A 72,089-nucleotide genomic window follows, 5' to 3' on the forward strand; every position below is an offset into this window, starting at 1 on the left:
GAAGAAATCAGAAAATTAATAATAGGGAAATATAAAGGGAAAAAAAAGAATAAACAAGAAGATTTCAGGAGGAAGCATACTAAGGTAAAAGCTTAGAATAGAAGCAGATAAATCATAAGGAAGATACTAAATAGAAGAGAATATTATCACCAAAACATCCAAGTATCTGCAAACCTTTCTAAGTAAATATTGCATATCTAAAGATACTAAACCAGATTTTAAAGATAAAGATAACCCTGTGGACTTCCAAATTAGCATTGTTCCATAACAGGATTCTACCAAATCTTTCACAAGAAAAATAGCATCTTTATAGAAGTTTTAAAAAGAAAAAATTGCAAAACTTATGGCATCCATAGCAGAAATAATTAGAAAAAATAGAAAAAACTTGAATCTACAATAACAAGTCTCTTTTTTTATTAAAGCTTTTTATTTTTCAAAACATATGCACGGACAATTCTTCAACATTAGCCTTTGCAAAACCCTGTATTCCAATTTTCCCTCTTCCCTCATGCCCTCCCATAGATGGCAAATAGTCCAATATATGTTAAACATGGTAGAAATATATGTTAAATCCAATATATGTATATATATTTATATAATTATCGTTATGCACAAGAAAAAAGAAGCAAAATAAAATGCAAGCAAATAACAACAAAAAAGAGTGAAAATGCTATGTTGTGAATCACACCCAATTCCCACAGTCCTCTCTCTGGGTGTACCTGTCTCTCTTCATCATTAAACAATTGGAACTGATCTGAATCATCTCCTTGTTGAAGAGAGCCACATCCATTAGAGTTGCTCATCATATAGTCTTCTTGTTGCTGTGTATAATGATCTCCTAGTTCTACTCATTTCACTTAGCATCAGTTCATGTAATTCTCTCCAGGCCTCTCTGAAATCATGCTGCTGGTTGTTTCTTACAGAACAATAATATTCCATAACATTCATATACCATAATTTATTCAACCATTCTCCAACTGATGGGCATCCACTCAGTTTCCAGTTTCTGGCCATTACAAAGAGGGCTGTCACATTCTTGCACATACAGGTCCCTTTCCCTTCTTTAAGATCTCTTTGGGATATAAGCACTACTGGATCAAAAGGTATGCACGGTTTGATAACTTTTTGAGGATATTTCCAAATTGCTCTCCAGATGGTTGGAGCTATTTACAATTCCACCAACAATGTATCAGTATTCCACTCTTCCCACATCCCCTCCAACATTTGTCATTATCTTTTTTTATCATCTTGGCCAATCTGAAAGGTGTGTAGTGGTATCTCTGAGTTGCTTAATTTGCATTTCTCTGATCAATAGTGATTTAGAGCACCTTTTCATAAAACTAGAAATAGTTTCAATTTCTTCATCTGAAAATTGTCTGTTCATAACTTTTAACCATTTATTAATTGGAGAATGGATTGAATTCCTCTAAATATGAGTCAATTCTCTATATTTTTTAGACATGAGTCCTTTGTCAGAACATTTGAATGTAAAAATGTTTTCCCAATTTATTGTTTCCCTTCTAATCTTGTCTGCATTAGTTTTGTTTCTATAAAAACCTTTTAACTTAATATAATCAAAATTATCTATTTTGTGATCAATAATGATCTCCACAGATCTGAGAGGTAAACTATTCTATGTTCTTCTAATTTGTTTATAATGTCATTTTTTATATCTAGATCATGAACCCATTTCGACCTGTAGGTATAAGTCAATGCCTACTTTCTGCCATTTTCCCAGCAGTTTTTGTCAAATAGTGAGTTCTTATCCCAAAATCTGGGATGTTTGGGTTTGTCAAACACTAAGTTTGTACTATTTTGACTATTTTGTACTGTGAATCTAATCTATTCCACTGATCGACTATTCTGTTTTTTAGCCAGTACCAAATGGTTTTGATGACTGCTGCTTTATAATATAGTTTTAGATCTGGTACAGTGAGGCCATTTTCATTTAGATTTGTTTTCATTAATTCCCTTGAAATAATTGACCTTTTGTTCTTCCAGATAAATTTTGTTATTTTTTCTAGGTCAGTAAAATTGTTTCTTGGGAGTTTGATTGGTATAGCACTAAATAAATAGATTAATAATATTTTCATCTTTATTATATTCACTCAACCTATCCAAGAGCACTTGATGTTTGTCCAGATATTTAGATCTCACTTGATTTGTATGAAAAGTGTTTTGTAGTTTTACTCATATAGTTCCTGACTTTCCCTTGGCAGATAGATTCCCAAATATTTTATACTATCGACAGTTATTTTATTTTATTTTTTTATTTTTTTAATAACTTTTTATTGACAGAACCCATGCTAGGGTAATTTTTTACAACATTACCCCTTGCCCTCACTTCTGTTCTGATTTTTCCCCCCCTTCCTTCCACCCCCTCCAGATGTCAAGCAGTCCTATACATGTTAAATATTCAACAGTTATTTTAAATGGAATTTCTTTCTGTATCTCTTGCTGTTGGGTTTTGTTAGGGATGTATAAAAATGCTGATAATTTATGTGAATTTATTTTTTTATCCTTCAACTTTGCTAAAGTTGGGACTTGTTTCTAATAGATTTTTAGTTTATTTTCTAGAGTTCTTTAAGTATAACATCATATCATCTGCAAAGAGTGATAATTTGGTTTCCTCATTACCTACTCTAATTCCTTTAATCTCTTTTTTCTACTCTTACTACTCTAATTCCTTTAATCTCTTTTTTCTACTCTTACTACCAAAGCTAGCGTTTCTATACAATATTGAATAATAATGGTGAGAGTGGGCAGCCTTATTTCACATCTGATCTTACTGGGAATGGTTCCAGTTTATCCCCATTACAGATGATGCTTGCTGATGGTTTTAAATAGATGCTACTGACTATTTTAAGGAAGAGTCTATTTATTCCTATTCTCTCTAGCGTTTTTTTTTTAATAGGAATGGATGTTGGATTTTATCAAATTCTTTTTCTGCATCTATTGAGAAAATCATGTGGTTTTTGTTAGTTTGGTTTAATGATATAGTCAGTTATGTTAATAGTTTTCCTAATATTGAACCAGCCCTGCATTCCTGGTATAAATCCTCCTTAGTCATGGTGTATTATCCTGAGGATAATTTTCTGTTATCTCTTTGCTAATATTTTATTTAAGATTTTTGTATCAATATTCATTAGGGAGATTGGTCTATAATTTTCTTTCTCTGTTTTCATTTTACCTGGTTTAGGTATCAATATCATGTCTGTGTCATAAAAGAAGTTTGATAGTTCTTCTTTTCTTATTTTTTCAAATAGTTTATATAGAATTGGAGTTAATTGTTTTTTAAATGTTTGGCAGAATTCACATGTAAATCCATCAGGTTCTGGAGACTTTTTTCTTAGGGAGTTGATGAATAAGTTTGTCCTATTTCTTTTTATAAAACAGAGCTGTTTAAGTAATTTGCTTCCTCTTCTGTTAATCTGGGCAATCTATATTTTTGTATGTATTCCTCCATTTTGCTTAGGTTATCAAATTTGTTGGCATAAAGTTGGGCAAAATGACTCCTAATCATTCCTCTAATTTCCTCTTCATTGGTGGAAAGTTCTCCCCTTTCATTTTTGAGACTAACAAATTGATTTTCCTCTTTCCTTTTTCTAATCAAATTAACTAAATGTTTATTTTGTTGGATTTTTTCCATAAAACCAACTCTTAGTTTTATTTGTTATTTCATTCTTTTTTTTTTTTTTTACTTTCAATTTTATTAATTTCTCCTTTTTAGAATTTCAAGTTTGGTATTTGATTATAGTTTTTTAATTTGTTCTTTTTCTAACTTTTTAAAATTGAAAGCCCAATTCATTGATCTTCTCTTTTTCTATTTTATGCAAGTAAGCACCTGGAGATATAAAATTTCCCCTTACTGTCAGTTTGGCTGCATCCCTCTATTTAAAACCATCCCTTTGGGTATGTTGCCTAATTATTGTCATTCTCTTGGATGAAATTATTAATTGCATCTATGATTTGCTTTCTTTAGGATGAGGTTATTTAGTTTCCAATTACTTTTTGGTTTATTTTCCCTTGGCCATATATTGAATGCAGTGCAATGCAATGTAGTGCAATGTAGTGCATTGTGATCTGAAAAAAAAAATCTATTTACTATTTCTGCTTTTCTGCATTTAATTTTGAGGTCTTGATGTCTTGATATATGGTCAATTTTTGTATGGGTTCCATGAACTGCTGAGAAGAAAGTGTACTTCTTTCTATCTCCATTCAATTTTATCCAAAGAGTTATCATATCTAACTTTTCTAGTATTCTATTTACCTGTTTAATTTTTTTAAATTTATTTTGTGTTTTGATTTATCTAGTTTGAGAGAGCAAGGTTGAGGTCTCCCACTATTATAGTTTTGCTGTCTATTTCTTCTTAGAGCTCTTAACTTCTCCTCTAGGAATTTTGATGCTATACCACTTGGTACATATATTTTAATATTGATATTGCTTCATTATCTATCATACCCTTTAGCAAGATAGTTTCCTTTCTTACCTCTTTTGATTAGGTCACTTTTTGTTTTTATTTAATCTGAGATCAGAATGGCTACTCCTGCTTTTTTTTTTTTTTTTACTTCACCTGAAGCATATTAGATTTCGCTCCAGCCCTTTTCTTTTGCTGTGTATCACTCTGCTTTAAAGGTGTTTGCTGTAAACAATATATTGTAGGGTTCTAGTTTTTAATCCAGTCTGTTATCTGCTCTTGCTTTATGGGAGAGTTTACCCCATTCATATTTACAATTAAAACTACTAATTTTGTATTTCCCATCATCTTATTTACCCTAAATTATACTTTTCTCTTTCCTTTTCCCCTTTCCCTCCTCCCCAGTATTTTACTTATGAGCAAAGCAGCTCTTGCCCCAAGCAGCCCTTCCTCTCTCTTTAGAGCCCCTCCCCCTTTCTTATACCTTTCTCCTACTATTTCTGTTTTCCCTTCTATTAGCCTACCCCTTTCCTTTTCCCCTTTCCCCTAGAACAATCCTATAAGGTGAGAGGTTTCTCTGTGTAACCAAATATGTCTAATATTATCTCTTTAATCCAAATCTGATGAGACTGAAATTCACACAATGTTCATCCCTCTCCCTTCTTTCCCTCAATTATAATAGGTTTTCTTTGCTTTTATATGAGATGTAATTTCCATTATTTTCCCTCCACTTTCCCCTAGTTTTTTTTTATAATATAACAGTAAAATCAAATTATACATGCACTATCTATGTATACTTATAACAGAGATACATTTCTTAAGAGTTATTTTCTTACTACCTTTTACTCTTCTCTTGAATTCTATATTTAAAAGTCAAAGTTTTAGTTCCACTCTGGTCTTTTCATCAGAAATAAATGGAATTCACTTGTTTTGTTGAATGTCCATCTTCTTCCCTGAAATAAATATTCAGTTTAGCAGGGTAGTTCATTATTGGCTGTATTCTAAGTTCCTTTTTCTTTCAGATATCAGATTCCAGGATCTTCAGTTCTTTAAAATGGAAGATGCTAGGTCCTGAGTAATCCTGATTGTGGCTTCTTGACATTTCAATTGTTTTTGTCTAGCTGCTTGCTGTGATTAGCACGTTAGCACCCTGGAAACTTTAGAATCATCCAGAGTTGGGATCAGCAAAAGTCCTTGATCTTTATTCTTTGTGAACGTGAACAGAATAGTGATATGAAGTGAGATGGCAACACAAATCCAGCCAGAGGTCACTCTGGCTTTTCTCACTCCACCCTTTTTTCCCTCCTCCAAATCTCTCTATAGGACAACAGACTGAGCCTACACCAAATGGTGGGGCAGGCCATTTTCCAAGCAAATGCTAATAGAATATTGTACAATTGATAATTAGCATTAAGTGCTTGGACCTCAATTCATCTGCTCAGTTTCAGCCCATTACAGATTGAAATATTTTTTCCTTTGGTTCTAAAATTTAGCCATGATATTACTTGGAGTTTTAATTTTGGTGTCTCTTTCAGGAGGTATTTGGTGAATTCTTTCAGTGGCTACTTTACCTTTTGATTCTATAACATCAGGGCAGTTCTCTTTGATGAGTCCCTGAAAAATAATATATAGGCTCTTTTTTCATCATGATTTTCAGGAAGTCCAATAATCCTTAAATTTTCTCTACTAGATCTATTTTCCAGGTCAGTTGTTTTCCCAAGTAAGTATTTTACATTTTCTTCTATTTTTTCATTTTTGTTTTTATTTTTGTTTTGTTTGACTGATTCTTTTTTTATAGCTTTTAATTGACAAAATATATGCATGGGTAATTTTTCAACATTGATCCTTGTAAAAACTTCTGTTCCAACTTTTCCTCTCCTTCCTTCTATCCCCTCTCCTAGATGGTAGGTAGTCCCATACATATTAAATATGTTAAAGTATATGTCAAATACAATATTTGACTATATATATATATATATATATATATATATATATATATATATATATATATATATAGTTCTTGCTGCACAAGAAAAATCAGATTTAGAAAGAAGGTAAAAGTAACCTGGGAAGAAAAACAAAAATGCAAACAAACAATAACAGAAAGAGTGTAAGTGCTATGTTGTGGTCCACACTCATTTCCCAGTGTTCTTTTTTGCTGGATGTAGCTGATTCTGTTGATTACTGAACAAATGGAACTGCTTTGGATCTTCTCATTGTTGAAGAAATCCACTTCCATCAGAATACATCCTCATACAGTATTGTTGCTGAGGTATATAATGATCTCCTGGTTCTGCTCATTTTACTTAGCATCAGTTCACATAAGTCTCTCCAAGCCTCTCTGTATTCATCCTGCTGCTCATTTCTTACTGAACAATAATATCCCATAACATTAATATACCACAATTTACTCAGCCATTCTCCAATTGATGGGCATCCATTCAATTTCCAGTTTCTGGAAAAGGGCTGCCACAAACATTTTTGCATATCCAGGTCCCTTTCCCTTCTTTAATATCTCTTCGGGCTAGAAGCCCAGTAGTAACATTGCTGGAGCAAGGATATGCACAACTTGATACTTTTTGAGTATAGATCCAAATTGCGCTCCAGAATGGTTGGATCTGTTCACAACTCCACCAACAATGCATCAGTGTCCCAGTTTTTCTGCATCCCTCCAACATTTGTTATTATCTTTTCCTGTCATCTTAACCTATCTGAGATGTATGTAGTGGTATCTCAGAGTTGTCTTAATTTTCATTTCTCTGATTTGAAATACCTTTTCATATGAATAGAAATAGTTTTAATTTCTTCATCTGAAAGTTGTCTATTCATTTCCTTTGACCCTTTATCAATTGGAAAATGGCTTGATTTCTTATAAGTTAGAGTCAATTTTCTATATATTTTGCAAATGGGACCTATATAAGAACATTTAATTGTAAAAATATTTTCCCAGTTTATTCCTTCCCTTCTAATTTTGTCTGCATTAGTTTTGTTTGTACAAAAGCTTTTTAACTTGATATAATCAAAATTTTCTATTTTGTGAGCAATAATGGACTCTAGTTCTTCTTTGATCACAAATTCCTTCCTCCTCCACAGTCTGAGAGGTGAATTATGCTATGTACTTCTAATTTATTTATAATCTCATTCTTTATGTAGAGCATGAACTCATTTTGATCTTATCTTGGTGTATGGTGTTATGGATCGATGCTTAGTTTTTGCCATATTAATTTCCAATTTTCCCAGCAGTTTTTGTCAAATAGTGAATTCTTATCCCAAAAGTTGTGGTCTTTGGGTTTGTGCTTGACTGATTCTTGAGGTCTCATTGAGTCATTCATTTCCATTTGTTCAGTTTTGATTTTTAGTGAACTGTTTTCTTAATTTTTTTTAGTTCTTTTTGTATTTGTCCAATTGAATTTTTAAATGAATTTTCTTTGTTCTGTTTTTTTCCCCATTTGCTAAATTCCTTTTTTCAGGGAGTTGTTTTCTTTTTCCATTTCACAAATTCTGTTTTTCAAGGAGTTGTTTTCTTTTTCCATTTCACAAATTCTGTTTTTCAAGGAGTTGTTTTTAAGGAGTTATAAGCTTCCATTTTACTAAATCTATTTTGTAATGAATTTTCTTCAGATAATTTCTGTTTTCTTTTCCCAACCCTCTTGTAAAGTTCTCATTTCCTTTCCCCATTTTTCTTCTAGCTCTATTTTAAGATATTTTACGATTTCTTCTAGGAGAGCCTTGTGACATGGAGAGCAAGTTATATCACCTTTTGGGACTTCATCTGGAGACAATCTGTTTTTAGTCTCCTCAGGGTTTGAAATCTGTTCTTCTCTTTCACCATAAAAACTGTCTATGTCTAGAGTTCTCTTTGTTTTTTTACTCATTAAAAAAAAAAAAGTTAAGGTCTGCTTTTAGGGTGGGGGAGGTTTTCCAAGCTTCTTCTACAATCAGCAGCTTCCTCTATAAGCAGCCATGGCTTTGCTGGGTCACTCACTCTCAGTGCTAGGGGGGCAAAGTCAGGTCCCGTGAGATTCTGGAATTTCACTCTTTACCTCAATACCTTTGTGTTTGTATTGCATATTTTATAACTTCTCTGCTGATCTACTAGCTTGCAGCCAAGGCAGAGTAAACAACACTGTTGTAGATTCCTCCCCATAGATTCTCCAACTCGTGGAGCTCCCACTACCCTGGATCTGCCCTGCCTGCACTGGCATCTGTGCTCACTCTGCTTGCATTTGGCCTGGCTCTCTCTGTGCCTGATTGAAACAGATTTTTTCTGGTGATCTTCAAAATTATCTTCTCCCAGTAATTTCTTATACTCCCAGTATTTGTGGGTTCTGCCAGTCCAGAGTTAATTCAGAGGGTGGATGTGGTAATTAGTGTGAGGGTCATGGGAGAAGGTCAGAAAGAAACTTGTCTGCTTTCTGCCATTTTGGCTCCCTTTCCCACCCCAAACAAGTCTCTTCAAAGAGAAAAAGAGAGAATAGGAATTTGAGAATACGCATATATTCACATAAAGGACAACTTGTAAGAAGAGAAGGAAAAAGCTAGACTTTAAAGGAAGACCTGACTGGATATGTAGATACAAATTAAGGGTATTAGATCTCCCAGAAGAACATGGAAAAATGTTGAACATGATACAGGAAAATTATAATTAAGAAAATGACCCAGAACTGAAAACAGAAAGCAAGTCCCCAAATGAAAGAATTCAAAGATTGCCTCCAGCACCAAGGAAAAAAGACAAAACCAAAAACAGCAAAACAAAAGAAAATTATGCTAGAAATTTCAGAAAAACTGGTGGTTAAATGAACAATTCCAATCACAGAAACAAACAAACAGTCAATAAGAGAAAGGCACTCATAAACTAAAGAAAATAAGATAATCAAATAATATAACTGTTCTGTAATCTAAGAGAATAGAATAACAGATTTCTTTTTAAAAAGGAGTGAAATATACAATGCAAAATGACATAACCTAAAAACAAAAGTCTGAACATCAATGAATAATAAAAGGTGGACTTTGAATAAAAGAGATACATTTAAAGTATTCCAACCAAACGATGAACAGATTACTTGATTTGCAAATACATTAATAAAAATACAATCCAAGCACACTAATACAACTAACCAATGAACATATTACAATGGCCAAAAAGAAAATGTCCATCTCTAAACTATTAAAGACAGAGAGTAGCCTTAAAAATAGAAAAATAATGGAGTTAAGAGAAGAGAGGAAGACCAAAAGAGTGACAGAGAGCACAGGGTGGGGTGGTTTCTAGTGAGGTGTAGAGGTGGGGAGTGTGGAGGTAGAAAGAATAACAGGAACCAATAAGAAGTTTGTTTCTAAAGGTACACAAAAGGATTAAAATATAAAAGGAATTTTGAAAAGATAAAAATAATGAAGATGATGATATAGTAACTTAAGTTTTACAAAGCACTTTGCAAATATTTCCTTACTTTTTACTTACAACAACCTTGGGAATTAGGAGCTATTCTTATCTATATTGATAGATGAAGAAGTTGAGGAATATAGAGTTTAAATGATTTCCCCAGGATCACACAATTCATATATACATGAGGCTGGATTTGAACTCTTTTTTTTTTTTTTTTCTTGACTCTAGGTCCAATACTCTGTATACCAAGGCAGAAGTGACTGTGGAGAAACAGGCCTAAATAGTATGGCTTGAAGCCCAGAATTGCCTTGTGTCCTTACAGATGAATCAATGTATTTAATGAGACTACACAGCAGAATAGGAGGAGGCATAAACCAGGAACAAAATCCCCAACTCTATTACTTACATGAAATATGAGTAAAAACCAAAAATACAGAATGAAAATGAGATTCTGGAATAAAATTTACTTTAAGTTTGGTGAATTAAAACGACAACAACACCAAAGATGTAATCATCCTATCAGATAAAGCAAAAACCAAATTCACCATTTATAGATAGATATAGCAATCAAATGATATTATTTCAGGACAAACTAATATTGATATTAAACACATATGCCCTGGATGTCTTAGCATCTAAAATATATTGATCTTCTTCTATACTTTATAAAATACTAAAAATATTTTGTTTTTAATTAAAATGTAAGAAAATAAATGGAGCAAATTAGACATGGGAAAATTAGAAATAATGGAACTTAATAGTCCAATGTTAATCAAACTCCCAACCATAAATTACTTAGGAAAGAACTTATTGTTTGATAAGAATTAGTGAAAGCTTTCTTTTAGAAATCAGGCTAAAACCACAATTTTATATCATATTCCACAATAAATTCAAAATGGATATATGACCTGAAAATTAAAAAAATTATATCAAAAAATTAAAAGAAAAGTGGGTTTAATGTCATCTCACATATGCATATTAGGCATAGCTATGTGTAAAAGATACATTCTAACTTTAAAAATATAGAAAATTATGAAAGAAGAAATAGATCATTTTGATTATATTAAATTAAGTAAAAACAACTTTCTGTACATACAATATTAATAGGCCTGAGATAAGAAAGGAAGTGACTAAAAGGGAAAAACAAATTATATTGGATCTGTCAGCTAACAATTTGGGATACAACATATATATAAATCCAAGATATTCAGACAACTGATAGAGATATAGTTGTGCATAAATGTGTGTCTCTAATATATATATCCCAAAGAGGTGAAAGATAAAAACAATGAATAGTGATCTATAGTTATATTTGTATTTATAACAGTACTTTTTGTAGTATCAAAGAACTAGAAAAAATGTTGATAATTATCGATCAGTAGTATATGAATGTGATGGACTATTAATTTAATGAAATTACAAGAAGTGATCAATATGAGGAGATCAGTCATAAGAAGATAGAGTGGACAAAGCAGAGCCAAGAAAAAAAAATTCTCTATGTGAAAGGAAAGAACAACCACAAAACATTTGCAAGTGAATATTGTGAAATTATAGAAAAATATTTGGCTCCAAAGAAGAAGATAATAAGAAAATACCTAAGAGGCAGCTAGGTGTCATGATACATAGAGCACTGATTCTGGAATCAGGAAGACCTGAGTTCAAATCCAAGCTCAAACATGTAATATTTGTTAGCTATCAGTCGCTTAACCCCAATAGCCTTGGAACAAAAAGGAATAAAAATGCTGTCCAATTCATTTCCAGTATAAAAGATCCAAAGGTGTGGAACATAGTCCATATTTTAAGTGTTGTTAAGTTTTACTGATTGTTTTTTCTCTTTTTTCCCTTAAAATATATTTGTTATTTTATACTTCTCTGGAAAGGGAAGAAGGACATAAAGGGAAATTTTAGGCAATTTAAAAACAACAACTCAATAAAAATTTATTTTCAAATGCTGTTATTGTGAAATATTGTGATTTCAATCAATGTGTTGTAGTTTCATTTGTATATGGATGGCTACGTGGCTGAGGATGCCAAGATCAGAAAGGGATTCAAAGAAATAGCTGTGGTTTACCTATAACAGAGAGCTATGGAAGTTAGAAAGAAGTAAGGTAAAAAAAAGAAAGTTGATAAATTCAAAGGGACTTTACCCTTTGATAAGGGAAAATATGTGAAGAATAACACTAATAAGGAAGAGTCAAGGTAGATTGGCCAAAATTCATTGAGAATAAAGTCCATGACCAATCCAGGAATCAACACATTGCCATCTGGGTTAAGCCAGAATTAGGAAGACTCAGAGAGCAAGCCAGGTTTGGCAAAGTGAGATTTTGGAGGCAGAAAAGGAAAGATTGTAAACCAAATTATTTCCACAATGATTGCCACTTTAAAAAAGTCAATGGTGTCCATGATCCCTGGAATTTAAAGAGTCCTGTTTTGCCAAGGTATCGTGGGTTTAGCATGAATTGAAAAATCAAACACCTCAGGGGTGAAGTTAAGAATTTCTAGGTGCCAAGGTAAGTTTAATTAAGGACAGAAGATTATGTAATACCAAGTCTTGCTGACAGAGCATATTTTGCCCTAGCCTATACAGACAACCCATTCAGCAAGAATAATGTGACAGATCTTGGCAAGATGCACATAAAACAATGCCCAGATCTGTTCTTGCCTAAAATAATAGCATCCCTGAATTTCAGATTTGGAAGGGAATAATTTCTTAGGCTAACTCATGCCCGGAAAAAAATGTCCCTACTAAATATCCCTATTAAAAGAATAATTCTTTGAAGGGTCATTCAGTCTTTTTTTGAAGATCTATTTTTAAGTCGACCAAGTTTATATTTGCTTAGCTCTAATTATTATCTGGATATCTAACTTAAACTTGCTTTTCATAATCTCTATTTTTTTCTCTGAATTTTGTTTTTGAGGTCAAGCATAGCAAGCTTAATCCTACTTGCATATGACAACATTTAAGTCCTTGAAAACAGGTATCTGAGTCTTCTTTTCACAGGCTAAACATTCCCATTTCCTCCAAATGGATGCCTTAGTCATATGGCAGATATTTGAGCTCATTCACCCAATTATGGTCCCCTACTTCTGAATATTCTTCTTAAATCATAGAGGCCAGAACCAAAGATTATACTTCAGATATGAGTTGAACAGAAAAAAGTACTCTTCTAAGTTTGTCTTGGTCTTCCTTGTCACCATAATAACTTTCTATGGTCAGATATTGTTTTTATTTTGTTTTTCTCTTCTGTCTCTCTGTCTGTGTTTGCATATCCCTCTGTCTTGTTTCTTTTTTGTCTTTATCTCAATCTGCTGTTACCCCCTTTTCCCTCACTTTTAAATTTGAGCTCTGCTCCCCCGGTGGAAGGAGTACTGTCTCAGATTTCCTTTTGCCAGTAGGACAGGCCCTGGAGGTTTTACCTGGTGCTACACTGGTGATGCCCTGAAGCTTACAGAGGATCTTTGTGTCCTATGCTAGTGAAGGAGACTGGGGGAGAGGGGGAGGATTGTGAAAGCTGCTGGAGACTGTAGGGGGTTGGTAGCATACCTGGTGATGAATAGGGGTCCTAGTAGTGGTATCTGGCATGTGCTGAGGCCGGGGAAGTGTTTCTGTGTTTCTCTACAATGCTACACTGAATCATATAGTGGTCTGGCCTTTGGAAGATGCTTGTTTGCCCACTCTGTGCCCTGGGTGCTTCCTGGAGCTGGAGTGTTCCAGCTATCCCAGTTTTGCCAGGTATGAAACATGTCCTGGTGTTCGAGTTTGCCTGCTTTACCATACTGGGCTCAGGATTTCCTGCTCTTTTGCTGAGGTAGGGCTTGCTGCTGGCTTTCTGAGAAACTTCCTGTCTTAAATTTGTCTCCCCCTTTCACCTTATCAGGTAAGATGGACCTCCTGCTCATCCTCCAAGTTTCCTAAGCTAAAAATTGTTTTACACTGTCTCCATGTTGGTTCTGCTGCTCTAAGATCTGTCTTGGGATGCTAATTTTTGTATGATTAAAACTTTAATTTGTTAAAAGTACAATGAAGAGACACCTGATAGGCAATGAATGATAAGTTCATTAAAGAATTGAGCAGAAGTGATAGAAGGAAAGTCATCAGAAAGATGTATGACCAGAATGAACACACACATGGAAAGCTAAGGACTTCTGGGCAGACAAACCGGAAGGCCATTGGTATCTACATAACATCAAAAAATGTAGAGGAAGACTAGTAGCATATTGTTTAATCAACACCTGCAGAATCATGGAAGGAAATGGACAAGCGGCATCCTGGATGAAAAAGTGAGGATGGATGATAATCTTCACCTCTTTTTTTACACTTTACACTTTAACTGATTCTACAAATCCAAACTGCTGAAGTTTCCTCCCTCTGCTCCCTTAACTATTTCTCCATGTCACCAAGCACAGTTGATTCTCAATTTTCCAAGTATTGGGGTGAAGGCTCAAAAGACAAAAGTGGATAAAACAATACAGAAAGAAAGGAGGTAGGTAGGTAGGGGGATGTCTTTGAAGTCCTGTGGGGTAAAAGACAAAAAGTCCAGATAAAAATGAAAGTTCAGGGAGGGAGCCATTTCAGGGACAAGATCATCAAGGACCAATATGTTGTAGATCTGGGCACAAGAAGGAGGAGAGAGAAATAGAGAGAAGGGGAGAGAGAGAGAGAGAGAAGGAAAGAGAGAATAGACAACAGCCACAAGAGACACAATTGGGGTGCTATTTTATGATTGCCCAGAGGCAAACAAAGGAGGGCTACAAGCAATTCTCTGACATCTTGACTCTCACAAGTAGAGCAAGGATGAGCACAATGGATATAACACCTCCTTTAAAGTGTAAAGCTATGTTTCTGCTAATGCAGCCTAATACCCTATTGCTTTCTTTTTCTCTATCATTTCATTGACTTTTTAAAATAATAAGTCACCTATATCCTTTCAGACAAACTTCTGTAGAAACATGCCTTTCCAAAATCCTTATGAAGTTAATTTTTGAACTCATGTTTAAGATATTATTTTATCTTATTAGATTCTATCCAGCCTGTACATCTTTTTTGGATCTTGATACTGTCACCTATTGTGTTAGTAGTCCTTCCAGACTTTATGTCATTGGCAAACTTGATTTAAATCACTGATTAAAAGCAGTATAGATAGAACCAAGTAGAGATTTCTGACACAACCCATTAGAGATTTCCCTCCATGCTGACACTGAATCAATAATGAATAATCTTTGTGTCTGGCTATTCAACCAGTTCTGGAGCCATCTAATGGTCTTATTGTCTAGTTTAGACTTCTCTTTTTTTGCAAAATAACAAGCTTGTGGCAAAGTCTTTTCTAAAATTTAGTAAATTTTTTCTATAGAATATCCTTTAACTAATAAAGGAAATTAAGTTAGTATAGCATACATTATTCTGGACAATGCCAGACTGGTTTTTGTCAATAACTGCTTCATTTTTTTATATTTTCACAAAAAACCTTTGTAATAATACTTTTGAAGCTCAAAACAGATGTTGATCAGAGGGAAGATAAAGATGCTTATTCTGCACCCCTCCAAAACTCCATCCTACTCTCTTGTCCCATCAAACAAGAAGGAGCAAAAAGCAGATAATGAGAAGAGGAAAGGCTCTAGGATCACTCTGTCCTGTTATCCTGAAATATCTAAGTTTGTATAATCTCATTCTATTTATTGAATTCCAAGTCTTCTCAAGTGAGAGCTGTGCTTCCACCCTTATCTCTCTGCCTGTAATTTTTGAGACACCTTTTTCCATATCATCTTCTGCCCTATGTGCTACCTATATGCTAGACTTTAGAAGCTCAGGGTCACCACCTATGAATGCTCAAATTTGGGATGCTTTTCCATCTCTCTTATCTCCAAACATAGCTACCAGTGAGGCATGTTTTGTCAGGTTCTTCTGTCCCTGCCTAAGGAAAGTTCAGACTCTTTTTCAACACCTTAAATTGATGGGGAGTGCTACTTCTTAACCTCACCTTACCAGCTGAGAGCTTCTTGGTCTTCCTATTACTTTGACTTTCTCTTTTCTTTCTTTTCTTTTTTCTTTCCTTCTTTCTTTTCTTTTTTTTTACTAAGAAAACTATGAAATTCTATCTGCATTTCCTCTACATTAAAAAAAATCATGTTATTTTAAGCCATTACTGACTATAATCTAGATCTAAGCCCTTATTCCAATTTCCTTATGCTATGTAATTTTGGCACTTTTTCCTTCACCATAATCACCTAAAGACAAATTCTTTCCTTTCCCTTATTAAAGTATATTCTATAATGCAAAAAATATGTATGTGTGGTTCTGAGGGGCAGAAATTTCCATTATGTTATCATCTTCCTCCATTATATCAAGCTAGAGGTAAACTTTTGGGGTGAAAGCTCAAGATACCATAGCCTAACTATAAAATATCAAACCTTATAGAAATCCTTACTTTCCTGCTCTAAAATTTCCCTGCTCTGTTTTGCCCCACCTATCAGTAATGTCCCAGTCACTCTTCACTGCTCCCCCATTATTATGCAAAGAGAGGTTAGCTTTATTCTCTTCTCTTCAGCCAACTAAAGCTTCACACATGACTGTGACACTGAAGAATCAATTCTGTCTTTCACCTAAGTGACATCTATAAGACTTTACTTTTCTATCACTTCCATGCTAGAATACTTCAATTAATAACATATTTTAATAAAGTAATTAAAATACATTCTTCATAAAAGACCAATGTCATAATTTATTCTGAAGTATTGTGTCTAAACTAGTTCTCTGAAGGATCTTGGTACCAGCCCAACTCCTTGGTCTTAGAAAAAGAGTTATGACTTGTTGGATTGGCTAAGTTGACAGGAAAAGACAATGACAATTGTTGGAGAAGATGTGGGAAAACCAGGACACTGATACATTGTTGGTGGAACTATGAACAGATCCAGGCACTCTGGAGAACAATTTGGAACTATGCTCAAAAAGTTATCAAACTGTGCATACCCTTTGACACAGCAGTATTTCTACTGGGCTTATATCCCAAAGAGATACTAAAGGAGGGAAAAGGACTCGCATGTGCAAAAATGTTTGTGGCAGCCCTTTTTGTAGTGGCTAGAAACTGGGAACTGAGTGGATGCTAAGTGAAATAAGCATAAGCAGGAGATCATTTATGCACAGCAACAAGAAGACTATTACGATTATCAATTTTGATGGATATGGCTCTCTTCAGCACTGATATGATTCAAACCAGTTCCACTTGTTCAGTGATGAAGAGAACCAGAGAGAGGATGTGGGAACTGAGTGTAGACCACAACATAGCCTTCTCACTCCCTGTATTGTTGTTTGCTTTCATTTTGCTTTCTTTCTCAGTTTTTTTTCTTACTTCTTGATCTGATTTTTGTTGTACAGCAAGATAACTGTATAAGTATGTGTACATATATTGGATTTTACATATATTTTAACATATTTGACATGTATTGGACTAGCTGCCAATTAGGGAAGAGGATGAGTAAAATTTGGAACATAAAGTTTTGCAAGGTCAGTGTTGAAAAATTACACATGCATATGTTTTGTAAATAAAAAACTTTAATAAAAAAAAGAAAATTAAAAAAAAAGGAATGATGAGGCAAGACTTATGTAGATGGTCAAATATGAGGTCCATTTATTCCAAATTCTCTCAGCCTTATATACCCTAATACCTTTATATAACCAAAGCCACACTGTGCATGTGCTAGAATCACATAAACAACTTGCTGTTATATGTAGATGACACTTTGCCACTTGGTATCACTCTGCTTCAACTACAACATAGATTGTCAACACCTTCTGACTTCTCAGGAAAGTTGAGAACCCTTAGGCGAGATGGGGTGCTGGACCAGATATTGTCAGCAGGTTTCCTCTGGGCTGAAGGATCTTATTCCTCATCCAGGGTTCCCCCGCTATCTGTGGCCCTCTACACTTAAGAATTTTTAAAATAATCAATGGATATAATAGAAGAATTAACAAATGATAAATTAGATGGTGACAATTTACAAAGAGTAAAGCAAAACAAAAAATTATTAAAAGGTCAATCAAATAAATTATTAAATAATTTCCCAGATCTAAACATAGCAATGGAAAGGAGAAGAAATATATAAAAAAGAAATCAAACAAAAAGCAAGAGATAGAAAAATAAGAGTACAAAGAATTAAGTTACAAATATATAGGAAAATAAATCTCATTTGTAGCATGAAAGGAGAAATAAGTATTAGATTAGTTGGACAGCAAAAGATAAAAGAAAATAAAACAAGTTAAACATGGTATTTTAAAGCCTAATTTTAAAAAATCAGAACAGTGAAGAGTGGATATTATCCTTCAAGTGATATAATCAGAGACAAATCCTAAAATGGATACACTAAAATATGCAGTTGGGAAATAGAAAATGTTGAAGCAAATGTAAAACAAAATCTAACTCTCTTAAGAAATAAAAAAGTATAAAAAAATTGTAGTAGTCAGAATTTTCAGACATAATAAAAATGTCAAAGTTGACTAAAGCAAAAAAATTTAAAAATGACTTAGGCAAAAAAATCAATTGTCCTGAAAGATGACTATATTGCTTTAAAAAATCCACATAAGAGACAAAATAACAAAATGGGTTTATCAAAAAAAAAAAAAAATGCAAAAGAACGAAGTCACCTGCCATTACTAGAAAAGGTCATTCCAATCTGGCTAAATAATTGGACATTTATAATGTTCCAAATTTTCTCCTTCCCTTTTGTCCCTCCCACAACAATTGAGAAGACAAAAATATGATATAAATTATTCATGTGAGATTATTCAGAACAAATTTTCATATTGGCTATTGCCAAAAAAAGCAAGAAAAACAAAAGTGGAAAAATGTACTTTGATTTACACTCAGAGTTCATTGATTTTCTCTCTGGAAGTAGATAGAATTTTTCATCATGCATCCTTAGGAATTCTTTTAGATCATTTTATTGATCAGAGTAGAATCATTTCTATCTTTTAAAGCTCAGCACAGCATCAAGCCGTCATGAAGAAGAGGAAAGGATTGTCATTCTAACTATTGGCAATCAATTGATTTCTACACATACAGGCAGGCAAGAACCAGTCCTAGCAACAGCAGTACCCATCCAACTGTGCATGCAGAACCATCCTTAGCAGCCAGTATCCTGAAGATCGACCTTTGTAAAGAAACAAAGGGGCAAATATTTCTGTGGTTCTCATCTTCTTAAGGCTCCCAATGATTGAAGGCTCAGAAAACTTACCCCAAATTCCTTGGCACCAATATCAAACAATAGCTCAACATATGTGATGTAATCAATGAAAATGGCATTAATAAAGAGATATTGCCATCTGCTTTGCTATTGAACCCATAGTATTAATGGGCCTTCCTTCCATCTTTCCTATGGATGAATTTTCCTTTATATATTTTCCCGTATTAGAAAGTGAACTCCTTGAGAATAGGAACTATCTTATTATCCAGAACTTAGCACAGTATGTTGCAAATAGCAAGAACTTTGCTAAAGCTTTTTTTTTTTTTTTTTTTTTTTTTTTTTCCATTCATTCAATTACCCATTAACATAGAAGTAGCATGCTGAACCTTTGGTTGATGTGAATTTTTCCTTTTGCATTTCTGATAAAAAAAGATATAATTTCTCATTTGAGCATACAATGAAGGATGTTAGTAATAGAGAATTGTCTCCCCTATTGCTAGAATTTACAAAGTGAAACCGGCAACCACAGGATCCTCGGATGCCTATCTCCTTGGATAGCTCCCAGGACTCATTCAGCCCCTCTGTAAGGAGGTTGCTCATTTTCCTGACTGCCAACTTAATCCACTGTCAATATACACTGACTCCTTGGGTGGTTTTATGGAGTTTAGCCATGGATATGACTCGCAAAGTTCCATTTCCAATATGATTCATGAGTATTTAGTCATTCAGTTCTCATAATTAGGTTATTTCCCTCTCCAAAGGCACATACAACTCCCATTAGTGTCAGTGGGATTTAAGCTCATGTTTTAAGGCTAACCAAAATCCTGCCAAGGGTGAGAGGGCATTATAGTTTTCCACTTTGACTTAGGCTTTCTTGGAGGGATTTGATACCTTTGAGGAGGTATTTTCATTTCAATTTGTTTGAACTTTTACAGAAAATTAGCCATCTGAAATGCATAAAACAGGCATAAGCTCTCCTCTGGTACCCTGTTGTTATTTTTTGGGTCATGTTTATTGCATTTTTATCCGAGTTAATTTTCTTTTTGTTTCCTTCTCACTGCTTTTCTCATTTTATTGCCCTCCCTCTCTTAGGTCTGTTTACCCATCCAAGTTTCTCTCATTCCCATCAGTGCTGCTGATTCAGAACAACTGAAACTGGAAATGCCTCTGTGATCTTCATTTTATCTTATTTATTTCAATACAACTCAATTTAATCTTCTCTTTCTAATCAAGAATAATTCCTAATTCATCATTCCAGAGAGAATCTACTTAAAATTAAAATCATAATACATACATATATATATTTAAAAGTATATGTGATGTCTTGAACTTATGACTCAGAAGTATCTCTTGGTATGATGGAGAACTGACATTAGGGTCTGACATATGGTGGATGTTTAATCCTGGGCAAGTTACTTAACCTCTTGACAGAGTCAGTAAACATCTACATAGGTAGACAAAATTCTTCATCAGTAGTTCCCCAAATCAATGAAGTAAATAATGTAAAAAAACCATTTACACATATATATTTATATATACATATGTATGTATGTATGTATGTATGTATATCTCAAAGTATCAAAATTATAAAGAAGATGAAACTGGGAGCTCAAAGGCCTTGGTTTATGTTTAAAGTGCCTCTGAACTTGAGTGTTCTCTTTCTGTATTATTTTGCATTTCCTTTGGGTTTTAGCCCAAGGTCAACTAAGTCTTCACAGACAAGAGTTGAACTCAGATCCTTAGAATCAAGGCTCCTTCCCACTGTACTATGCTACTTCCATTATTTCATTGGAACTTCATAACAGTTATGTGAGATAAATAAATGATATATTATAATTCCCATTTTAATAAGTGAGAAAACTAAGACAAAGCAAAAAATTTTTTATTTCACAAAGAGCTGCTCTGGAGAGAAATGATTAGGGTTGCTTTTTTGAGGGTCCAGGGACAAAACCAAGAATAATGGGTGTAAGTTTCACTGAAGCCAAATTTACCTTGATGTCAGATATTCCCAGTAATTAGAATTGTTCTAAAGACGAATGGGCTACTTTAGTGTCCTGCTTTCTAGCGCCCCACATTAGGCGCCAAAATGTAGTGTGCTTTCTAAAGCCGCCATGCTGGGATGCCAAAATATATCATCGAAACTAGCTCTCTGGAGGACCTTGGGACCAGCCTGAGTCCTTGGTTTTAGTGGAAGAGTGAAAAAGGCAGGAGACCCATGAGGCTGGTCAAAGATGGAATCTTATTTCAAGTCCTCTCAGACTCTCAATCTATTTAACCAAGTCCTTGGTATGATTACATCATTACAGCACACTGAGCATGTGCCAACTAGAAAACCATTATATCATCACATCACATCAAGCAAGTGCTAACTATAGTAGCATTACATCACCACAGCTCACTATGCAAGTGCTAACTATAAGAACCCTGCTATTGATATGTAAATGGCTCTTACTGTACCCTTGTTTCAAGTAGAACACAGGTGGTCACACCCTGCTTGATTTCTCAGGAAGGGTGAGGGCTCTTAGGGAAGATGGAAACCCGACATTGTCAGCAGGTTTCTTCTGGGTTGAAGGGTCCTATATCTTAGCTAGAGCTCCCCCCTATCTACAGCCCTCTACAAGCTACCTAGAGAGATGTAGGTTCTCAAGTAGAGACTACATGACCACTTTTAAGGTAGGTAATACATGAATATATTGCTCCTGCACAGGAGAGATCATCTGGCCATTGGTTTCTCTTTCTGCCTTGTACCTTTTATCATTCTATGTTCATTTTTTTCTTTTATAACTCTAGTCCTAGTTCTATATTCATCCTTAAACTTGAGATATTCTATTCTCTATTTCTGTTCCCAATAGGAGCAAAACTACAGTGGGCACAGGACCCAACTATTACATTACTATTTTTGCCTGGTACCTGAAAAGTAGTCAGTTATCTATTTCAAATTAATGCCCTCTGACCACATCATAAGCACCAGAATACATGTAGCTATCTACTCGTTTATTATGTTTACATATTTATGTTATTTCACACATTTTTTTTATTTCACACATATCACAAGTTGGGATATTCTATTTTTAATAATGTCTAATTTTCATTATATTAAGTTGAAATCTACTTTCTTGTAATTTACAAGTGAATTTTGTTTTCTGGAGCTAAAAACCATAACCTCCCACATGATAACTTTTTGGATACTTGAAGACAGCTGCCCATGTCTAGTCTACATCTTATCATCTTCAGTGTAAACATTTCCGTTCTTACATTATTTTTCATATAATTTCTAGAATCTTCATTATTTTGGTTTTTCTCCATTGGACACATCACAAGTTTGTCCATATCCTTAACTTCTAAGCTCATCAACTCCATAAACCTGTAAGGTAAAAAAGGTTTGTCTATTATTTCCCACTCAAAAAAAAAGGTCACAGGTTGAAATACCCCTCACATCATCAAAAACAAGATAAAGCAAACCAAAAAAATTATATACTGGTTTGGGCACTCAGATTGTATAGGTTCATGTGGAATTTGCAGGAAGCAAAAACCTTTAGCTATTTTTGTTTTATTTATTATGTGGTAATAGATTATACTTAACTCAGTTCTTCCCTTACAAATTTATACAGTTGATTTTCTTTTAAATAAAACTATAATATTTTATTACCCTTAATAGTTTGGGCCCACCTTTCAAACTGTTTCTAAATCTCAATTCTGTCATCTATTTTTTCAGCCAGGCATCCATGTATAAATCTATCCATCCTCATAACAAGTATTTATTTAGCAGCTACAATTTGCCAAGCATTATTATAGACCCTGAAGAAAAACTGAAGTAAGACATGGTTCATTCTTACCTGGAGTATATATCTAGAAGAATGAGAAAGAAGCAGATGGTTTGAATACACAATTATAGTAGTTGAATGACACATATATCCTCTAAGTTAATTCTCATAGCAGTTGGTGAAATAGATGCTAATAGAATTAATTATTAATATTCATTTTTCAGATGAGAAAACTGAGGCTTAGAGAGACTATCAGAGTCATGATACAGAAAAAGTATTAGATTTAGTAAAGTTTAAACCCAGGTCTCCTCCAAGTCTATCTTTTTTTCTCTTATGCTACACTGTGATGTGACAGGGGAGATGTCATAGAAAGGGAAATTTGAAGATGTGTCATTTATGATAGGCTTTAAATGATAAATATGATATTGATAAAATGTTCATTAGGATAAGGGTAAAACCAGTCTTGGGGCTTGCCATTCAAGGATATACTTGAACTTGCTGTGGACCCACTGTTTGGGTAGTACTATTTAACATTATCTATAACTATACCCTTCTCTAATAATACTATTATCCGACCTATGTTTCTCCATCTTATTATTATGGGACAACTTCAAATATCTTGCTAAAATCAAAATATGCCATTTTTATGCAATTCTCCTGTTCTGCTTGTTTGGGAACCCAATTGAATTTTTTAAAAATAGAAATTAAACTCAGGATGAAGGTTATATGAGCCAGCCTTCTGAAATGATAGGATGGGCATGAGGGCAGATTGCCAGGTGATCATAATGACTCATGTTACATATTTTAATGCCCGTTCTCAAAATTATGTAACTTTCTTTCCACTATTGTGGAAAGCTTTTAAAGATATTGTCATAAAATTTCTCCTTTGACCCGAGACTTTGGTTTATTTAAATGCTAGTTCTGCTCTGTATGGCAGAAGATTAACAGGGAAACAAATTTTGATAGTTTGAGGTAAGAAAATGTAACATTCTACAGCTATTAGACTTAAGCAAATGTGGAAGGGGGCTACCTTAACAGGGTATGGGGGAGTTTCTTTTTCACGTGAAGTCTTTCTGCATACCCTGGCTTGTTGTTTGGCGTATTGCACAGAGATCATTTTTTATTTTTGAGAATGGTCTTGGTTGACCTCTGAGGTTGCTTCCCACCTCTAAGATCCTGTAATTCAGCCATCTTCTTGAGGGAAGAAAATTATGTTTTTCACCTTTGCATCTATAGTTCCTATCCTAGGGTCTTGCATAATGTCACTGCTTAATTTAATTGTTTAATTGAATTGCTTCAGGGCATATCAAGGAGTATGACCCTGGATAGGCAGGGAATACTTAAAAGCAGTCTCCAGAAGGCTGTAACAAACCATAGTTAGATTCTTGGAATCTCTTCTGAGGACCTGTTGCTGCCCAGACCTTGACTCCCTCATATTTTCAGAAATCTGGGTTGATGAAATCTGTCTTTGGCTGTCTGGACTACTTTTTCTGGTAATCTCAAAGACTAAAACTCCTCCCACATTTACTGGATTGATGTCTTTAAGCATAAGACTTCAGATTTTTTTTTCCTTCCTAATATTATTATATTATAATAATATGATATATTATATATATATATATATATATATTTTAATAGTATTAGGGCATGAGATACTACTTATGGTAGAGAAGGACAGCATAGTACTGTGAGAATTTGATAAATTTGTAAACAGGAAATCTGGGCTCAAATTCTGGCTCTGTCATTTACTAACCCTATGACGCTGGGTCAGTCATTGAACCTCTCTAGCCCTCTTCTTCAGCTGTAAATGAAGAGGTTGAATTATATAGTCTTTTTAATTCCTTACTAGTTGTAAATTGATAATAATCCAGCTTTCTTTTTGAAAAAATGAAATGGTTTTCTGTCAAGTATGGTTCTTGAATCTCTGCCCTAATCTATGACAAACTACAAAACCCTGTCACACAAGGTTCCCATCATCTCCACTTCAATAACCAGTTCCTCTTTACTGGTCAGAATCATTGTTCCTATGATTACGCCTCCCATTTTCTGAAGTATAAAATCAATCAATCAATATCTATTAAGAACCTATTATTTTACAGGCACTGATGGCACCTGCCCTCAAAAAATTATATTTATATATATATATATATATATATATATATATATATATATATATATACACACACATATATGTGTGTGTGTGTGTATGCACACGTATGTATATATTTATATTTCTAGAAAGTAAGCTATGTCATATATAGGAAAAATAGGAAATAATTAACAGGGAAAGCACTGAAATTAAAAGAGTTTGAGAAAAGCTTCTTGTAAAACATGGGATCCAGCTGGGACTAACAGAAAGCCAGGAAAGCAGGTATTTTTTGGATAGCTATTTTTAGCAGATACCTCATGCAGCTCCTATCTCACCCCCATCACTACTTTCCCCAGCTTTGTGTGCTCTTGGAGATCTGTATTAGATATTGTCATTCAATTCATTTAGAGAGCCTAACCAATTTATGGTATATTCCCAATATAATACCATATCTCTTTCTTTTCATTTTCACCCAGATGTTCCTTATCAGGTATTGATCAGATATTTAAATGGCCTATTATGTAATCTCAGGTTTCATGTCCTCCCTCCCTTTTGGTTACAGATATGGTATCTCATATTTTAATGATTGATCTTGGCCTATTTAAAAAAAAAAAAAAAACCTATGGGAAGAATTTTTTAAAGCCTTAAGTAAATCAATGCCTTAAAATAGTAAAAAGAAAAAAAAAAAAAAAACACTTTAACTTAACTTCATTGCATCCATTTTCCACATCTGCCTAATACAAATTGTAAATAACTTTCCCTTCATATTCTTGAACATCTCTGAAGTGAGGTGAAGAGCAGTAATAGAATCCCTTGAATAATGTACATACTCAGCACTAATACTTACATTTTTGAGTTTTGTGCTCTCCCTCATTGTGATAAATAAAATAAATCACCTAGAAAATGGCTCATGAATAAAGTAGTTTCTGAGCTGGGAATGCAAAGTTAAGGTGCTTTGATCTCAGTGTCCTTTGGTAACATGTCTAGGATTTTAAATGAAAGCTCAGCTAATGGATTATAGATTTGGAGCTGGAAGGGTCCTTAGAGGTCACCAAATCCAACCCCCTCATTTTACAGATGAGTTAACTGAGGTTAAGTGACCTTGTTCAAGGTCACACAGGTAGCTGACTGAGGAGTAGGCAGCCCAGTGTTGGTCTCCTGATGTTAAGGACAGTATTTTCATATGGTTCCAATTGGTATTCAAGTGCTCTAATAACATCCTGCTTTGGGGTAGGCTCAATTACTACCCTTCTTTCTCTTCTAAACAGTCCATTCCTAGCGTTATTCCACCTCTGAAGAATACATGATCAAGTATATTGAGACAAAGTCCAAGCCAAGAAAATTCTATGGGGTTCAAGTGTCCCTTAAGAATCTAGATGACAAAACACCATTCAAAGTTCATACAATCCCTCCTTTTAGAAAGCACATTTACATGTGTAATAGGGGAGGCGATGTAGTATATTATAGAAACTCATATTTGAATTTATGAAAGATCTCTGTTAAAATCTTGCCTCTCATTTGTGTGACCTTGGACTTTACCTCAGGTTTCTCATTTATAAAGTGGAAATAATACATATAGTACTTACATTCACATGTTTATTATAATAAGGAAAGACTTTTTAATAAGAAAATAGTAAAATATCAAACAGTAAAATAGTTATTTTTGTCTGATGATCTGAACATCATCAACTTCTCTTTTATATCATCAGGGCATGAGATCCTATTTATACTATAGATAAGCATGATGACTCAGGAGAAAGTTTCCTAGATTTGGAGTCAGGAGATCTACCTCTGCTCAGCCACTTAATAGTTACGCCATTTTGGGAAAGTCATTCAACTCTATCAGCTTGAAAAGTTATTAGTATATACATTAGGGTGCTAGAAAAATGTCAAAAAAAAATACCCTGCCTAGTCTCCCAATCGTCAAGCATAGCGTGGAGGTTAAGGTTAATGGCACTTTCAAAGCAATACTTGGGGGTATATTATTTTCAATAATAATACATTATCCAAAGGTGTAGTTTCATTATAAGAAATGAATATTGATGTCTACAGCATACAAAAACAAATTATGCTCTAATGATTTCCTAATAAAGTAATTTGTTCATAGATCACAAGAGGATGCAAGTAAAAAACTGCTACTGCTGAGGACAAGTAATTATTTTTCAGGATCTAATTACACCTACACAACCAAGGGGGGCAACATTTACTGAACTAAATGGTGATTCCATGCCCCACTAGGTTTCTGTTAATTGTTACAAAGGGGCCCCTGGCCTTGAAGAGTGTGGCAAAGCAGGTCCTTAAGATGCCATTTACTACAATTAAAAGGGATTATTTTTCTTCTCACCTCACACTATGCTTACTCCATATTAGGACATGCTGATTAAAATCCAGTCTACAGAAATCCTTGCTCTCTCTGGCTAAACCAGTTTTTTTTTTTTTAATTACATTCCATATGACAGATTTACAGGAAGCATATTATGGGGTTTCCAGTAGGCTACAACAGTAGCATGTTCTATTTCAGTTTGGTAACTAGGAAGAGAGCCTTATGGACATCACTTATTAAAAAAAAAAAAAGAGAGAGAAAAAAAAAAGCAGAGAAGACCAAAATAGAGGCCAAAGCACTGAAGCACAAATGTTGATTAACAGTCCTAATTAACAATAGAAGATCCTGACTCTTATGTTCCCCCATCTCTTGGTTTATGAAAAGAAAGTGTCAGAAAACTCACTTAGAAACCAAGCTGGGGGTTTTCTTTGTGCTTGGTTTAGCAATTATGTCTACCTAAGAGCATAAAAAGCAAAACAAGATGCCATAAAGGACATTTGTCCTAAGATTTTGCATTGAAGAACAATTATACTGACATGAAATTATTAATTGCACCTTTGCCTCTATTTTTAGTCAGGAGGTAAATTGGTACATTTTTCTCAGCATTTTATTAACTTTTTTTTTAAAACTTTGATTTCAGTCATTAGTAATTTTTTGAGGCAGACACATATTCCTCTTATCATCATCTGCATTTTGGGGGAACTGTCTCCACTGTCTAATAATTTTGTTTCAAAACCTTGATTGTTTAAGTAGGGCTTATGAAATCATTTTGCTTAGATAGATCAAAAAAAGAACTTTGTCTTTTCATACTTAAAGCACATTTCTCTCAAAGCTTTTCAAGGATGTCATTCCATCCTGTAATTAGAATTTTTTGAAAAATAATTGATAATCATCATATTCAAGTATAGAATGCAGTTTCGAGGTCCCCATTCATCCCTGCTCATCTGGCTTTCAAATAAGCAAAATAAATTGACAAATTAAAAACACCAGAGATGGATGTTACAGCTTAGAAGGCATTTGTTTGTGGTTTTTCTTCATTTTTTTTTCCATTGGCCCCAACTGTGGCTGCCTCATTCTAGAGTTTATTTTCAAAGAAAAAATAATTTAAAAAAGGAAGTAAAGCTAACAAGGCAGATGGCTTGTCAAATCAGAAACAGGAGTCCATTCCAAAAATAGAATAAAGAACATGTAGAAATACAAAGAGCTGAACTTTCTGTTTTCTATGATGGCAGTGGGATTCCTGCCCTTTTTCCTTAGTAGGCTGAAATGGTCCACAATTTTAGTTCAAACTTGAGCAATTAGTTTTTCTTATTCCCTGAAATCAACAGGAAAAATACAAGGCACTAATTTTTAAGAACTTCTTTCTAGTATCAGCTCTGCCACTAAGTAACTGGATCACATTTCCATCAACGAGTTAAGTGAAAGGCCTTAAGTTTTTGTTACATGCCTATTGATCAAGGGATGATTCAGGGGAACATTATATTTGTCTTTAAGTATTTAAAGTGAAAGTACACAAAAGAGGAATTAGAGATGTCCCCTTTTCTCTCACAAAGAGAACAATGGTGGAGGTTTCAAAGGGGTTAATCACTTTTTGGAGATAAGTCTAGGGAAGCAATGTTTCATTGCCTTTTTGGCTGTGCTTCTGTCTCTATGAACATAGCTACCATAATTCAGCTGCCTTCTCACCCTGGAATATCTTTCTATCTTGTTGACTCATTTTTCTTATTGTTAAATTCCTTGTAAGGTCTTTAATATGGAGTTGACCCAGACCAACCACACTGTAGTCTCCTCCGGCTTAGGCTTCTAACTCTCCAGATTTCACCACCATTTCCACATGTGCCTCTTTTCTCTCTCAGACTTTTCAACACTCTTTTATGTATTGTCTTTCCTCATTCATCTGGGCTCCCAAGATTAAATGCCCAAAGCAAACTCTTTATGCCACTGATTTAACTTTGCTTCTTTGTTTCCTAGCATGTTGCTCTCACAGTCAACCCTCCATTTTCTCTTTCTCTTTTTCTCATTCATAATTTCTAGCTCTTTCCATGATGCTTAAAAATTGTCTTTTTTAATCAAGAAAACCCTCATTTGTTTTGTATCTCTCTTATTCTTTATAACTAAATTCAGTTTCTCTATTTGCTTTCCTCTCTTTCTTCTAAACCCTCTACAATCTGGTTTCTAACTTCACCTTTTAAACTGAAATCAAACTCTTTAAAGTCAGCAATGATCTTTAAATTCCAAATGTAATGATTATTTCTCAATATCTATTCTTATTGAATTATCTGTAACATTTAATCAACTTCTGGACACTTTAACTCTGCTCTATCCTGTATCTCCTCTTTTTTTGTCTCAATATTCCTCAGTATCCTTTGTTAGTTCTTCATATTACATCCATTAACTCTGAGTCCTTAACTCTATCAATTCCTCCTCCACTCCAGCCAAAACTTTGTCATGGGATTACTTTCTTTTTTTGCTCTGTACTCTTTCACTTATTCATCAGCATCTTTATACAGGTGATTCCAAATCTATATATCTAGGATGAGTCTCTTCCCTGAGCAAGTCTCACATCAACAATGGCCTTTAAAACATTTTGAACAGAATGTCCTCTAGACATTCCAAACTCAACAAAGCTAAAAAAATACTAATCTGTTCCCATAAAGCTTTTTATAAACTTTCATGTTATTATGAAGGGCACTATCATCTTCCCATTAATCCAGATTCACAAACTTATTGTCACCTTCACTCCTTACTCAATTTTATTCAACATATTCAATCTACTGTCAGATTTTGTCATTTCTATCTTCACAACATTTCTTATAGTTTATAATCAAACACACATATATATATCATATATATATTTTTTATATCTATCAATCTATGTATATAGATATATATCCATATCTATACATATAGATATATATATAGAGAGAGAAGTATGAATACATTTCTAATTGATCTATCTGCTTCAAATTTCTCTCAGCTCCAATTCATCCTTCAGAATGTGTGACTATCCCCTCTACAAACTCCAGGTGCTCCTTCTTATCTCTAGAATCAAATAAGAAAACTCCATGTTCAGCATTTAAAACTCTTTATAACCTGGCTTTTTTCTACCTTTCTGGTCTTCCTATATTTTAGTTCTTCTATGCATTCTGTAGATATAGCTATACTGCAAAAACAAACAAAACAAAACAAAACAAAAATAAGAAAAATACAGATGGATAGCAAAGAAGTTGATGAGTGTTAAATAAACAACCTACAAGAGGTCAGTAATTTTGCAGTTTTTCCCAATTATTTTTTCCATTGTTCTAGACAAGAAAAATGATATCTATAAATTTTTTTCATCTATAACATGGAATAATGTTTGAACTTTCTATACTACCAGTTGTTGAAGGAATCAAAATAAGATTATATATGAATATGTTTTGCCTGATATAAAACAGAAGTTTCAAACATGGCCCACAGGCCATATGAGGACCCACAAAACTTCCAGGTATGGCCCAAACCAGATCAAAATATAATTGGAAATATTTATCAAAATAAATAAAAATACAATAAAACATAAAAAACATTATATTTTAGAACTAAGTCAATCTGAGGCCCACAGGCATCTGGCTTTTGAATCCCATTTCTATTTGAGTTTGATACTGCTAATAAAAAGCCCTGTGTAATGCCTCCTACTAATCATGCTATCAATTTATTAAGAAGTTCAGTCCTATATAAAAAAAAATTTACTGGTTCTAGAGTCAAATATTCTAATCTAGAATCTGAATTCAAACCATTCTCCTAACACAGCCTGTATAAATCAAGATAATTTATTTAACATGACGGGCCTCAGTTTTCTCATCCATAAAATGACAAAGTTGAATTAGATCACCTCTGAGACTCCTTCCAGTTCTCTATGTATAATTCTATGATCTTGACAACCATTAGGATAGTTATAGCACTCTCTTCATTAATCTCCATCACCTGGGATGCTTTCCTGACTTCTATTGACCTTTAGAAAAATGTAAGCTATTATTGTCATAAATGATTGTCAATTCTGGATACGAATAGGAACTAGCATTGACTACAATTGCATTCTCATATAAAAAATAGCACTACAATATTCCTAAACTACTTGCATTGGAAAATTTTACCTACATAGCAAAAATGATATGTTATGGGAACATGCATCTTCCCATCAGTCCAGAGACTGCCCTATTATAGCTCTCTGAAAATATTGAGTGACTATGAAGGAACTTTTAAAATATATATACACACATATGCATATATACACATGCATGTATACATGCATCCTATAATATACACATATCTGTTGATAGATAAATAGATAGATAGATAGATAGGTGATATGAAATTCTTAGTAACACTATGATAGTGAGGGGCTGGGAGATTAAAATGGAAAATAAAAGATACAGATGGAGAATGGGAGACAAGAAAAGAGACATAAACCACAAAAGGCAGTTTGTTGGGAAGCGAAGATGAGATAGGTGATTTCTCTTGAAGAAACATTACAGATAATCAGTTGCCATTGCAGTATGGAATTCATAAACATTGGATTTTTTGGCTTTTAGATATAATAAAAAATATGATGCATACAAATATTAGAGGGGATTGTGACGGTCTATTCATTAGGCAGTGGAGTGTTCAGTGGTTCTATCATGAAGATATATGAAGTGTGCTTCTTAATAATGTTAGCCTTGTAAGAGAGTTGGTGATTGAAGCTCTATAACCTGATGACTCTCGTTAATATGTATAATCCTCATTCCAATGAATTTGGAACTGGCAACAGACTACGACCACTTGTTCCTGTGATGACAAGTACCATATCACAGATATCATTAACATGAACAATGTCTGTGCTATGGAGGCCCTCTTGGATTCAAATTAAGGATGAATTATTATCCAATGGGAAAAAAATCACCATGGGTAATGGCACTCTTAAGATTGTCTTGTCCATTTTAATCAGGGCCACAACACTATTGAGAGGAAATATGGAATCTATGAATTCCCCAAGAATATCATTTGAAGATGTGTCTCAATGGCAAATAAGGCTACATATCTGAGTGAAAGCTGACTATGTCTTATACCAGGGATGTCAAATATGTGGGTCATGGGCCTCATTCAGCCTACACCATTCCTGAGCATGGTCTGACTCAAATTAAAAAGAAATTAGAAAATATTTAACAAAATAAATAAAATACAATAAATTATAAATAATACTGTATTTTAAATGTGTCAATTCCATACTACAATGGCAGCTGATTGTCTGTAATGTTTCTTCAAGAGAAATCAACTATCTCATCTGCGCTTCCCAACAAACTGTCTTTTGTGGTTTATGTCTCTTTTTTTGTCTCCCATAGGGATCTCTATGCAGGGTTTGTTTGCCCCTGTTTTTACTTGAGTTTGCCACCAATGACATGAAGATTACCCTCTATTATTTGGAAAGAAGTTCAAAAAAGATCAAGATACCAAGGAGAACTCCTCCCCCAGTTGATGGGTGTCAGGGAAAGTGAGTCAGATATTCTAAGTGTTGCCAAGATCACAGTATCATAGATGTAAAGCTGGAAGAAACCTCAAAAAGTGTCCAGTTCAATCAGCCCATTTTACAGATAAGAAAAATGAAGCCTAAGGTATTACATGATTTATCTTTGGTCACACAGGTCGTACGTGTGAGGAGAATGATTTGAACACTGATCCCTTTGACTCAAGCCATCTCAGGAAATTTTCCCCATTTCAACCTAATAAACCAAATGGTTTAGTTAACTACTATAATTATAAGTCCTTATGGTATGTCTGGCAGCTAATCTGCAAAGTAGAGGAAAGTTGGTAATTTCATGTCTTTTTTTTTTTTTTTTATTAAAATGAGACTAACCTGGGTAGCGTAATGGATACAGTGCCAGTCCTGAAGTCAGAAAGACTTGTTTTCCTGAGTTCTAATCTGGCCTCAGCCACTTCCTATCATGGCCAAGTCACTTAAACCTGTTTGTCTCAGTTTTTTGTTGTTGTTGTTGTTGTTGTTGTTGTTGTTGTTTTATTTGTTTGTTTTTGCTGAGGCAATTAGGGTTAAATGACTTGCCCAGGGTCACATAACTAGGAAGTGTTAAGTATCTCCGACCAAATTTGAACAATCAAATCCTCCTGACTTCATCCACTGTGTCACCTAGCTGCCCCTTGCCTCAGTTTCTTTATCTGAAAAATGAGCTGGAGAAGAAAATGACAAACTACTACACTACCTTTGCCAAGAACACCTCAAATGTGGTCACAAAAAGTCTGATACAAATAAAATGAATGAACAGCTACCTGATTAAGATCATCAAATTGATTTAATTTTTTTAGATACTCCTATGGATGACTGGCTCAATATTACATTTCAAATATGCTCTGATTTTTTGTTTGTGCTATAAAATGAGGGACACTGTGATATGTAAGAGAGTTTCTCATTATTTCATTGCAAAATCTTTCTCATGAAAAACTGTTAGGAAAGTAGTGGAGTACAGTGAAAGAGGGTTGGATTTAGAATAAAAAGTCATAGATTCAAATCCTGGATTTTCGAATAAGGAATTTTATGGACCTCAGTTTTTTAGCTGTAAAATGTGTGTTGGACTAAATAATCTCTAAGGAGCCTTTCAGATCTAAATCTATTTCTCTAGGAAATGTTTCCCAACTAGCTCTGCTCTAAATGGTAATTTCAATTAAGCATCCTGACCCATGCTCTACTGTGTGTGTGTGATTGATGTACATTCATATTTGAATGAGTTTAGTCTACATCAGAATTCTAATTTCTAAAATGTTATTGCCACAGACTCATACAACAATCATGTGGGAAGTCAACTCTGAGATTATCTGTCTAGTTTTGGAGAAATAAGAGAACTGATTTCCAGAGTTAATAAAGGAATGAAACTAATTAGTGGTTGTGCTGGGATGAGAATCCAGATCTTTTTTAAACTGAGTACTCTGGACTTACACTTAAATATTTCTTGATTTTGATTAGTCATAGGAATAAATGCCTAAACACTCCAAAGAGCTGTCACACTTCTTGTATGCCTTCCTAGATTACAGATTTATCAATCTAGAGCTGGAAGGCACTTCTGATGTCACTTAGTTCAACCTCTTCATTTGACAGATGAAAAGAATTTTGATCTTCATGAGTGTGCTAAAAACAAAAAAACAAAAAACAAAAACAAAAACAAAAACAAAAATCAACCTATTAGTCAACAGTTTTATGATGACATTCTCTGAACTTGGTTAGGCTGACCCTCAGATGGGGGTAGTCAAACCCAGGGATTATATTCAAAACCTTTCTGAGAATCCACACACTAGTGAAAGAATCTTTGACAATGGTCAAAAGGTTAAATAGATTAGGCTGTTGGAGGGACAAACTCTTAGACATTCAGTATATCTAATAATTAGGACTACTATTTGCCTTAATTTTGAAATATAATCAAAAAGACATTAAACTTAAAAGAACATGAATGGGAAAAATATATAAATATATTCACCAATATATCTTCACCTGTATGCAATAAGAAGAAATCTGAATGGGAGATATAGATGGCAAGTAATACAACTTTTGACAATGAAGTATATAGAACATTCTACATAAAGACAGTTTTAGCTTGGATTTTAGACCCTTAAATAATGTAACTGCTTAGAATAACATGGCAAACCTGAGGTCAAGGAAGACCAGGATTTAAACCTTGCCCCTAAAACAAACTGGCAAAATAAACAAACAAATAAGTAAATAAGTAAAATAAAATAAAAAATAAAACATACAGGCTATGAGGTCCTCTAAAAGTTACCTGACCTTTTAATTAGTGCCCTATACAACTCTCTAAGACAATAAATGGGTCTGTGTGTGTGTGTGTGTGTGTGTGTGTGTGTGTGTGTAAATGAAATGAAAATCCTATGTCTTTCCTGCTACCTCTTATAAGGTTCTATATATTAGCTAATGGAGGTGACTTAGAAAATTGAATTTAAGGTACTCTCACCACTTTGACCCAAGGACAATGCAGAGAAGTACAAGAAAATAACTCCTTGAGAAGCAGATGCTGTCTGTATGAACAGATATTCTAGGCTTGATTTTCCTTTTCCTATATTCAGGCAAGACATAGAATAAAACTCAGCAAGATTAAACGATATGCTTTTGTCACCAATTTTTTTTTTCCTTTGGGAAGTCATTGGGTGTTGCTAACAATGTGCAGTACAGTAATGAGAAACTACACAGAAGACAAGGGGAGTAAATGCTTCAGTGAATCAACCAACACAATCAGAACAAACAGACTTTTGCAAAATAGTTTCATTTTCAGCTACATCCTGAAAACCCGCCTGCCTGGCCAAACTCAGTCATCAGAAAGCTGTTTGACTTGGATTTGGTGCCTGCAATATTCTGGTTAACCAGTGAATGAAAGATAATTAAAAACCAGCACAATTAAATGAGGATGTGAAAATTGGCATTTCTCAGAAAAAACACACTGACACATCTACAAATATATTCAAAGCAAGTGGCAACTTTGAAACATGGCTGAATCTAAGATTTGCTTTTAATGGTAAATTGGAAAAACTCAACATATTAAGATAATTGAAACTAAAGATTTAAACTCCCATGATGATCTTATAGTAAAAAATTTTGAGTTAAACTTTTGCAAAAATGTGGAATTTTTCACATATTAAAAAATTTGTAATTATTAATTGTATGACAAAAAGTATGGTAGGCCTTGGAAGACAATTTTTAAAAAATATACTATCCCTGTCTTCAAGAAGCTTATAATCTTGTTTTTGTGGAAGAGATAAGAAATACATAATAATTATGGTATAAGAACAAGTTAATAACAATCCATCACATTTTACTTAATAATTTTGGAATACTTTCAAGAAAGTCATTTCCACCATAAATATGTAGATTGGGAACTAAATGTCAGAGTTTGTGATATGGCCAGTTTTTCATAGTTAGTACTATAATAGTCATAAGGTTAAATGGACTAAGTTCTTGGAGGAACAAGCTCTTAGACATTCAGTATATGTAACAATTAGGACTACTATTTACCTGGAATTTTGAAATATAATCAAAAGGTCATTAAACTTAAAAGAACATGAATGGGAAATATTATGTAAAAATATCTACTAAGCTAGATACCATTGAGATTAGCTACAATGTAAAAAGAAGAATGGCAATAGAAATGCCTAGAAATTTATAGAAAACAAAACTCAAGAAAGAAAACAACCATAAAATACACATTCTCTCAAGTCTATACAAAAATGAAGACTGTATGCATAAGAAATAAGATAAAATAGAAAACGATGCAAGATGATAAATTTCATATTGTGGGTTTTGAAACTCAATGTGAAGGCATCTATTACTGGATTATAACTCTGAGAAGATATATTCATTCAAATGGCACAAGATAGGTAAAGGAAGATGAAAACAGATTTGCATGATGTAATAAAATGCACTCATGAGGATATCGGAGACTGAGTTGAAGAAGCATAGTGAATATTTGGGTGAAGTTGAATGAAGACAGAAACAAAATGTTTTAATTAAAACATATTGCAAAACACTTGAATAGAAAGAGAAAAATAGATAGGAAGTTTGGGATACATTATGACCCTGGAATAGCCATAAAAGAGAAAATCAATTATCTAAACATATGCTGAAGTTCTCACTCTACTAAAAAGCAAACCAGTAAATACTTTCATTCTATACCTTAATAAAATATTTTTTTCAAAAGCTGGAAGAACCAAAATATGTGTCAAGTTGAATTATTTTCTTACAAATAATCAATGATCTTGTAAGAAGAATTGATAAGAGGACTGGGGAGAAATTAACAAGCCACCCTGAAATTTTTAAAAGATTAAGAGAGGAAAGTGTGGTATTTTAACTCCGTGCCTCCAAGGATTTGGGGAGAAGATATTTCAGGTAGTTCAGAGAAATCTCATGGATTATTGATTATTTCATTCATTGTATTTGTATCCTCATAACCTGGCACAGTGCCTTGTCCTAAGGAGGTCACTTGGTTGATTGATTAGGAAAGCATTGATTTATTAGAGGGCTGGTCAGTTCAAGGAGAATGTAAGTCTGTCAAAAATAAAAGAGAAACAATTTGAATGAGGATAAAAAGGGGGAGCTATCTAAAGAGACCAATGTGTATATCCAGGGTACTTTTGAAAAAGACATGAACAGAAGATGAAAACATAAACATCAGCATAATTAACATTCACAATGAGCTGAGGCTTACCAGAAAAGCTAATTATGCTATCATCAAACTCACATCTGACCATCTCATTCACAGGAATTACATGAAAAAAAAAAAAATCTTGTAATGTGCTATTATTTTTTCCTATGTTGTAGGATCCCATTATGATATAGGACACAACATTAGATGTTAGAGGCAAAAATAAAATAGTCTCCTATTTAATTCATCTAAATTCCTCTATTTTCCTTCAATATCTCCTACTCCAATCCCTAAAAAAAACATTTTATCATTTATTTCTTTTAAATATTCTTTTTTTTTAATTTTGAGTTCTAAATTCTCTCTATTTTCTACTACAGTCTCTCCTATCTACTGAGAAGACAAAATTTTTGATATTAATTGTATAGGTGAAATCATGCACAATATTTTCCCATTAATTATAATCTAAAAAAGCAAGAAAAATAAAGAAAATGAGAAAATTATCCTTCAGTTTGCACTGAGTTCATCACTGCTCTCTCTGGAAGTGGTTAGCATATGTTCATGAGTCTTATGAATGTTTTCTTGGCTCATGTATTGATGAGAGTAGCCAAATTTTTAACAATGGATCATCATTACAACATTGTGTTACTATGCAAAATGAACTTCCAAATCTTCTCAATTCTCTTTGCATCAGTGAACATAGGCCTTGTCCTGTTTTCCTGAAATTACACCCTTCGTACTTTTCTCATCTCCTCTGAAATTCCTATAATTTCTGATAGTAGGTCTAAGATGGTACCTCAGAGTTGACCTAACTTTCATTTATCTAATGATTTAGAGCATTTTTCCTCATGTAACTAGGTAGTTTTGGTTTCTTCTGAAACCGTAGGTTTATTTACTTTGGCCATTTATCATTTGGGGAATGGCTCTTAGTTCTGTAAGTCTGCCTCAATGCTATACTCATATATTTGAGAAATGAAGAGTTTATCAGAGAAATTTGCTGATAATCTCATTTAATTAGGTCTACATTTGTTTTTACTTTGTCTGAGAACATGATTGCTAACCCTGCTTTTATTAATTCAGTGGAAATATTGTAGATTTTGGTCCAGCTCTTTAACTTTTTGTATGACTTTCTGTTTTAAGCATGTCTCTTGTAAGCAACATATTGTTTTTCTAATGAGATATTTCATATTTTCTTTTATTTTTCATTATTTTAACTTTGTTTCTTGATGTTGTATGGAGTCATTAGCTTTCACTTGATTAATTTTAATTATTAAATAGCTATTTTCCTTAATGGTTTTATGTATTTCTTTCTCCATTTGACCAATTCTCTTTTTTAAGGTATAATTTTTTTAGTATTTGTGTGCCTCTCTTGTCAACTTGTTAATTCTCTTTTCATAATTTTCCTGCGTCAATATAAATTTTTCCCCATTTTTTTATCTCCACTTTCTTTGACTCTTCCAGGAATTCTTGTTGGATTTGGGTCCAATTAGCATTTCTCTTGGAGACATTTTGGGTAACTTTTCATATTGTTTTCTTCTTCTGAGCTTGTCTTAGTCTTTACTGCCACTGTAGTAACTTTTTATAGTTAAATTCTTTTTTTGACATTGTCAATGTTTACTCATTTCTCTAGCCTATTTTTTTAACTTTGAATTTTATATTAAAGTTGGGTTCTGTTAACCTTGGGAGGCAGGTTTTTCAATGCTGCTGTTTTCAAAGCTAGTTCTAGAGGTCTGCCAGTTTTTGATGCTTCCAATGTGGTGCAATTGGTCATTGTTCTCTGCTTTGTGCTCTGATCTTTATCTAAGATAGGCCACTGGTTCCCTGCAGCTACAAGTGCTAGCACTTCTCTTTGCTTTGGTACTGTGTCTCCGGCCCCTCTTCCTTTGTGACTGACCAGCAGTTCTCCTCTCTGTCCTAGAACTGTGACTTAGAATTATGATAAACAATAGAGTTTCAAATCAGTACCAACTATAACCAGTGCCAGCAAATGATACTCTGTAATCTTTTTCTGACCACTTTTCAGACCTCATTACCTTCTCTGGATTGAGAGTTCCTAAAGCTGCTGCTGTAGAAACTACAAACTTGATGACTTCATGCTTTCTTACGCTGGAAAAAAATATTTTGTCCTAACCTTTTGTTGACTCTGCTCTTTCAAAATTTGATTTGAAGCATTATTTACTTACATATCATTTTAAAGCATTTGACAGGGGTGGAGCCAAGATGAGAATTAGAGGAAGCCACCGGGCTGAACTCTCCTAATATTCTCACCCAAACAACTTTAAAATAAAACCTCAAATCAAATTTTGAAAGAATAGAATCAACAAGAGCTTTAGGAGTTCTTGGCGCAAAGAAGTTAACTTATCTGAACTTCAGTCACCTTATCTGTAAAATAGTAATATTAATAGCATTTACCTTACAGGTTTTGCTGTGAGGACCAAATGAGACTGTAAAGTACTGGGCAAACCTTAAAGTGTAATATTAATGTTAGTTATCCTCATCATTGTCATTAATCCAATATGAAAAGTATATTTAATAACAATGTCAACTTTTAGCACATTTTCCACTCTAGCTTCTATGCCCTTATATGAAACTCTAGCCTTGCATAAAATGATGTGTTTTGATATGGAGATCTATTGAGGACCAAGAACTATTCCAGGAAATGTTGTCAACAATGCTCATTTTAATCCCTTTATGCTTGATTATATTGCAAGTTTATCAGAAGATAGGGTTCTTTGTGAGATCTATGCAGTAAAGTCTAATAGAAGTTAGCCCTAGATTTTAGGAAACAGATTTTAGATTTAAGTTGTAATTTCACCTTTAATCTTACTTGATTCTATGATTTTAGACTTATTGATTTACATTCTGTGACTGGATTTCCTTATCTTCACAAAAAGATAACAATTATCCTCCTGGAGCCATTGGATTGTATTGAGATTTAATGAGATGATGATCATGAAAGAATTTTGCAAATTCAAAATTGTCCAAAAAAAAATATTAAACAGGATGTTTCCAGTTAATAAATGTTTGAATTGAATTAGACTATTTATCACTTCTACTTTTAGAAGCAAAACATTTAACAACAAAATCACTTTTGTAGACTGTAGCTTTGAGAAAGGAACTTAGCCACTTAAATCCTTCAAGACCTTCTCTTTATAATAAATCATCTTTACCCATACAGCCAATCATTTATAGTTTAAAAAAATATAAATATTCCCATTATGAGAGCAAGGAATATCAGTGTACAAGTAAAATAGAATCTAACCTTTAAGAGAAGGATGTTATTGAGAGATTTCCTCAGTTCTGTATTTTCTCTGTCAGATTTCTCAAAGTTGTTCTTTCCCTTACTCTTAAAGTTGAATATTGCCTTTTTCAATTAGACCTATCTACTTGGCGCCTTTTGATTCCTGACTGACTCTCTAGATGTAATCCCAGAGTCCAGTCTATACAGTAATTCCAGGCAACTGCAACACCCTGAGCTATTGCTCTATCCTTGGTCCCCACCCAGCCAGGTCTCATTTCCCAGCTGCTCTGACACTTATCAAGGTCATTTTATTTACTTAATAGTAAATTCACTTAATTTACTTAATAGTTTCTATTCTTGTCTCTATCACTTCTCTTATTACATATCTTTATATCTAGATATTTGGACACACATTTGTCAAAGATTCTTTTTCTTCTTTCTTTTCTATCATTTACTTCTGAGCTAATAATGTAACTTGTGTGAATTTGTTTCTGACACAATTCACTGGAAGGAATTATTCATTAACCCACTATTCCAACTATAAACACTACTTTTTATTTTTTGCTCATATGAGCTATTTGCTTCCCCTCCCCCAAATCTCCAGAACCCTTTGACTTATAGAATCTAAACTTATTATTTTTTCATACCTTCCAGTTTCCCCTCTTTTTCTTTCCACATGTGGCCATTAAAAGTATATATATTTCTTCATTTATTATCATTCCAGTAAGCTGTGGGATGGAATGCAATGCTGCGATAAAGCTATTCACCCCCACCCCAATAGATATTTTCAAAGTAGAAAAAAGTGGTCCATTAGTAGGAAAATTGAAGATGATTACATAATTAAGTTACTAAAATCTTCCTTCCAAAATAATTTTTGAACATTTTGGAACTGTATTTAACTTTAGACAATTAAGAAAAGTAATTTACAAGATGCAAATTCTTCCAATATACTTCCAAAACATCATTACATTAACAAAGGGTCATTACATTAGTTGGTTTACAAAACCTTAGTGTTGTAAAGCCCAATTTGTTGAAGAAACTTTATTGAGAGACAGAATAAACTCAAGAAATTGTAATCTCTGTAAATGACCAATGTACATAAAGTATGTAAAATCTTATTAAGTAGAGAAAAATGCTTAGAGCTGTTTTCATTCATATATATGTATATATACACAAACATATGTTTTATATTTGTGCATAATACATGAGTATATATAAATGTGTGTATCTGTATATAATGTGTGTATACACACACACACACACTCACATATTTAACCACTATGTCATTAAGTCACATTCTTTCCTGAAAAACAAAACAAAACAGATCTTCCTTTACCCTGACAGATAGAAAAGAAAAACTGATTTAGTCAATGGCTGCAGTGATCATATCTACAATGTATAAATCTTTCTATACATGTGTCTTTGCTCTGAGTAAGGCAGAGTATTTCATGATTTCTTCTCCTAAACCTTCACTAGTTTTTCAGTTACTTAGAGTTCAATTTCTATTCATTGATCTTTTCATTTACACTGCTGTAATTGCTGTGTATAAAGTTCATTTGGCTCTGGTTATTTTACTTTATATTGGTTCACATAAATCTTAATTTTTTCTATATATTTTCTTCTTTTAAAAAATCTATAGGGGGCAAATGGCTTTATTTCATTATTGTATTCTGTACCACAGCTGACTGGACTGAAAATAAATGAAGAATTACAAACTTTAAATGGCCATGTGAGTTAGCTAAAAAAGAGAGACTGAAAAAGCTAAAGAGGCAATAAACTTATTTTCCATCTTGTCTTACTACACAAGAATATTTGGTTACATTTATGGACTTTGGGGTTTGTTTGTGCTTTTCTTTCAGCCATTTCTCAATTGATAGCTACCATTTTGTTTCTTGCTCTGTACAATCACAAAAAGAGCAGTACTGTGAATATTTGGGAATATATTTTTCTTTTTTTCCTATCAATCAAGCAAGCCATGTTTATTAAGTGCCTACTGTGTATTGGGCACTATGCATGATTTTTTTTTTCTATCTTTGACTTTTGAGGGAGCATGTGTGCAAAAGAGGAATTACTATATCAAAAGATACAAAAAAATTTAATGTTTTTCTTGAGTAATTTTAATTTGATAGCTAGAATATTTGTACCAATTCAGAGTTCCATTAATAATGTATTATTGTACCTGTCTTTCCATAACTTCTCTAATACTGACTCTGGTTCTTGCTGTCTCAGTTTATGAAGTATGTGTTAAAATCTCAGAGTTTCTTTAATTTTTTGATTTGGAACATGTTTTCAAATAGTCATTTACTGTTTGAAGACTACAAATATTTGAGAACAGTTTTTGGTAGCTTAAATTTTGTGTCAATTCATTATGTATATTGAAACAATCAATGAATCAACAGGCGTGAATTAAGAATTTACTATGTATCTGACACTAAGCTAGATGACAGAAAAATGACCAAAAAAAGAAAGTCCCTACTCTCAATGCTATTATGTCCTATTTGGATATGAGGCTTTATTGTTGATATTTTATGTTAATATTTCACCACAATATAATTATTTTCTCCACTAAATTTGTTTTTTAATTCTACCAATTTTTATTATATTAATGAGGTAAGTTTTTGTATACATCTATGTTTTATTCTATTTTATATCTATCTTTATTATTCCTTTGTATTTAATTGTTAATTTTGTGTAAAACTTTAATACATAATTGAAATTTTCTACTTTGTCTCATGATTTTTTCTATTCCTTGCTTGGTTTTTATAATGTAACTTATCTTTAGTACATGTCCATTTTGAGTACATTGTGGTATTTATTGCATGGTATGTTACATTGGTTTAAATCTAATTTCTATCAAGTTACTTTTCATTTTTCTCAGCTTTTCTTATCCAAAGGTATTTCACCCAGCAAGTCTGATTCTTGAATTTTATCTTACACTACATTGTTTATTATTGCTTTTGTTACTTAATTTGATAATTATTTGTTATTAAATGTATTCTCATTTTTAGATACTAACAGGGTTTAGTAATTTTATATTCTCTTCATTTATATTATTCTCTTGTTTCTCTTGAAAAACCAAGCTCTACTGCTGTTCTAAACTGTTAGAGTGTGTGTGTGTGTGTGTGTGTGTGTGTGTGTGTGTGTGTGTGTTCCTATAAGATACAATCATGGTAATTGGCAATGACAATGATTTTTTATTATATTAGACAACCCAACCAATCATTCTCTTTCCACTTATTTAACATTTTATAAAATGTTTTAACTTGTATTAGTATACATAGGTGTTTGGGGAAAATAAGTACTAAATATTTTGTGAATTTTATAATTTTATTGAATTGAATTTATCTTTTTTATTAGTAACATACAGAAATGCTAATGATTTCTTTGGATTTATTTTTCACTGTTACTTTACTGACCAATGTTTATCAAAGAGGAATTTCTTTATCATTCTTACTAATAGAAATGCTAATTTGTGATGATGGAATTTGAAAATTGTGAATGGAAAAAAGGGACATTTCTTGTCCATGGTTGTGGTGTTCAAGTTGAGTTAACACTAGGATTCCAACACATGGTGTAATGACCGCGTATTTAAAGTCAGCCGGAGTCAGGAATTCAGGTTAAGGGGAAAATCTTCAATATTTATTGAAGCGAAGAGGTGAATAAAGATTGCTATAGCAAATATAGGCAAGAAAGATTGCGATAGCAAATATAGGCAGTTGCGACAGGAAGCCAGCTAAGAGAGAGCGACGCGAGCCGAGCCAACCATGGAGGCAACTGTGTAGGCAACTGTGGCAATGGCCGTCCCAAAGGTCTCTCCTCCCCTTCCTTCTCCACTCCCCTGCCTCCACCCACCAAAATCGTCATTTCCTATACAACACATCAGGACTTGCACAAAGAGTGGGTGGGGGCCATTCTCTCTCCAAGCTTATCTATTAATAGAGTATGGTCCAATTACTATTTAGCCTCATGTGCTTGGGACCTCAGTGCATCAACTCAAGCCTCAGCCCATTACATCTCCCGCTTTCTTTTGTTTTAGAACACAGGTGATCATGCCATCCCTGACTCTTCAGGGAGGTCAGAGCCCCCAAGGGGAGGTGATCACACCCTCCCTGATTTCTCAGGAAAGGAGGTGAAAGCACCGAAAAGGAAGTGATCACGACCCCCCTGACTTCTCAGGAAGGGAGGTGAAAGCACTAAAAAGGAGATAATCACGCCCTCCCTGACATCTCAGGAAGGGAGATGAAAAGCACCAAAGGGAAGTGGGGGTTGCTAGCAGATTTCTGGGCTCAAGGGTCTTATTATGCACAAACCCATCAGCATGGGAACACATAGCACATAGCAACAACGCAGAGACTATTAGTGATGACTCTCCCCACAGTCAGTGCAGGCTTGATGTGGTGTAACAAACATGAATTATGCACCCAAGTAACGGTATAACAAACAATATAAATCAACAGTATGATGTAAAAGATTGCCAGAAGTCCTAGAAGGAGAGTATGTAAACAGCAGTCACACATACACCTCTTCAGCAGCCAAGAGATAGTCCAAAACCAGTCTATTGTCCATTGCTTCACATATCAGGGAATCCAATGATCCCCCCAAGTTTTTGAAGTCCAGCAAAAGTCTTTTTATGTCTTAGGGAATCCAATGATTCCAGCAGATTTTGAAGTCCTGTAACAGTCTTATCATTTCTCAGAAAATCCAATGATTCCTGAGGGCTTTAAAGTCCTACAACAATCTTATGTCTCAGAGAATCCAATGATTTCTGAGGGTTTTGAAGTCCAATGATTTTCTATGTCCATGAGTCAAACGCCATAACTGCCACACTCTTTCAGTGGTGGGCACAATCAGCAACAGAACCACCCGATGTTTCTTGGGTCTTCTCCTTCGTTTCAAGGGTCTGCTCCGTCTCTCTGCGATGGACAAGGCGAATACGGCTCATTGGCACCCATCTGATTCCTTCTCCACCTGTAGAGATACAAGCAAACCCTCTCCCCCAAGCAGTTAGCCTATCTGGTCCCTTCCATTCACCACTTTCTGGGTCTCTCCACATCACCTGGCGATTATCTAAAGATAGTGGAGCTGCTCGCACTGGACATTGCCCTTCCGGTGGGTTATAAAACCTGTCTGCCGGAGCCAGTGCATCTTTGTCAAAAATCAAGAAGTTAATAGTATAAAGTGCTAGATTTAGAAGCTCTCTAGGGTTACCTGTGGCTCCCCCTTTCTTTTGTTTTTGGAGCAGCGTCTTAATATCTGTTTCTCCTCTCTACTATTGCCTGTCCTTGAGGATTAAAGGGTATGCCAGTGGTGTGTAAAATCTTATACTGTGCACAAAAGTGTGCAAAATGTTTGGAGGTGTATGCAGGACCATTGTCTGTTTTTATTGCTTGTGGCACACCCATAATGGCAAATGCTTGCATGAGGAATTCAGTGACCACTCGGGCTGTCTCTTTTGCTGCTGGTATGGCAAAAGTGAATCCTGAAAAGGTGTCTACCACAACATGGATAAAAGACAGACGACCAAAAGATTTATAATGGGTCACATCCATTTGCCAGATTTCATTGGGTCTCAAACCACGAGGGTTCTTCCCTGGAGGCAGTGTAGGAGCATGGAAAGGAAGGCAAGCCGTACAGCTTTTTACTATGCTCCTAGCTTCCTCTTTTGTAATCCCAAATTGTAAACGCAAAGCTCGAGCAGCCTGATGGTACTTAGAATGGGATTCCTGGGCCTCCTGAAATAAAGGTGTACTGGCTAACATAGTTAAAAGGCTATCTGCCTTTGAATTCCCATCAAAAATAGGGCCTGGGAGTCCACTATGTGAGTGGACATGCAAGATATAAATCTTACCTGGATGTTTTCTCACTTGCTCCTGAAGTTCCTTAAAGAGCTGATATATATTAGAAGCTGCAAATTTTATTTGGGCTGTGGCAATTCTTTGTACCACACCTACTGAATAAGCTGAATCAGATATTATATTTATGTCTCCTGGGTAATAAGTGAGAGCTAACATGATTGCATACAATTCGTTCTGCTGAGTGGACTGAAAAGGAGTTCTGACTACTCTCTTTATGGTTAAATCATGAGAGTATACAGCACAAATATTGTGTTTGGATGCATCTGTAAAGATAGTTGGTCCTTTAAGAGGAACTTTAGAAACTTTTTCTTCAAGAATCCATCGCCAATTATGTAAAAGTCTGGTTATCTTTAATGGAGACCCATGTATAAAATTAGGAGCCATGGCTAATAAAATTTGCCACTCTGGGATGGTCTCACAACACACATTAATTTGTGTATTGGTGTAAAAGGTGTATATCTTATCAGGTCTTGCCCCAGATAATTGTACTGCTCGCTTAATGGCCTTTAACAAAATTCTAGCCACAAGCACTGGGTAAGGAGTAAGGCTTTGTTCTGGTTGTGCCGGGAGGTTCACCCACTCTATCACACTGTCTCCTTGATGAAGGACTGCTGTGGGTGCCTCTTGTGTGGCAAAAACTGTTATTTCCAAGGGTTTTTGAGTGACTCTCTCAACCACATTGGATAAAGCCAGTTCAACTTCTCTCAAAGCCTCTTGAGCTTCTTTTGTAAGCTGGCGTGGTGAATTTAAAGCACTGTCTCCCCTTAAAATATCATATAATGGTTGTAACTGATAGGTAGTCAAGCCTAACACTGGTCGCATCCATTGGATATCTCCTATCAATTTCTGAAAATCATTTAAGGTGTTTAGCTTCTCTGTTCTTAAGGACAGTTTTTGTACTGTAAGCACCTTAGGGTATACTTCATATCCTAAATATTGAAAAGGAGCATGTCTTTGAATTTTCTCTTCAGCTATATATAATTTGTAGTATCTTAGTGTTTCTATGGTCTTTTGTAGACATGCTTCTAACATTTGTTCCTCAGGTGCACATCCCAATATATCATCCATATAATGTAATAGTATAACTTTTGGAAATTCTTTTCTTATTGGAGCAAGAGCAGCAGTAACATACATTTGACACATAGTGGGGCTGTTTTTCATTCCCTGTGGCAAAACTGTCCATTCATATCTTTTATAAGGCTCAGCTAAGTTAACGCTGGGCACTGAAAAGGCAAATCTTTTCATATCCTCCTTATCCAGAGGGATAGAATAGAAACAATCCTTAATATCGATGACCCAAAGAGGCCACTCTCTAGGCAATTGAGTAGGAGATGGAAGTCCAGGCTGAAGAGTTCCCATAGTTTCCATCTGTTCATTTACTTTTCTTAAATCAGTGAGCATCCTCCATTTTCCTGATTTCTTTTTTACAACGAACACTGGGGAATTCCAAGGACTTAGAGAAGGTTGTAAATGTCCTTGTTCAAGCTGTTCCTATACTATATCTAATAAGGCCTGAATTTTATCGCTACCCAAGGGCCACTGTTCTATCCACACTGGTGTATCAGTTTTCCATTGGATAGGAACAGGTGAAAGTGTTGGCAGGCCTTCAACAGCAGCCCTGCTTAAAAAACCGAAGTACTCATTTTTAACCCTAATTGTTGTAAAACATCTCTTCCCCACAGATTGATGGGGAGTTTTTCAACTATAAAAGGAGTAAAAACTCCTGTTTTGCCTTCAAAAGTCCATCTCATAGGGGCAGCACTAACTTCAGCTGCTATTGATCCTCCTACTCCAGACATATAGGTGTCTGCTTTAATCTTTGGCCAGTGACTGGGCCAATTGGCACCTCTAATAACTGTACGATCTGCACCTGTGTCTACCAATCCTTCCAATGGTAGGCCATTTATATAGATCGTGAGCATAGGTCGGTCAGCTGTTACAGCTGCTGTCCAGTAAATTCCTGGATTTTGTGGTCTGGAGTCAGAACCTGGGTGACTATCACGAGGCTGCTTATTAGGATTCTGTATGAGTAAACCTGATGCTACTACGTCTCCTGGGTGATAAGTCACACATTGTCTACCTGTATTAGTGACTGGGATATTATCTACACATTCCCCAGTTTCCCACATCAGTGTGTGGATGGACACTGTTTTGTACGTACAAAAAGGAGGTGAGATGGTCAAGCCTACTGTGCCTGGAGGTAAGGGATCCATAGGCTGGAGAGGAACAGATTTCACCTCTCCAGGGGGTATCTCAGTTGTCCCAGCTGCATACAGCTCTATTCTCCCCAATTGTAATTCCCTTCTGCCATCAGGTTGCTTCCTGGCTGGTTGACTGTGTAATCCCCTTCTCCCATCATATGGCTTTCTGGCTGATTGGTCATGTCTGGATACTGGACTTCTAGGCCCTCCCTGGGTGCACCATTGGCTGCCATCATGCCCCAAGTGTTTTTTGCCTTGGGCCCTGGGGCTGGGCCCCTCACCCCGTTTCCCTGAATCTGTCTGCATTCTGAGGCCCAATGGAAGCCTCTGTTGCATTTTGGACATGGAGTTTGGGGTCTTGTTCTCCCACCTTGTTTTCCCATTCTATCTCTATACCAACATTGAGCTTTCAGATGCCCTACTTTTCCACACTGAAAGCATCTACGAGTCTCTCTGGAAGTCTCTTGCCAAGAGGGATTCTGTCTTCCCATGTTTGGATTTTGGGAAGTCTGCACCATAGCCTGGGTATAAAAGGCATCTGTGCCCACTGTGGCACAGCGTCTTATGATCTCCTCTAAAGGAGCATCCCTGCGCAGTCCTAGTATAATTCTTCTGCAAACCTCATTAGCATTTTCCTTAGCAAGTTGCCTTATCAAAACGTCTGTTATTGGATTTTCTCCATTTGTTCTTGTGATAGCTGTCTGCAAGCGTCCCACAAAGTCAGCGAAGGGTTCATTTGGCCCTTGTGTTATTTTTGTGAAGGCCCCCCTCTTGTCGTCTTTATTGTGGAGGGAAGCCCACGCTTTGATAGCATTAACAGCAATTTGCTCATATGCTGCTACAGAATAATTAATTTGTGCTGCGACATTTGCATAAGGACCTGTACCTGTAAGTAGGTCATAGGTGATTGCAGCATGAACTCCACTTTGACTATTTTGTTGGGCTTGTATCCTACAGAGCTCACTATATTCAGAAAGCCACAAGTAGTTCTGTCCAGGTTCTAGGCATATCTTTGCTATAGATTTCCAGTCATCAGGGGTCAAGATTTCAAAAGACAAATTTTGTAATAGCATCTTAACATAAGCTGATGTAGCCCCATAAAGAGTGCAAGCTTTTTTCAGGTCTTTGAGGATTTCTATATCAAAAGGAGAGTATCTTCTACTTTCTTGACCTGAAGAATCAAACTGTTGAATAACTGGAAAAATGTGGTGTTGGATTTCCAATACATTTCTCCCTTCTTCTTTGGCCTTAATTAGTGCCTTTTGCAATCTACTCAAAGGAGCAGCTGGACGCTGTGGGGGAGGGGCTGGATGCTGGGGGGGAGGTGCTGGTGCTGTCACTGCCCCCCCCACTACCCCTCCTCCCTCCATCCCAGAGGGTGGAGTTGATGGAGGAGAGTCAATTACCTGCTCCTCAGGTGGGGCTAAAGCTGCCTCAGATTCACCCCGCCCTTGAGCCTCACTTAAGTCTTCATGCCCTGTGGGGATATGGCCATTAATCTGTTCTTTGTCTTCCTCCTTTACCTCAGGCTTCCGCATTTGGCCATTCTTAGAGTTTTTTCCTTTTCTCCTAAAACTAGTACGGTATTTTAAGGCCATCTGTATCGTATTGTATAAATAGAATGCCTCGAAGGGAACTGACTGAGGGTTGTCAATGTTATAATCAGAGATCTGTTGACCAACCAATGCCCAGTTACCCAGAGAGATTTGCTCTTCCTCTAAGAACCCAGGGGAGGTAAGTTTTAATGTACTCAAAAGTTTAGCTGCGTGTTCCCAAGATACAACTAGCCCTTCCTCTTCTATCAGGTCACGCAGGCTTTTTATAACACCACTCCTGGGTGGGGCAGGGGTTGGGGGGTTTGGGGTGGGGGATGGAGAATCTTTACCTAGGATCTGTCCCATTTCAGCCAAAAAGTTACTGCTTTCGTCTTTAAGAAAATAAGTTCCCTGTTTGTCTTATACTCACCTAAGTTCCTGGTCACTGGAGACTTCTTCAGTGAAAGTAGGGTCCTTGGTTCCCAAGCTTGGGCGCCAAATGTAATGACCGCGTATTTAAAGTCAGCCGGAGTCAGGAATTCAGGTTAAGGGGAAAATCTTCAATATTTATTGAAGCGAAGAGGTGAATAAAGATTGCTATAGCAAATATAGGCAAGAAAGATTGCGATAGCAAATATAGGCAGTTGCGACAGGAAGCCAGCTAAGAGAGAGCGACGCGAGCCGAGCCAACCATGGAGGCAACTGTGTAGGCAACTGTGGCAATGGCCGTCCCAAAGGTCTCTCCTCCCCTTCCTTCTCCACTCCCCTGCCTCCACCCACCAAAATCGTCATTTCCTATACAACACATCAGGACTTGCACAAAGAGTGGGTGGGGGCCATTCTCTCTCCAAGCTTATCTATTAATAGAGTATGGTCCAATTACTATTTAGCCTCATGTGCTTGGGACCTCAGTGCATCAACTCAAGCCTCAGCCCATTACAACATGGTTATTAACATCTGTGGGAAAATAACTATTTTTATTTGTTTGTTTGTTTGTTTTTGGTAGTTTTAATTGTTAGCTTAAAATGTTTATCTTTCTCCTGTTTGGGCACTTTATGTACTGAATATGTTGTTCACTTCCAGATTCCTTTTAAGTAATGAATTCTTCTTTTTCCATCATTGCCCATTATTCATTCATTTTATTCATTTATTTTTGTTTGCCCAGGTTCAGCTTTGCAGGATATGTTATTTATATGTGCCAATATTCTTTTTCATTTCTTGCAATCAAATAAAAGCTTATGTTAATTCAATTGCCTTTGTAATATGAAGCTTTTTCATTATTATTAAACTTGATACCTGAAAAAAATGTTGTTTAATGTTAAAATCCTGGAGTTTTACTAGGATATTTATTGGTGAATTACATTTAAGATTTCTTTCTGTTAATATTATATGAATTCTCTCATTCTAAACATTGAAATCTGGTTCAGAAATTTCTGGACCATTTTTCTTCAAAATTTTTTAAATATTTTATTCAAGTTTAATTTATTCATGATTGTTTTTGAAAAACGCATAGCCCTTAGATTGCCTTTTTTTGAATCTTATCTTCAAATTTCACATTTATACTTGTAGAGATCTCATCTATTCTTCTAATCCCAGTATCATTTGATTTTGCTTGATTATTTTTCTTTCTTTCTCGGTATATTTTGCATTTGAATTCTATAATTTCCTTTTTTTTTTTTTAAGAATAGCTGTGTGATGTATCTTTTTTGTTCTAAAGGATATATTTACTTATTAGATTTGTATGCATCTACCTTAAATGCCTTGATATCTTTATTTTTTAAAAAATTTTATCAAATTATTTGATTTTTTTTCCCTGAAATATTTTCTTGGAACTATTCTCAGCAATTACTCCACTGATATTTCCCTTGGCCTTGCAAAACTATAACGTTCCTTTGGAATATTTTTTAAACTTAATTTTCTTTGTTGTAAACTTTTTGCTCATTAAAATGGCCCTTTTCCTAATTTACTTTATTTCTCCTTAGGAATCTTTTATCTGTCTTTACCAGTTATTTTTTTTTTAATTTCTTCTATGATAACTTTGCTATAAATATGCCTCTTTCCAACAATTCTTTTCCTTCAGGATTGTTATACCCCTCCACTAGCTGTTTTTTCCCACTTTTTCCCTGTCAGACCACTAGGTTGAACAAGATCTGTAAACCCTAGAGGTGAAAGTCACTTATTGATGTATTGCTACAGAAAGACTCTGAGATGTCATTGTATTTTGACCTATTTTTCACCTTTCCTTGTCTCACTGTTCTGATTCTACCCAATTTTTAAAGACTTTTTCAACCCCCAAATTGGCTGAAGAAGAGATGTCTATCATAAAGGGATGGAACATTTCCTCTTACAGCACGGCTGAAAGAAAAGTCAGACACCTTTGCAGTTGGGTCTCTTCCATTTTTTTCCCATTCATTCCTTCTTTGCACTTCTTCCCTGAATATCCACCCCAATTACACAATTGTCCCCTTTCTTTCCCTTACCTTGAATCTTGTATGATTTTATTAGCCTGAAACTGCCAGATATTCCAGTATCTAAATGGAATAATGACAACAACAGACCTAAAATCCATTGCTTAAGAGTTCAGTTTCCCCACATATAGAAGTCAGTCTTCGACCAACTTGCTGAATGCTGTGAGTAGGGGAGAAGGGAAGGGAAGTGGCGATGCTGATGTGTGGGTCTTCATTCATTCTTTCTTTAATAATTGCTCTTTTTTGTTGGGTTCTTTCAATTTCTCCAACTTCAAAATTGCTATTGTTCTAACATTAGAGAGCTGTTTTAACTTATTTATTGGGAATACTTGGAATAGGGCTTTCTCTCATTCCTCCATCATCCAGAATTGCCCATCATTTTTGTTCAGACAACATAAGTTTTAGGTCTGGACCTTAATTGCCTCTAGAAGAGGCTTCATTGTCAATATAAGTGATTTAATCCTTTGTCTCCGTATGGTTTCATAGCACTGGGTTAGAAGAGTTCATAAAGAGCAGCTGTTCATTCTGATTTGGCTCTTTCCTTTTTGCCCTGATTGTACACATTCCCACACAAGAAGACATTGACGATTTGAGATTACTTAGGATGGATAAAGGTATTTTGTAATTATAAAAATATTATTAGTAAAGTTCAGTTTTGGGGTCTTAGTGTTTTGGACAAGGTTGGAACTAAAGAAGCTTGGAGTTACTGCTAGCTTAATTCAGGGCAAGCCCACCTGTTATTTTTGGCTGCTTTATTTAGACCATCTGCTGTTCAGATAATGAAAGACAATGGAAAGGAAATTGTCTCCTCCTCTTTTATCATTAAATTATTCAGTCTACCCAAATCTTCAGGTTGTGGCAAAAGACAAAAGCTAGTCATGTTTAACTTAAATACATTTAATATATTTTAATAAAGGGAATTAGCTTTTTCTTATTCTTATTTTGCCTAATTAACTTTATGAGGAATAATGTAGTAAAATTGCTTAATGGACATATTTCTCTTTTGCAAATCTAACCCATAAACTTGTGCTTTTGATCTCTCATTTCTTCTAAGACTTTACTTCTACCCATCTCATCCTATCCAAGAATACTGGTTCACTTCCCACTGCCTACTGTTGGAATCCTTACAAAGTGTTAAGTCATTAGAATTGATAGAGACAATAATTATCTAATTTAGCATGGTTCAGTATGATTGATCGGATCCTATGAGGAGATGTTATAGGCCAGAACTTGAAACAAGGTACTAAGCAGAACTGATAGAAACAATGCTCGTGTTCACACCTTTAGAGAGGTCATATAAGCAAGAAGCTCTTAGGGCCAGAGAGCACTCTGGGAGGAAACCCATAATCCCACTCTCGGATCGCACAATCCCACTCTTGGAGAAGGAGCATAAATAGAGCTTCAGTGAACCAGTCAAGTCAGTTCAGGAGAAGCCCTCCCTCGGAGGTGCAACCAGATTCATTGATCCCACGGTGGTGGCTGGGCTCCTACACTTCCCCCACTGAGACCAAGGCTGGTCTGAAAGGCTCTCCACAAAGCTGCCCAACCCCAGGCAAGGAGACAAGACTCAGAAGGAGCATTCTGGGAGGCTGAGAGCCAGAAACCCTCTCTCGGAGGCAAGAGAGATTCATTCCATTTTCCACCTTTGTGTTGGCTGGAGGCTGACGGACAGACCTTTGGATTTGGAGACATTCGGAGGGAGCTCTTGGAACCAAGCAGAGAGACAGGCCTCTAAGAAAGCTACCCGGGCCCAAGGAAGGAGAAATTAAACACTTGCATTTTATCAGCTGGCTGCGTTTGGAGTGATTATTGAACTTAGCTGAAACTAAGGCTGCCTCCAGAAAACCTCCCCAAGAAACCTGCTCCCAGAGGGAACCATTATTATTTAAAAGAAGAACACCACAGCCTACAAACTTGGGCCTTCTATATCCTTAAAAAATCTTCTTAGACCCTGCCATTAACCCAAGCTACCATTTAACCTCTGTTCTACTTTCACCATTAAAAGAAAAGAGTTGTCTGCTCTATTTCCTCAAAGACCATTCATTCCTCAGCCCAAACCCACTTCTCTTCAGAAACTACTTCCTTGAAGGTGAATGGGACTGAGTAAGATGGACGGGTGAAGCTCTCTCAAGAAGGCTATGAGACTAGGCCTAAGTCAAGTGATCCCTCTTCCCAGAGGTCTTGGGCCAAGGTTGCAGGAAGTCACATGATCTCTAGGCCTAGAGATCTAAAGGCCAAGACCTTTAGCTCAGTGACAGGAAGTGACATCACCCACAGGGAGCAGACAACATTGGTGACCATTGGTCAATGATGGTTACTTCCTTTTAGTCTATCCAATGAAAAGGCTTGGATTTTTTGCTATTTAACTGGATGTTCTGCTTCAAGTTTGTCAGTACAATGATCACATGTTGGGAGCTGAAATGCTTCCTGGGTGTGGTTGGGCCTCTCCCTACAGGGACTAAATAAATGTTTTCTCTTTGTACCTGAAAATGTCTCTGATTAGTTAATTTGGGAAAAGAGGTCTAGCACCCATCTCACACAAAGGCTATTCAATTATTAAATCTAATGACTCCTTTCTTATAAGTAAAGCTTATTTCATTCATTGTATTTGTAACCCAATTGTTTGAATGCAGTAGGTACTTACAAATTATTGATTCCTTAACTACACTCTCCTCTCTTACTCAAACTGGCATTTTTACAGCCTAATTTTTGCCCTACCTGTATTGTTAATATTTATATTTTCTTGACTTCTTCATTGTCCCTTTCTACCCAGGGCAACTGGATGGCACAGTAGTCAGAGTCACTAGACCAGAGACATGAACATCTTGAGTTCAAAATTGGCCTTAAATATTAGATCTTATAAACTGAGTGACGCTGGACAAATTACCAAATTCCTGATTGCTTTAGTTTTCTCGTTTATAAAAAGAAAACAAGAATAGCATGTATCTCACAGGGTTGTTTTGAGGAGCAATATGATACTTGTAAAGTACTTAGCACATAGTAAGCGCCTATAAATTCTATTTATTATTATAATTTAATAATTATTGTTACTATTATTTACCTAAGTATAGCTATTCCCTAAGACTTTTTGAGACCTTTGTCTCTTTTTTTTTCAATTTTCTCTCCCTTAGTAATTCAATCTGTTCTTTTAGGTTTCATGATCACTTGTATGCAATTATTTCCTAAATGTAAATATCCAGCTCAATCTTTCCCCTAAACTTCAGCTCCTTAACTACAACTTTAGGTGAGTCATTTCTACATGGATATTTTTGATGGGGCCTCCAATTCAACATATGACAAACTGAATTTTTATTCTTTATTGATGACACTGAAGGCCTTCCTCTTGGCTTCCACCTATCTTCTCAGCTTTATTTCACATTACTCCTTTTGCTTACTGTACATTTCACTCAAACTGTACTTTTTGTTGTTCCCCATACTCAAATTGCCATCTGCTGCTTCTTGGAATTTGCATGCATTGCACTCCATTGCTGCAATGGATTCCCTCTTCAGCTCCATTTATTAATATCTTTTCTCCCTTCAGTAATTAGTTCATGTTACTTCTTTCATGAATCATTCCCTTTTCTCCTAGCTGAAAATGTCTTCTTCTGCAAATTTCCTAATACTTTTTGTTTGGATATGTGTGTGTTTGTGCTTCTGTCTTTTTGTTTTTGTCTGTCTCTTTGTTTTTATTTCTCTTCCATGCTACTGAATATTATACCTATCTATACATATATTTCCCAGCAGATTGCAAATTTCCTGAGAGCTTGTAAATGCTTAGTAATTGTCATAGATGCATTATTACTCTTCTCTAGCTTCATAGGTGTCCAGAAGAAGGCTTTCTCTAGAATGTAGTTATATTGGAGGAAAGAAATGTGGAAGTTAAAGATTAGTACCTCATTTTCTTCATCTGTAAATGAGGGTTTGACTAGGTTGGCCCTAAGTCTTCCAGATCTAAATTATATGGTTTTATGTTTCAGAATTAGGATCTTTTTTGTTAGAGACTGTGACACCTGTGACTCCAGATTAAAAACTTTGAAAAAATGCTACCTACTCCTCTCTTGGAGGGCATGGGATGAAGCAGTGCATGCTGTGTCTCTGAGTTCTTCTTGATGAGGTAGAAATAATTGTTTCCCCCATCCTAGCCTCAAAGGACATTCTTCTACAGTAACATATAAAAAATACATTTTCCCCTCCATCGCCAAAATGTAATCTGTTATGAAACGGGTTAGAAAGATTCTGAAGTACATAAAAGGAGTGATTTAATTCAGGTTCTTTTGTGCCGAAAATAACAATTGAACTATTTCCAACATACTGACCTCGGCAGAGATATTTACTGCGCCGTGATGAAGATTGATGATACTCCAATAAATAAGGAAAGTGGCTGAGCACTCATAGTTCAGAAATTCTGATAGCCCTGGGGGAGTAATCCAGGTAACTCAACTCAGTGAAACAAGAGAACAAAAGGACACTGATCTCTGATGAGATTTATCTTAACTCTAAGAACATGGATTGTGTATCAAGTATTGGTTTGCTTTTCACCAATAATCTTTCAACGCAGTGGCATTATTGCTATTCTACCAGCCCCAGAGCTATAGAAGCCTACCCATAGAAAAAAAATCAAAGGACAGTGTAGTAAATTAAAGGGTCATATAAAGAAGTCTGTGAAATGTTAGCTACTAATTCTCTGGGATTGGCCACATGATGTCTCTACATTGTACCTAAGAGAATAGTGATTAAAGCAGAACAAAATGTCAGCAGCCATTCCATCTCTTTGTTTGTGCTCAGGGCATAGTATCTGCATTAAATTGTCTGCTATGCAGAGAATCTAAACTGCTACACAGCAAGGCAGGGGCACTAAGAAGAAAAACATCCAATTCCATAGGTAAAAACTGACAGCATCATATAAAGATATTTCTTTTCTTTTTTTTTTTTTTTCATTTTTACTAAACCATGTAGGCAGTCTGAATTTCCTTTTTTTTGGTATTTTGTGCAGCCAGTTTTTTTTTGTTGTTGTTGTTTTGTTTTTTACCATAACTAGTTTGTATTCTTAATCTTTCTTAAATTCTGAGTTTATTCAGTTTTTTAAAAACTTATAATAGCTTTTTTATTTTTCAGAATACCTGCAAAGATAATTTTCAACATTTATCCTTGAAAACCTTGTGTTCAAATTTTTTCTCCCTCCTTCCCTACCTAACCCTTCCCCTAGATAGCAAGGAATCCAATGTAGGTTAAACATGTGCAGTTCTTCTAAACATATTTCCACTTTTATCATGCTGCACAAGAAAAATTAGATCAAAAGGGAAAAATGAGAAAGAAAAAAAAACAAGCAAACAAACAACAAAAAAGGTGAAAATACTATCCTGTGATCCACATTCAGTCTCCATATCCTCTCTCTGGATTCAGATGGATCTTTCTATCACAAGTCTTTTGGAATTGTCTTTAATCACCTCATTGTTGAAAATAGCCCATCTATCACAGTTAATCACCATATAATCCTGTTGTTGCTATGTTCAGTGTTCTCTTGGTTCTACTCACTTCACTTAACATTTATGTAAATCTTTCCATGTTTTTCTGAAACCTGTACTGAAATCTATTTCTACCAGGCAGAAATAATACTGTAGATAGTTACTGAAGAATTCATCAGATTTCCCTCATATGATCCTATTAAAGCCAGTGGTCCCATTAGCTTTATCCCAAATGAAGGATATTTCAGCAGTTTTTAATTTATATTATCATCTGCAAAAAGATCCTATAGATTTTAAGTCCATGTCATCATTCCAAGGAAGTGGAGTGGTCATGCTGTGGTCTTGAGTCACTTTTAGAAAATAAAGTTAGTCTTATATGTGCTGAGGTCATTCATACAGTACTAGTGTAATTCTTATATGAGAGATTAAATTTTCTTAGGCCACTATGGGGCTCTCATCTGAGTGGGTCAGAATTCCATATGGACCCTGAAATAGTCTGGCTATCTCATTTGATTATTAATTGAGAATACATTGCTGAGCTATTTGTTTGAAATCCCTTAACTTAAATTTCCTCCTATTTTCCATTTTCAATTAATTCAATTTTTATAAGGACAGAAAAGAGTCAATTAAATGAATCTGTTGCCCTTCATGTGCAAAACAATACATTCCCAAGCCTCCATGTTGCTGTTTTTTTTTTTTTTTCTTTTTTTCTGGTGGATATTCAAGCATATGTGATAGTAAATGTCATAAGTTCAGAGTTTCTGAGAAATTGAGTAAAAACAGATTTATGCCCCATGTGGGAGAGGAGTATTTCCTAGCAATTTTATAATCACTTAAGACTATATGGTTGCATATGTTGTTTTCAAACCCAAGGAGAAATAATTCCCATGCTAATACCAAATGCTAATTTGAAGTCCTTGTCTCTACCTTCTTGTAGTGTCTAATTGTAGTATGAAAGTGATCCTGGATTTTGAAAGGCTATTCCACAGGAACATAAGCTCTGTGAAGGTCTGGAAGCTGGAAAGGCTTCCATCTGGGCTCAGCAATGGATTGTGCATTCCTATCTGAGAATTATTCTAGTGCAGAGAGGTTCATCACCAGAGGCTTGGCCACAAATTGATAAAGGTTTTTGGCTATAGCAAGTCCCTATGGAAGGCAAAGTGCCGACTGGATTTCTGGTGTTCTATAATGGTGATAATCTATCATCCTGTGGTAACAGTGACAAAAGATGGTTTCTATGAAGCAATGAGAATGTTTTTAGCTATCTGGCAAGCTTATCTCCCAAAATGTATACAGGCAATGCTCCTTTTCTGGCATGAATTTTATCATTGTTTTATGTTTTCTCCTCTTTATGTGGCCTTGCAGTCATATGTAATCAAATGAAGATGTTTCAATCCCATATCTATGAGGATAAAGCAATTCAAATATGGTCTTGATTGAAGGAGAATTTTGCATGGGGTAGAGGACAACAACCAAATCATCACACAAGTACCTCTAATATCAAATGCCACTGATGCTCTCAAATGTTAGTCTAAGGCATTTGTTCTCAGTAGGTGGGTTCTAGATACCATTACTTGTTTTGCAAATTTTATGTAACTTTGTAGTCTTATGTACATGCGTAAATCTATCAAATCTCTTTTAATATTCCCATATAATGTTAAACATAGAGAATCAAGAAGCCAAGGTCCTCTCACTTATTCCCCCTTATAAAAATAATTTCTTCCATCCTCATAGATGGAGGAAAACTGAGCTAGTGAACTCAACTTCAATTTGGAAGGTTTGTATTTGTTCTTGCCCTAGATTCTTTCATACAAGAAAATATTTTTTTTTGCTTTTTCTATTCAATACATATTTATCCATTAAGGAGGTCTTGTAATTAGCCATAAGAAGGATAATAGTCTGTCTTGTATTCTGAGGTAGCAGATTCATATCTGGATTGTCATTTGGATGAGTCCATTAAAGGTCAGTGATTGAATAGGGCATATTGGAAGAAAAGAGAACAAGAAAACCACATAGTACTTTTTTATGCTAAAACAGTGAATCACTGGGGCATATGGCTGCCCAGGTGGTTTTTCTTGTATGTTTAAATATGATTCCTTATGTTGTATGTGTCCTTATGAAATGTTTTGTGTGTTGAGATCTGCTCTGTTTCCTGAGGTCCTATGTGTACAACATACCAATAATTATTGTGTCACAAGAAAAACAACAGCTTCATTCTTGTCAGAAACTTCCAAATACTCCCATATGATATAGATTATGCCTGTGCCAGAAGCTATGGGATTCTGACAGAGAATGGTCACAAGATCCTAAAATTAATAGTCTTAATAAAAAACATAGTATTTGCTTTGTCTTGCATGACTAAAGTCAATAAACATGTCCTTTTCATGAGCTCTGTTATTTCTACTGCTTCTTCCATTCTTCCCAGGAAAATGCCTCCTGTAATAATTCCAAGCTACCAATCAATAAACAAACTATCTCTTAATTTAAAATGTGACTTAAAATGTAGCTACTCTGGGAAATCATTTATGATCAAGTCTACCTTATTCTGATTCTTCTATTTCTTTCTATAATTCAAATGAATCTATTATCACACAGGTATAGATTTTCCCTCTAATATTGAATGTCCCATACATCTCATGTTAGTCTTATCTGTGTGACTCTAAATCATCCGAAAAATTCACACAAGAACTCCATCCAATGTACCAAAGGCCTTCCACATTTTCTCCTAAAATCCCTAGAAAACCGCTGGGGCACAAATGGTCCATCAGCTATCCCTTTCACTTGCCACATGGCCATTCTATAAATTTCTTTAATTACATTTTTTACTTGATTTATTTTTTTTAATTCTTTGGTTGTAATATGTTGAGACCTGTTATCACACACAATGCCTAAAGGCTAGTGGCCTCTAGGTGACGCTCATTTTCAATTCTTCAGTGTTCATAGTTTTCCATGTTTGATAGTCATATAGCAATGTAAAAATACCAATATATTAAACATGACATTTTGTTTGAGGAAAAAGTTGGGGATCATTAAAAGTGTTCTCAATTTCCCAAATACGGTCCAATATACTAGCAATTCTGATTCCAATTCATTGTTCATACATTATTCCCATACAAGATCTATATACTGACAAATGATCTCTACAAAATGTCCATTTATTTATACATCATAATCTGAATAATAGGCATTTTTCATCCACTTTTTCCCCCCCCCAGGTAAATAGTTAGACTGAACTATTTTGAGATGGTATATATATCTTATGAAAGGGCCTCAGTGTCATATCTCTCTGTTTAACATCAGCAACTAAAAAATCAATTGATACTTAGTGGAATGTGTATCAAGTAATTTCATATATATAATCAAAATTATTTTTCTATGTTGTTTCTTCAACTGGACTGTAGGTACCCCAAAGGGAGAAACCATGTGGTTAGTTCACAGCAATGAGCAAAAGACATAGTATATAGTATATTACACAAAGAAGAAGCTCAGCAAATATGGTTGAGTGAATGACTAACAAAAGTGTAGGTCCAAAAACAAGAAGCAGAAGAAACAACAGTAGCAGCAACATCAGTGAAAGAAAAAGAAAGAAAAAAGAAGAAGAAAAAGGAAGAGGAGGAGGAAGAAGAGAAGGAGGAGGAGGAGGAGGAGGAGGAAGAGGAGGAGGAGGAGGAGGAAGAAGAGGAGGAGAAAGAAGAGAAGGAGGAAGAGGAGAAAGAAGAGAAGGACAAGAAAAAGGAGGAGGAGGAGGAGGAGGAAGAAGAGGAAGAGGAGAAAAATAGAAGATGATGTTGATGATAATGAAGAAGAAAATCACTTTATCTTGAGGCAGCAACTTAAATGAAGACAATACATTAAGTACTGACTAATTCTTCAACAACCCAGCTCCATTATTGCCTACAGCAATCAAGCCCAGGTAAGTACTCCCTCTTCCCTCCAACTTTCTCCAGATTTACTCTCCTACAGCATAAACATGCTCTAAGGCACAGCCTCAGTGTGGCGCTTTTGGGGAATAATTTAAGACAGGTTGAGGAGAGGGTTTGCTGCTTTTTTTTTTTTTTTTTTTTTTTTAATCCTTTTAAGTCTGTTTAGCAGGATGTGGGGAAAGGGGATTTGTTTTGGAATTTTTTTTTCCCTCCCAGCACCTGGTAATTTTGATGACACACTCATTTTGCTTCAGGTTACAGCTATCTCAGTTCTTTTATAGAGCCAAATCTCATTTTATGGAATGAAAGTAATTGTGCCAATCTGAGGTTTCAACTCTGCCTGATGCCCAGGTGGTGGCATAAACTCTCAGGGCCTCAGTAACTTTCTGCCTGTTAAAAATATCCTCTTAGCTCATGAAATTCTAATATACACTCCACGAGTTAGTTTCCTGTTTGACAATATAACGCATTACATACTGACTTTCTGCTGTACATTATTGTGATTGATAGTTAAGAAATCTTCCCTACCGTCTTCTAGACGTACATAAAGAACAACCTTGACCTCCTTCATTTTGTAGCATTTCCAGATACTTTGGTTTTCTATACTCTAATGTTCAATGGTCAGAAGAATTTTAATAAGAGAGAGGCCCAAAGAAGGCCTTGGATAGTTCCATCCTTCTGAATATTTGTTGCCTATGTGGTGTAATTCAAGAATCATCACAATTTCTCCTATCATGTGAGTATGGTAATCATAAGTAATGATTGGAAATATATACTGTAATGTATACTTGTACTCATAATTTTATATATTATACGATGAGTTCTATTATTGCTGCTTTCTATAAAACATGATATAACCAAGTATATTAAATATTATAAAATCTAACAAAAAAGGGATAGGAAAATCAGTTCTTGAAGCTGAGAACGTGAAATCAGAGGACCTTGAGATAAATATCTACTGCATATGCAGGATTTGGGGACTAGCTGATGTTAAGAATATCAGTGAAAAAAAAAGACAAACAAAGCAAAAAAAAAAAAAAAAGAATTTCAGTAAAAAAGAGGATTCGTGAAGTTGGCAAAGTACTAAAGAAGAAAAGTTAACTTGGTTATTTCAGAATTAAAACTCCCAAGAGGCAAGGCACTGCATATGATAGAGTGTCATATAATCTCTTAAAATATAAATTTTAACTGTCTATTGAAGCATTTTATTTCTGCAGGAATTAATTTCTGATTTTATGATTTCCACAAAAGTTCTACTCTGATGCCTTATTGTTGAACAGAGGTGACCTTGAGTTCTTTAGACCCTATAAATCTCAGGCATGTCCTATTCAACAGAAAAGCTATAATTGTTACTGTATTTTAAAGATTTCATTTCTGATATATATGGGACGGGCACATAGTAGGCACTTAATAAATGATTGTTTGTTGGTCGGTTTAGGAGATGAAAAAAGTTAACCTTTATAAGAAGGAAATTGTATAGATGATTTAGCAGGTTTTAAAGTGGTTAACAAGGCCAGCAAATGAATTAGGTGTAAAGAGTTTCAGAAAAAATGTGGAGAAATTGAGGGAATTTGAAGGAGAACATTTTTCAGGTCCAAGTTTGACTTATAGCTTCTGTGGAAAGTTATTTGAAGGAAAGAAGAGGATGAAGGAGTATAGGCTTGAAAAAAATATAAGGTAATGTCTGAAAAAGAAGGTAGATAACAAGGAAAGTAAGGGAAGTGAGCAAAACTAGTCAGTAGAGTTTTAAAGTGAGTGAGGAAAGTTGGCAAAATATGTAGAAGGTTGGCATGGGAGGGAACTGTGGAATTATTGAGACTAAGAAAAAGAAATCAGTGGCTATTGCTAGGTTATTAAGAAACATTTAAGGTTGATATGTAAATATACTCAAAGACTAGATTAAAATATGGGATGAAAATATTAATGAGTATGTAGAACAGAATGAATTTCTTCATTGATATGTTGAATATGGAATATTTATCTATTTCTGAGATTGATATATATAGATAGATATTTTTCTAAACATTCATTCCATTTATCACAAAATGATATTATCTGAACTATATAGATTTTTGAATTTTTGTCCATGTATCTATATGAAACCAATATATATAATGTATATAGATGAAAGAGATAGAGATAGATAGATAGATAGATAGATAGATAGATAGATAGATAAATTAAGGGAATGACATGGTTTGGTCACTATTTAGGAAAATGAATTAGGCCACATGTCCAAAAGGGGGTAACACCATTGTGCCCCACTTCGAAAGTCATTATTTGAGAGAATTCTTTCTTCTTTCTTAATCCCTTTGTATCTATTTTATGTCCAAGAAATCAGATAATTAATAATAATAATAATAATAAAACATTATTTTCATAGTTCTTTAATTGCTTTACATACAGCATCTAATTCTGGAGTAGAATCCATTAGTAGCAATCTCATCCAGGCTACTTGTACCCCTCAAAATATTCACTCTTGGCATGTGGATTCTTGGAAAATAGAATATCTAGAGATAGGCAAAATATAAGTTCAAAGTATAGTCACAAGGTACATCCAGTGTCAAAGATGATTGGAATTACTTTGAAATGCATCCTCCTTATTCTTACTATGACTAACTCAGATCTCCAATACAATTCACATGCATCTTTGGACAAGCAAATCAAAAAGGTTATGCTGGTCTCTCCTCTCATGCCATTCTAACTCATCCTTCATATAGCTGCAAAGTTCATTTACCCCTAAATCTGCACTTTAACTTCCCTATCTCTTGAAATACCATAACCTACCAAGGCATTCAGGCTAGAAATCCTATGTTTCAGTCCTTTCTTTCTCACCATTTCCATAATCCAATTAGTATCATAGCCTAACAATCTGCTTTGCTTCCTTCTCTGCACGTGAGATCATCACCTTAGTTCAAGACCTCATTACCTCTTGTCTGAACTATTTCAATAGCATCCTAAATAATGTCTTTTTCTCCAGTCTTTTTCATCTCCAAACTATATTTCATAAAACTACTGCACAGGTCTGACCCATGCTTATTTCATATTATTTCTGCTTGTACCCTATAGTTTCAACCAAATTTAGATGGTTAGTTGTTTCTGGATTTCATTCTTTCCTTTTCTTTCCTTTGTAGTCACATAGCTGTTATTTAGTAATCTCTCCTCCTCTTTGCCTGTTAAATCATCTTTGTTCAAATCCCAGATCAGATCTCCTATGAAAATTATCCTGATCTAATAGGCAGAAAGTGATTTCTCCTTTCTCAAATTTATGACTATGTTCATATTGTTGTTATTTTTATTTTCTCTACAGATTTTATTTTGCAACACTCATATTTGGATATCATATCCATCCTATTTGATTGTAAGTTTATTGAGGAGGAGAACTATGTTTTTTCTAAATGGTACAGCTAAGTGGTGCAGTGGAGAAAATGCTGTGCCTCTAGTCAGAAAGACTCAGGAAGACTCATGTTCCTGAGTTCAAGTCCAGCCTCAGCTACTTACTAGTTTTGGAATCCTAAGCAAGTTACTTAACCCTGTTTGGTTCATCTATAAAATGAACAAATAACAAGTCACTCCAGTATCTCTGCAAGAAAACCCCAAATGAAGCCATGAAAAATCTGATGAAACAGAACAACAACCTTATACATATTGAGCATGAATAAAATTCTGTTGAGTTGAACTTGTATATAATATCTGACAATTATACAACACAATGAGAAATAAAGCGCATTACATACACCATCTAACTTAATCCTTACAGATCTGTAAAGAACATATTGGTAATTATTTTTTAATTAAAGCTTTTTATTTTCAAAACATATGCAAGGATAATTTTTTACCATTTACCCTTGCAAAACCTTGTGTTCTAATTTTTCCTCTTTCCCCCAAACCCTCTCCTAGATGACAAGTAATCCAATATTTGTTAAACGAGGTAAAATACATGTAAATCCAATATAGACATATATATTTATTCAATTATCTTGCTGCACAAGAAGAATCAGATGAAAAAGGGGAAAAAATGAGAAAAAATTTCAACAAACAACAACAAAAAGAGTGAAAATGCTATGTTGTGAACCATACTCAATTCCCACAGTCCTCTCTCTGGGTATAGATAGCTCTTTACATCATTAAACAATTGGAACTGGTTTGAATCATCTCATTGTTGAAGAGAGTCACATCCATCAAAATTGATCATCGTATAATCTTGTTGATGCCATGTATGATGATCTCCTGGTTCTGCTCCTTTTACTTAGCATCAGTTCATGTAATTCTCTCCGGGCCTCTGTAAAATCATCCTGCTGATTGTTTCTAATAGAACAATAATATTCCATAACATTCATATGCTATTATTGTTTACAGAAATGGAAACTGTGGTGAAGAGAAGGTAAATGACTTTCCTTTAGCTATATAGCTAATAAATTTAAAAACCAGGTTTCTCCAGACCAAAAGCAATACTATGGATAAAAGATAAGGTCTGGATAAGTATTTTATTTTTTGTTTGTTTTATTTTTTTTATGTGTGTATTTGCTTTTTTAATCAGAGGAAGGAACTTCTATACCAATGCAGGTCATGTACCTTCTCTGCAACTTGTATTCTTATAGTTGCCCAGAACTCCAAAAAGTGATATATCCAGGGTACACAGATTATCTGTGTCAGAACCAGGTCTTGGATCTAAGTCTTTATGATTATAAGGTTAGCTATATTACCAAAAAAGTGTTTTCCTCAAGTAATAGAATTAATAATTAATATTTATTTTTCTAAATGGTACTTTTCACTTGACCTTGTGCTCTTTCCAATATTGTACCCTAGATCTTATTACATGAAGCCTCTGCTCAAATCTCTTCAATAGCTTCAATAGCATAATTCTTGGTCTAACATTTCAGATCATCTATAATCTGTCTCCACCCTACCTTTGCAACCGTAACACATTACTCCTTTGTTTATATTTTGTGCTATATTTGGCTGGTATGTGGCACAATGGATGGGACAATTCACAGTTCCTAATACAGATTTAATTTATTATTTCCTAAAAATCTTTATTTGTGTTTTTCCCCTTCTTAGGAATATTCTGCCATCTGCCAACTCAGCTTCACCAAAAGATGAATTTCTACCCATTCTTTAGAACTTGCCTCCTTTAATAAAACCTTCTCCAATCTTTCTAGACTATAACTAAAACCTCACATAGCACTTAGCTTGTACTGTGTGTGTGTGTGTGTGTGTGTGTGTGTGTGTGTGTGTATGAAACAAGAAATTAGTAAAGGTCCTTAGTAAATAACATTGTCTATTTTTCACTCTAATGTCATGTGATTGTTGCTTCCCACTGGATTGAAAGCTCCATTAGATCAAGGGCCATAGTTTCTTATTTAACCACTGTGTCTTCTCCTGTCCCTGTTAAAGATATAGGTCAATAGAGGAATTGCACTGTTTCTGAATAATTGATAGTTAGCATCTTTTAGAGGAGAGCATCTTAAACATTTTCCATTTGTGACCCCTTTTTTGCCTAAGAAATTTTTGACCCTGAATATATAGGTATATAAAATAAGTATTTACACCAAACATTTCCTCATAATAAATCATAATTTCATAACCCCCACATTCAGTTACAAGAACCCTTTTGGGGTCGTGAATCATAGTTATGAAACTGTGCTTTAAGGGACAATAAGAAGGTTTATGGTTAAGTATTATAAGGCTGCTACACATAACTAATGAGAAATACTCAAGAGAACCAAAAAGCAAGGAATTGGAAGACAGGAAAATATATAAAATGGAGTGAGTGAAGTATGAGAAGTGGACATCCGAAGTGTTCCTTCCACAAATGCTTCACAATGTTGGGAGAGAATAAGGAATCTCTACTGCACCTTACACAGACTCACGGAGAAAACTAATGAGAATATGGACAAGAATCCCATAGAATGGGCTGGAAGCAGACTAATATCAATGCTTTTTGATACATGAGTAATAAGTGTAAAGCACTCTCCTAGACACCATGGAAAAATAGAAATTATCTTTTCCTGAAAGCCTCCAATCTAGTTATGCAGAGAAGTATTTACTTGTTCTGTATTACATGAATTTTTCTTTGCCAAGGAGAACAATGGGGGAGCCACTTTAAGAGCTTTTTAGCTGGGGGGATTTCTGAAGAAACTAGATGAAGGTTGTCAACTACCTCCTGCCATAGACAAATTGACTGTCTGAGATCTAAATGACTTTTTCTAGCTGAATTAACATAGATTATTTGCCTAATACCAAATTCTTCCATCCTAAACCTCAAAACTTGCCTTTTTCTTAGTAAACTCATGATTCTTATGATACATGCTTTTGACCTTTCTTATTCCCCCTACCTTTAGTCTTTTAAGCCCTCTAATTTCTTGAATTTAATTTATCTAATTAGAGGTTCTAATCCTCCTGCTACTTTCTCCTTGTTAATCCCTACAAGAATCTTGAGAGGAAATGGCTGTGCTTCAAATACCAGTCTATTCCCTAAGATTCAAGAATCATCAATATCACCTTCACTCTCTCAGCCCTTCCCCAAACCCACCAAGTTTTAACACACAATTGAACTAACTGAATAATTAATTATAAAGGATTGTAACAGGTACAAATTAGCAGAATTTTAACTGATTCCCTAAGTGCTGATGGAATGCTGGGCAGAAAAGTGAACAATTATAGAACTTATTTCCTCAGCATTTATTTTGATTAGGTTTATGTGAAGATAATTTTTATGCAGCTTTGGAAACAATGGAGAGAGTTGGATGTGGAGTCAGGAAAATTTGACTATGAATCCTGCTTCACACACTTACTAGCTATGTGACCCTGGCCAAGTAACATAATATCTCTAAATTTCCACATCTGTAAAATGGGGATAATAGTAATGCCTATTTTACAAGGTTGTTGTAAGGATCAAATAAGTTAATGTATGCAAATACTCTAGAAACCTTGTATTTCTTTATAAATCCTGCAGTTTTTGTTGTTCAGTTACTTTTCATCATGTCTGTCTCCTTGTGACCCCATTTGGGATTGGCTTGGTAAAGTTACTGGAATGGCTTATCCTTACTTTCTCATTTTATAGATGAGAAAATTGAGACAAACCAGGTTAAGTGACCTGCCCAGGATCACACAGTAAATTCTGAGGGCAGATTTGAACGACTGAAGGCCTAGTACTCTAGCCCTTATACCACTTAGCTACCCCACTATTACAATTACTACTACTTCTACTCCCCTATCATTATCATCATCATCATCATCATCATCATCATCATCATCATCATCATGTAGATAACTCACAGTTGTATACAGACCTTGCAGAGTAGACAGAAGCTCTACTGAACTAATCCAAACGCGTAAGAACAGAATACAAAGAATAGGTCTTTTCAATCTAGGACTGATAGGAGATTTTCTAATGTTTTACATCATTAGCTATATTAACACAGAACTGAATGAGCTATTAGTAGAAATGTGTAAATCGCAAATTAAAACAGACACAGTGAGAATCTGGAATTGGCAGTGTGTTCTCTTTGATTAAATGCCTGGATTACTGTTGTGAAAGAAAATGAGGGTAATATTTTATTTAATTCAAATGATTTCTGCAGAACTTAGCAAGCATTTGGAATGCAATATACATTTGCAATGAAGGAAGAAAAATAACATAATGTAAAAACTCAGAATAAGTAGAAATAGATTTCTATCATGCAATCATATAATTTAATCTAACAAGAACTCCACAAAAAGTCTTTAATGAAGGGCAAAAAATCAAGCCTGGGTCAGTCTAATGTATATACACCCAAATAATAAAATACTTTGTATTAATTATCAAAAGCATGTTTTAACTTACTAGAAAATGAAATATATATATAACAGCCAGATTGGTAGGAATGAAACATGCTAGAGGTTTTGGAGTTTTATTGGTTAATGGCTTACTTTTGTAGGCAAAAAGAATATTTTTTTCCCAATCAAAAAATTCCCACAATGCCAATAATAATGCAAGTATCCTTATTTTGAACAATCATCAAAGGATAATATGAGTAAATATTGAACACCAAGTAAATGTAAATATCTCCTTCATCCATAATGAAGAAAATCCCTTCAAGATTTCTCTGGGTGATAGTCTTATTTTTCCATTAATCTTTTGTAGAATATCTGTTCAACATTCCAGAGTGTTTTTCTATTTTTTTTCCTTTCTAAAGCTTTTTATTTTCAAAATATATTCATAGTTTTCAATATTCACTTTTGCAAAACCTGGTGTTGCAAATTTTTTCTCTCTCTCTTCCTCTCAACCCCTCCCTCGGATGGCAAGTAATCCAATATATGTTAAACATAAAATAAATGTTAAGCATATTCTATATGTTTCCACAATTATCATGCTGCACAAGAAAAATCAGATTCAAATGTAAAAAATGAGAAAGAAAACAAAAAGCAAGCAAACAAAAGCAAAAAAAGTGAAAACACTATGTGATCCACACTTAGTCCCAACAGTCCTCTCTCTGGGTGCAGATGGCCCTTTCTATCACAAGACCATTGGAACTGGCCAGAATCACTTCATTGTTGAAAAGAGCCACGTCCATCAAAATTCATCATCCTATAATCTTGCTGTTGCTGTGTACAATGTTCTCTTGGTTCTACTCACTTCACTTAGCATCAGTTCATGTAAGTCTCTCCAGGCCTTTCTAAAATCATCTTGCAGATCATTTCTTATAGAAAAATCATATTCCATAACATTCATATACTATATATATGCATATGTGCTTTGTATTGACATTACTACATTATCTATGGTACCCTTTAGCAAAATGTAGTTTACATCCTTATCTCTTTTAATTAGATTGATTTTTGCTTTTGCTTAATCAGAGATTAAGATTGCTCCCCCTGCCTTTTTTTTTTTTTACTTCAGCTGAAACATAATAGATTTTGTTCCAGTCTTTTACGTTTATTCTGTCTGTATCATTCTGCTTTAAATGTGTATCTTATAAACAACATATTGTAGGATTCTGGCTTTTAATTCTGTCTGCTATCAACTTCCATTTTATGGAAAAGTTCATTCCATTCACATCCACAGTTAAAATTACTAACTCTGTATTTCCTGTCATCTTATTTTCTTTTTCTTTCCTTTCTCTCTTCCCTCCTCTCCACTGTTTTGATTCTGATCACCAACTCCCTCAAATAGCCCTTTCCTTTTATAGCCCCTCCCCCCTTTCTTATCCTTTTCCCTTTCAACTTTTTTTTTCTTTTTTCTATTAGCTTCATCCTTTCCTTTCTCCCTTCCTCTTCTTATTCCATAGAGGGTGAGACAAGTTTCTCTATTCAACTAAATATGTCTGATATTATCTCTTTAAGCCAAACGCAATGAGACTGAGATTCACACAATGTTCATTCACTTTTCTTCTTTCCCTTAATTGTAATAGGTCTTTTTTGCCTCTTCATATGATGTAATTTATACCATTTTATCTGCCCTTTCATCTTCTTCCCATATAATCTGTTTTCCACTCTACTTAATTTTTTATATCATCACAATAAAGTCAAATTACACCTACACTTTCTAAGCATACCATTAATAAACAGACAGTTCTTAAAAATTGAAAATATTAAAAATATCTTTCCACATAGGGATGTAAATATTTTAACCTTAAAAAAAAAAAAAACATAGTTTTTTTTTCCTTTCTTTATCTTTTTTTTATTTCTCTTGAATTTTGGATTTGAAGATTAAATTTTCTGCTCAGTTCTGGCCTATTCATCAAAAATAAATGAAACTCACATATTTCATTGGATGTAAATATTTTCCTCTGAAAAATAATGCTTAATTTTGCTGGATAGTTGATTCATGGTTATAGTTCAAGCTCCTTTGCCCTTCAGAATATCATATTCCAGGTCTTTCAATCCTTTAAAGTGGAAGCTGCTAGGTTCTGGGTAATTTTGATTGTGAATCTTTGATATTTCAATTGTTTCTTTGTGGCTGCTTTTAGTATTTTCTCCTTTATCTGATTATTCTGAAATTTAGCTATAATATTCCTTGGAAATTTCAATTTCAGGTCTCTTTCAAAAGATGATCAGTGGATTCTTTCAATGGCTATTTGACCTTCTGGTTCTAGGA

Source organism: Antechinus flavipes, chromosome 1 (assembly GCF_016432865.1).
Source record: "Antechinus flavipes isolate AdamAnt ecotype Samford, QLD, Australia chromosome 1, AdamAnt_v2, whole genome shotgun sequence".
Classification (NCBI taxonomy): Eukaryota; Metazoa; Chordata; class Mammalia; order Dasyuromorphia; family Dasyuridae; genus Antechinus; species Antechinus flavipes.